The sequence below is a fragment of the Dasypus novemcinctus genome, chromosome 2 (genome assembly GCF_030445035.2).
Source record: "Dasypus novemcinctus isolate mDasNov1 chromosome 2, mDasNov1.1.hap2, whole genome shotgun sequence".
In the NCBI taxonomy this organism is placed as follows: domain Eukaryota; kingdom Metazoa; phylum Chordata; class Mammalia; order Cingulata; family Dasypodidae; genus Dasypus; species Dasypus novemcinctus.
In genome coordinates this window covers 46,699,295-46,771,383 of record NC_080674.1, presented here as the reverse complement: position 1 = coordinate 46,771,383, position 72,089 = coordinate 46,699,295, and the positions used below count along the sequence as shown (strand labels likewise).

General features: G+C 42.4%; 3 long non-coding RNA genes and 1 pseudogene across 3 annotated transcripts; 2 read left to right on the top strand and 2 right to left on the bottom strand.

The window, feature by feature from the left end:
• Positions 1–6,077: 6,077 nt before the first annotated feature.
• On the top strand, positions 6,078–15,814 carry LOC101420416 (uncharacterized). Its single transcript, XR_187795.4, has 2 exons — positions 6,078–11,869; positions 12,172–15,814. It is a non-coding gene; the product is annotated as an uncharacterized lncRNA (long non-coding RNA).
• A 20,180-nt stretch (positions 15,815–35,994) lies between these two features.
• LOC101419537 (voltage-dependent anion-selective channel protein 2 pseudogene) lies at positions 35,995–36,830 on the bottom strand (annotated as a pseudogene).
• A 15,453-nt stretch (positions 36,831–52,283) lies between these two features.
• LOC139436421 (uncharacterized) lies at positions 52,284–64,820 on the top strand. The gene is made up of 2 exons (XR_011645674.1): positions 52,284–53,504; positions 64,009–64,820. It is a non-coding gene; the product is annotated as an uncharacterized lncRNA (long non-coding RNA).
• On the bottom strand, positions 63,227–64,060 carry LOC139436420 (uncharacterized). Its single transcript, XR_011645673.1, has 2 exons — positions 63,763–64,060; positions 63,227–63,487 (listed from the first exon to the last, which is right to left on the bottom strand). It is a non-coding gene; the product is annotated as an uncharacterized lncRNA (long non-coding RNA).
• Positions 64,821–72,089: the final 7,269 nt, after the last annotated feature.

Below are 72,089 nucleotides of genomic sequence, written 5' to 3'. Positions count from 1 at the left end.
CTTAAATGAATCCTACCACTTTCTTCTCGCCTTCATGGTTTCTGATGAGAGGTCAGCACTTAATCTTATTGAGCTTTCCTTGTATGTGATGCTTGCCTTTTCTTTTATTGCTTTCATTATCTTCTCTTTATCTCTGATATTTGCCAGCCTGAGTAGTAGGTATCTCAGGGTAGGTCTATTTTGCTTTATTCTGTTTGAGGTGTGTTGTCTTTCTTGGATATTGATATCTATATCTTTCATAAGTGTTGAAGATGTATTTACCAAATGCAATTAATGTCTCGTGATGATGGAGGAGATTGTTGTTATGGGGGGAGGAGTGGGTTGAAGGGGGTGGGGGGGTATATGGGGACCTCATATTTTTTGAATGTAATATTAAAAAATAAAGACAAAAAAATAAGTGTTGGGAAGTTTTCCATCATTATTTCCTCAAATGTTCTTTCACTTTCCATTGTCTTCTCCTTCTGGAACACTGATAATACAAATATTTGCGTGCTTCACGTCACTCAATTACCTGAGACTGTTCCAATTTTTCCATTCTCTTCTTTATTCCTGTCATTTCTAGTTCAGATGTTCTGTCTTTGAAATCATTAATTCAAATCTGCTCTTATGTGCTTCTTCATTGAATTTTTAATCTCATCCATCATGTCCTCCATTCCCATAATGTTTGCTACTTTTCTTTGTAGGCTTTCAAACTTTGTGCTCACCTAGTGTCTTAATATCCTTTATTTCTTTAGTCTTATTTTCTTTAAAGTCTTTGAATTGATTTAGGAAAGTTGTGTGATCATCACTGATTGCTTTAAATCCTGTATCTTTTCAGGTTGTTTGGTTTGTTCTTTTGGCTGGGCCATCACATTCTGTTTCCTAATGTGGCTTGTAATTTTTTCTAATGCTAGGCATCTGAATATGTTCGTGAATTTACTCTGTTGGTCAGTTTCTCTCTCTTGCCCATTTTTTCCCCACAGCTCTTCTTTGATACTTGGTTCAACTTATTCTAAGACTTTAAAATTGCCCAGCTTAAGTTATCAAAATCTGACAAGGGTCTCAATAATGGGGTACAGATTTTCTCCCAGGGGTTATGGTTCAGAGAGAATCAAAAACAGTTTTTGTCCATGTAATTTCCAGACCAGCCAGCAGGTGGTGATTGCTTGCATACCTTTCCACAGAGTTGTTTTCAATCTTGACTTTACTGTGTTCCTGTGTTGAATCTCCAGAGCAGAGATTCAAACTGTCTCTCCTGGCCAAATTCATTCAGGGAAAAGCCCCTGACTCCCCTCACTTTTCCCTTGAAATAGCTGATGGGAGGAAAATGTCTGTTCACCACTCAGTCATCTGCATTGAGCCAGAGGTTTTACCCCAGCTTAATATCTTGGGACTGGGGTGGCCCTCTCTGCCACCATGGGGGCTTGGTAACTCAGGTTTGTTGTTTTGGGTTCTTCCTCTCTCTCCCTCACCCTCCTGGGAGTTGTGTAGAACTGGTCTGCTCACCCCCAAAGCAGGTCCCGTGGGCAGCTTTTGGCTCTTTTCATCATTGATTTTGTGGACCAATTGAGCCCTGCCTGTTAGTCCGATGTCATCTTCCCACAATCTTTCCATACCTTTTAAGAACTTTTTCTGTACTTACTGAAATTTGGTAATTGGATTAATTACCCTCAGTTTAAGGCTGTTAAAAGGTTTTAAGTTGGGAAATTACAGGACAACTATGATTTTTAATTACCCAAACTAGTAAATAAGAGTTTTAAGCGAAACTTACATTTTTCTATTTTGTTATATCTAGCACTTTTTCCACTCCCTCTTTTTCTTTATATGAGGAGGAGTCCATAGTGCCTGATGCCTTACAGTCCCACTCAGGGGTGGGTAATATCCTCTGGACCTGGACTTGAGGCAGCCTGTTGCCCTTAGCCCAAGCATAACTACAAGCCAGGGTTTCTAACTCGTCATTAACTTGCCACAGGTTTCATATCTGCCTATGTGAGGTGCATGTCCTTTTTAAACTTTACCTCTTCTAAGCAGCACACAGAAGACTTTGCTACTTGTTCTGCCTCGCTAGCCTGCAAAGCTCCTAATAGGACATATGCTATAGCTGCTGCTATCTGGCAGTCTCCCTTTTCCTTATTTAAATGCAGTTGGTTTGCTATCTGCTGTAGCATAGCCAGGATACCTGCCAGAGGTCTTAGGGTGTCCCCATATTCTCTTGGCAGACCCCATTGGTACTGGAGAGCAGCTACCCCCTTCCCCCCTGCCCCCCCGACATGGGCATTAGAGGCCAATCCAGGATTTCCCCCATCGAATCCCTGAGCTCATGCCCACTACCCCTGGCAGCCCTTCAGTCTCCTGGTTGGCTCACTTGTTCCCACCCGGCTCACTTGTTCCAACCCAGCTCCCTGAAAACATTGGCTCAGGCAGCAGCAAGCCAAAAGAATGTACCTTCACAGTGTCAGAAATGAGCTTTCTTGGGGCTTCCAGACAGGAGAAAATCTCTCTGGTTTTGGCAGACCAGAGAATGAAGATAGCGCCCCACAAAGAGGTTGGAAAATGAGGGCAATATAAAAGATCTCAGGACAAAGACATTTCATAAGAGAGTTTCTGCTAGGGTCACATTAAATACATAAATGGGGTCTGGTGATGTTATTGTTGGAAGGAAATGTACAGACTGGAGAAAATTACAGTCTATGATACCATCTGTATGTAGTTTTCCTTTGGAGAGGTGTGTTATATTTTAATTTGTGTTCTGAGACATACAGGTGCCTTCTTGCTGCAGGCAGTTTCCCTTAGGGAGGGGGAGCCAGGCCCTGGGACCCACTGGATTCCCACAACTTATATGCTCAATCATACAAAACTTCATTTCGAGAGATATTGTAAAGTGGTGTGAAACACATGACTCTGAGATACAAAACTCTAGTGACAAGACATCTGCCATATTTATGTGATAACTTGTCAAGAGACCTTTACTGAGACTAAATCAATCAAGAGATATAGAAAGGACCATTTACTGTCTTAAATTAAAATGCACTTCTATCTCAGTCTTTAGGTACATGCAGTAAAAATCCCAGCAGTGATTTTTTTATGAAACAAAAGAAGCTAATTCTAAAATTCATATGGAAGAATAAAGAGGGAAAAAAGAGACAGGATATACTGTCTTTGGTTGAAAGGAAGGTCAGAAAGACTTGCACTGGGAGGTAGCAAAAGTTATGAAGCTACAGTAATTAAGAGAATATGGTACTGGTAAGGAGAAATGTACATAAAGCCCATGAATAGAACAGAGAGCTCTAAAATAGACCCAGCATCCGTGGAACTTTGGTATACAATAAAGTGGTGTCGGATGACTGGGAAAATGGAAGGCTTTTGAGAAATTGAGCTTCAGAAAGTAAACGTCCATACAGGAAATACATTAAATTAGATCTCTATCTCAGCACATAGACTTCCTCATCCCCAGAGATGTTAAGGACCTACATTTCATGAATAACATTTAACAATCATTGGTAAAATATACAGGTACCTTTTTGTCCTTGGGATAATGCAGAAGCCTTATCACACGCCGCAAATATATTCGGCCTTGCTGTTCTGCAAAAGCTGCAGAACTGAAAAATCGTCAATAATGTTGCCACAGAGCCTGACTGGTAGCCAGTGATGGGTAAGATCCTCAAAGGAGGACAACCTAAGACAGGCATAGTCACCTTGGCCCACTCGCTTTACAATTTCGGCTCTGCACCTCGCTTCTTGAATTAAAAGGAAAGGGAGAAATGAGGTTAGGTCAGGCGAGCAGCCCATGTAACTAGCGCAGCCACTCGGCACATTGTCGGATGAGAAAACTCTGGCAAGCACATGCTTTGGGGAACACCCTAAAGATGGTGCCGAGGCCTGAGGCGAAAGCATCCAGGTCTGCCCCTGTACTTGCCTCATCCCCCAGCAACAAGGGCAAATGAGCCTACCAGCTTCGCTGAATTAGCATAGCCAATTAGCTATAGACATGCTTGCTAGCAGCATATAAAAGCTACAACACTTCCTGAATAAACCAGACCTGTGTCCAGAACCAGCGTCTCTGGAGTATTTACTGAGTGGTCTTTTGCTCTGTCGTCCTTACCTCTGCTAGGTTCCTGTTCTACAACAGGATAAAAATGGATTACTTCAAATAGTCACAGAAATACTAACCATAAAGTAAAGATTAATTCTCACTACTTCCATAGTAAACAAAGCCTCAAACAGGAGTGCTCCCCAGGACTCTAGAGATGTCTGGACTCTATAGGCAAAACTCAACCCCATGAAATCAGCACTCCACCAGCAGGCCTTATTTTGAAATATATGATAATCTATTTCTCCAATATAATAGAGTTAGGCTCATTTATAATTTCCTTACTCATAATTCTTCTACCTCTTTTATTTGAACTTATAATTAGCACTATACCCATTAAATATATGTCCCAGAAACTTAAATCTTTGGTCTGTCCATTCAGGTGGAGCCCTGAATCTCAGCAGATTTGTGGCTAACACCTATTCTCCAGTTCTACAGATTTGCCCAGGACAACTAAGAAAATAATGATGGACAACCACCATCCCCCCCTCCCAAAAAAACAGAGTATCTTCAACTGAAAGCAAAACAGTTCCTCCCATCTTCTCCATAAGATCTAAGCCCCCTCTCAATCTGAAGCAGAGCAGACATGATCATCCCAAATTCTTCAAGACTGAGGAATGAACAAACATAAGGAGAGAATAAAACCATAGACCAAAGTAGACTTATTATTGTAGTATTGGAAAAACTTGTAACATTGATATAAATATAGTAGAGAGTTTCTGAGGGCATTTTTAGGGCATTAGAAATGTTCTGCATGATACTGCAATGACAGATACAGGCCATTATACATTTTGTCAAAGCCTATAAAATCATACAGTGCAAAGTGCAAACCATAGTGTAAATTATATACTTTGGTTAGTCACAATGCTTCAATATTTGTTCATCAATTGTAACAAATGTACCACGCTAATGTAAGATGTTATTAATAGGGGAAATTGTGGGAGGGTGAAGAAGTGGGTTATATGGGAACCCCCTACACTTTAAATATAACTTTTCTGTAATCAAACTCTTCTGAAAAATAGGGCTTATTATTATAAAAAAGCCAAAAAAGGAAAAGATTAATAAATCCTACTATATAAATTTAAGAACATTTCTTCTTTATAGACTCCATAAAGAAAGTGAAGAATCATGCATGCAATTTACAAAACCAATAAACTATAAATAAAAAAAACTCATAGAAATTATTTTAAAGTATGTGAAATGGCCAATAAAAATGGACTAATGGCACATTTAGGTATCTCAAAAAGGAAATTTATCTAGACAAGAAAAACAGGAGATATAATTAGTCATCTGAAGAATGCAAATCAAGGCTGCAGTTAGATACCATTTTTTACCTATGCAATGGATACTAGTTAAAATATCTGCCAGTACCAAGTTTTGGACAAGATGTGCATTCTTAGAGATTTTTATGTATTGCCAATGAGAATGTAAACTGTTAGACTCTGAAAAATGTGTTATTTTATGAAGTTGCATTTCTAATATCTCAAAACTCAGCAATTCTATCCCAAGATATATACTTGAGAAAAATTCTTTCATATGTATACCAGGAAAATGCAGGGGAATGTCCATATCTTTACTGTTTGCAGAGCAAAAACCTGGTGGGGAAGAAAGAAGCAAGTTACATTAATAGGAGGGTGGGGGAAGCCAATTTGGCTCAACTGATAGAGCATCCACCTACCATATAGGAGATCCAGGGTTCAAACCCAGGGCCTCCTGACCCGTGTGGTGAGCTGGCCCACACACAGTGCTAATGTGCACAAGGAGGGCCATGCCACGCAGGGGTGTCCCCACATACGGGAGGCCCATGCACAAGGAGTGCACCCTGCAAGGGAAGCTGTCCCATGTGAAAAAAGTGCAGCCTGCCCAGGAGTGGCCTGCACACACGGAGAGCTGATGTGGCAAGATGATGCAACAAAAAGAGACACAGTTTCCCAGTGTCGCTGACAGGAATGTAAGTAGATATGGAAGAACACATAGCGATTGGACACAGAGAGGAGACAATGGGGGGGGGGGGGGAAGGAGGAAGGGGAGAGAAATAAATAAAAAATCTTTAAAATAAAAAAGGAGGGTGGATGACATCAACTATGGTATATCACATAGCTGCATCTTAGCAATATAATATTCAGAGTGAAAAAGGGTTTAAAAGATTGCCTAGGTGTCATGGTTATATTTTATAAAGACAAACATCAAAATATATGCATATTTATTGATAAAATAAAACTGTATAAAAGATAAGCAATGGAATAACCAACTCATAATTAGGTTGGTTATTTGAATTGAAGGGTTGGAAATATAGGATACAGGAAAATCACACACTCACTAAAAAGTAGATTCAAAATGCATTTCTTAATGAATTTTAAAAGTGGCATAACCTCAGATCTCTTCAAGTGATGCTGGCCTACCTATGAAATGCAGACCATGGAGATGCAAGCACTGTAGAGATGTGCATTAAATTGGCAGCTGGAGTAAGAGAAAAGGATGGCAAGGGAAAGTCTGAACTTTACATGTCCAGATCCCTCCCAAATTTAAAACCAGAACTAAAAGATGAGACAAGAAAGTATAAAAGTATTTATGGAAAATGGCACCTGACAGAAATTGGAGGATTGGGAAAGATGGTTTTCGACCCACAGAATTAATTCAATATATTGAACCACACTAAAAGGACAAATGCAATCATGTCTATAAATTTAAAAACTAAGAGCTCTAAGTTTTGCAGTAGTTTTACGAGGTCAAAGAAATGATGCAAAATAAAGGAGTGGACAAAGATATAACTAAACTTATAACCAATTCTAAGATGAACATTTTTCTCTTTTTCATGTCTTGGATATAAGAATATATGATATCTTAAAACTGGTTATTACCATAGTGGCATAATTTATTTAACAGTGTTTTTCTTTTTTTTTAAGGGATTTGTAAAATAATGAAACATCATACAATGTCTGGCTTCTTTGTTTGAAGGAATTATGATTTTCAATCAAAAGAAGTTCAGTAGCAGCCCTAGCAGTATATTGGAAATAGCCTTTCATTTAAGAAGACTGACATTAATTTTGGCAAAAAATAAATTAGGTTATTTGAAAAGAAAGTCATAATCCAACACAAGAGATATGTCTGCTCATAATAGCCATGAGAAAATTAATTCAAAGGAAAAATATTAAAATTAATGGGATATATATGAAAGATCATTGCAGAATACAGAACCATCTGGCCTACATATATTTTCTACTAGTGCTGCTCAAAGAAGCTTGTGAAAAATGCACATTACCTTGGCCCACCCCTGATGTACTGAATCAGAATTGCTGGAAGTGGGCTGCCTGGATGCACCATGCAATGAACCCCTCAAGTGATTTCTAGGCAGGCTAAGAGAGGTGCAGGTAACTGCAAATTTTTTTTTTTTAATAAATGGTGTTTATTTGGGATGGGAGCTTACAGATACCAGGCCACAGAGCATAAGTTACTTCCCTCACCAAAGTCTATTTTTTTTTAAAGATTTATTTTTTATTTATCCCCCCACCCCACCCCGTTGTCTGTTCTCTGTGCCCATTTGCTGTGTGTTCTTCTGTGTCTGCTTGGATTCTTATCAGCGGTACTGGAAATCTGTCTCTTTTTGTTGTGTCATCTTGATGCTTCAGCTCTCCATGTGTGCAGTGCCACACCTGGGCAGGCTGCGCTTTCTTTGCGCTGAGCGGCTCTCCTTATGGGGTGGACTCCAAGTCTGTGGGGCTCCTACGCAGGGGACAGCCCTGCATGGCAGGGCACTCCTTGCGTGGCAGGGCACTCCTTGCGTGGCAGAGCACTCCTTGCGCGCATCAGCACTGCGAGTGGGCCAGCTCACCACATGGGTCAGAAGGCCCTGGGTTTGAACCCTGGACCTCCCATGTGGTAGGCGGACGCTCCGTCCGTTGAGCCAAATCTGCTTCCCAGTCACCAAAGTGTATTGTCACTTGTTGGAGCAAGATGGCTGCCGAAGCCTGTGAGGTTCAGGCTTCCTGGGTTCCTACATTACTGAGGCTTGCTTTTCTCTGGGTTGAAGGTTCTTTTCTTCTTGGGGCTGGCTTCTCTTTCCTCTGTGAGGTTAGTTCCCAGGGCTCCCACTTAAGTCTTCAGCATCAAACTCCAACATCAGAAACCCTCAATTCTGTTCTATGACATGCCTTTTATCTGTGAGTCCCCACCCACCCCATACATTGTTTTAAAGAGATTGTGAGCAGAGAAATAGAGATGGAAGCCCATGATGGAAGTATATAATTGTTACATAAATGAGCCAAAGTGTACCCTGTGTTGGTTCTGTGTGTTGTTCAGTGAATCCACAGCAATTTGGAGCTTCCTAACCCCCCTTCAGGAAGGCTAACACTGAATCGAAATTCAAATCCTTACAAATACAACTGGTTTAAAAACAATCCAAATAAGCATTTTTTGGCCAGTTAGACCTGATCTGTTTTGTATACCCTGCAAAACTGCACTCAGTATCTGCTAGCCATAGAAAATGTGAAACTATGTTGCTATAAATTCTGTGCCCAGACATCCAGCCCTGGCAATTCTGAGACATTGCCTTGAGTGCTAACCCTCCATTCTCATTGCCCTCTCTTCCTCTTCTGATGGTCCCTTGTATCATCCTGAAGGTTCAGAGATGGGAAGAATTGCCTTTCCCTGACAATATTTTTAAAATATTTCCTCTCAATTTATTTTCAAAGAAGCTTTAGGGGAAACGGACTTTGGCCCAGTGGTTAGGGCGTCCGTCTACCACATGAGAGGTCCGCGGTTCAGGCCCCGGGCCTCCTTGACCCGTGTGGAGCTGGCCCATGCGCAGTGCTGATGCGCGCAGGGAGTGCCCTGCCACACAGGGGTGTCCCCCGCGTGGGGGAGCCCCACGCGCAAGGAGGGCACCCATAGGGAGAGCCGCCCAGCGCGAAGGAGGGAGCAGCCTGCCGAGGAATGGCGCCGCCCACACTTCCCGTGCAGCTGACGACAACAGAAGCGGACAAAGAAACAAGACGCAGCAAAAAGACACAGAAAACAGACAACCGGGGGAGGGGAGGGGAATTAAATAAATAAAAATAAATCTTTGAAAAAAAAAAAAAGAAGCTTTAGGTTACAGAAAAGTCACATAGTATACAGAATAATCATATACCCTGCCTCATCCTCTTCTCAAATTTCCCCCTAATGATAATAACATCTTACATGAGTATAGTACATTTGTTATAATTGATGAACCAATATTGAAACATTGCTACTAATCATGGTCAGTGGCTTATGTTACAATTTACATTTTGCACTGTACACTAGTATAGGTTTTGACAAAATGTATAATGGCCTGTATCTGCCATTGTAAGATCATGCAGAACAATTTCAATGCCCTAAATATGCCCTATGTTCCACCTACTCTTTTAATGTACCGTCAAATAAATTCTGTGTGTTAGTGCCATCTAGTGGTCTAATGTCTTAATCAGCTTAGAAAACCTCAAAGGTGAATGCACTACAGTCATGAATTGAGGATTATGATGAATCTGCAATACAGGGTTGTGCATTTGAGGTCCAATTTAAAAAGGAAATAAGAACTTATAAAAAGTATCTTTCTACTTTTTGTCCCTAAAACATACACAGTCAGTAGAAAATAAGGGGATGGAGGGTATTTGGCAATGGAAAATTTGGCAGAAGGCACTGTAATGATTCAGGGCAAGGACATTAAAGTGAGACAATGCTGCATTTTTAATCCCTTTTCCCGTCCTTCTCATTTCATGAATAACTTTGGAAGAAAATTTAGGTAATTCTCGGTTTCACATTTCTAATTGAGAATGAAAAAATTCAGCGTGTAAGGTACACTTAGCATAATGCCTGTCACAAATAACCATTCCATACAAAACACATGGTATTTTTCTTTTTCCTAGAATATTTTACCAAATTTTGCTTTGTCCAAACTTCTTTCCCCAGTACTCCAAATGCAAGCTGAATATAAACTCAGAAATTGGGAAGAAAAAAGACTGACATATTTATCATATAAAATTTTAAATATGTTGTACCCTTACTACAAATACCTACCATAAATGAAACTGAAAAATAATGATTATGGGAGAAATTTAAAACTGTTGATAAAGTATGATTTCAATAAACATAAGGAAGTCTTTCAAAGCAAAAGAAAAGTTAAGCATTCTTATCCTTACTAATATCAAAGATAATGCAATAAATACTTTCATTACAACCCATGTTAGTAATAAGAGATTCCTAAACTCTGTAGGTTGGAACAAATTGGACAGAATCCTTGGAAATGTAATTTTGCAATTTAAAATATACACATTCTTTTGATGCTCGAATTCCACTTCTAGGAATTTGTCCTACAGAATCATTCCCCAAAAGAAGAAATTGTATTACAAAAAAGAATATGTTCTTTAGTTGTAAATGGTAACCTGTAAATTACCTGCTTAACAGAAACTATGCAGCCCTGAGAAATAAAAAGGAATAAATTATGTTGAGATTTCTAAGATAAAACTAGACGTGTACATACTCCCACTTCCAAGAGCTACGCATTGTAAAGGGCTTGGAATGTGTGTGTGTGTGTATGTGTGTGTGTGTCTATTTTCATGTTTGTGAAAATCAGTGGCTACCTCCTAGAAGTGAAATTATGAAGACATTAACTATTTAGGTAAAGATTATATTTCACACTTTTACCATTTCTATCTATAACTCTTGAAACCAGAAAAAGACTACAGCTAAGTCAAAGACAGACTCTCATCTCTTCCACTTAAAATTCTTTAATTCCTTACATTCTTTCCCCCTGGAAATGATTATTTCATGAAATGCAATTTTATTGATGAATTGTTTAGAAAATATTTTAGGGGTTGTAAACAAAAAAATTAACAGATGTGTTTTGACTTACTGAATTGTATTCTAAGCAATTGCTAATCTTCTGATATAGTGTAATGTAGATAAAAGAAAATACTGATAACTGTGATAGCTTACTGAATTATAGCCTTGATACACTTTAGCCTTCTGAAGTAATCAGGAGCTGATATCTGTATCTGTTGTAAATCACTCTACTGTAACCCAGATGCCTTATTTCTCTAATGCTGATGCTATGTTTTGAACTGCATGACCTTACCCGGTAACTGGACGTTAACAATACAACTCCTTACTGTCCCGGTTTCTATCTCATTATCCTATTTTGCAATGCTGAAGCGGGTGCCCTTGCGGATTAAAATGAGACAGCCCAGAACTTACCATCCCAAATTCCTAATTATCTTGCTAAACCAAATCAGTTCATCAAAGCTGACTGCCTGACATGGACAATCGCTTAAACTTTATACCAAGTAAACAAAACATGTAATCAATCTGCACATCTGAGTGCTGAGTAAAGGTAATTATATATTGATGCAAGCAGTTGATGGAGATATTTTTGATTTGTGAAAGTTATGGACATATACTAGTATATATATAATACTTTTGAAAACATGAATCAAATTGCAGTACTTATCTTGAACACGGGTCATTCAGTTTAAAATATTTATTTTGCAATAAATTTGCATTTATTTGTAACTAAAATGTGACGGAAATCCTTTTATTATTTGCTCTTCATCCTCAAACTCTTCTTTAGTTTATGTCCTTGAAAATAAAACCACGCAAATTACAGTTTTTATTATTAGGGTCGATTTTAGGAACACTCCGGGATGAAGTCCGTGATTTCCACAAGCTAAACTCTAAGAGAAAAATCGAATCTAAATTTAAATATATAAATGACGAGTAAAGAGACGCTGAAGAAAAGGGAACTGCAGCAGAGCTGAAAAGAAGAAACGCGGGTTGGCAGAGGAGGTAAATCCGTCGAATCTAACCTTGCCGAGTCTCTCAGGCCGCGCTAGCACCGGGAACGTCGGCTTCCGAGGCTGGGCGTTGCCAGGGGTGCGCTGTGAATCTGGGCGGAGTGGGGCGGGCAGGGACGGTGGGGGATTGTACAGCCTAGAGGGTTGTAGACAACTGAGCAAAGCTAGAGCCTCTTAGGCAATTTAACGGCATTACATGCTTGGTCTCTGCTCCTCCCTTCCCTCGGTCCCCCATGGCACTAAGCACAGGCGCTATTCTAGAAAAGTTACTGAATACATTTCTTCCCACTTCAGGTTCCAAATAACATGAGAAGAATGGAATAATTCTTTTCTGTCTACGTCCACGATGTGAAGGCCCCTACCTGCCCAGTGAGGGTCGGGTGGGGAAAGGTCGCTAACATAAGAGAAGGGAGAAAGCGCCAGGACGAACAGGGTTTGCGGTGGCCCCACCCGGAGGCGCGCGCGCCAGAAGGCGGCGCGAGAGCACCCTGAGGGTATCCAGGAAGGGAGAAGGGCGCCTGCGGACCTTCAGGACAGGATGTGGGGCTTAAACTAAAAAATGTTTTAGCCTCTTCAATTCTCGTCCAAAAAGAAAAGAAAAATGAAAGAAGCAAACAACCCTCTCTCTTTAAAAAAAAAAAAACAACTCACATTTTATGGATCTTAGACAAAGATTGTTTCAAGCCCAAGACTCCCAGAAGTACGCGGCGCCTCCAACCTCGTGATTCTAGAGCAGGCCACGCAGTGAAGAACAGGAAGCCTGGAAGAGGACAGACCCTCCATATCCTGCCCCCTCGCCACCCTCAAATACTGCTCTTCTAGAATTGTGGCCTCTCAGGGTGACTGCTGGGGCCCTCCCGGGTTCCTCCTCCCGTTTTCTTCCCGAATTGAGTGGCTCACCCGCCTGACAGTAGGCCCACGCTTTCCTGGATTGTCCCGTCTGCATTCCCCTCACATTTAAAGGTCCCCGCTCCTGCTTGCGCCCTACATACCGCACCCTTAGTCACGACGACCGTCTCGCCGACCCTCTGCCTCCTCGTCCTGCCCCAAGCAAGACGTCTAGGTGTGAAAGATATCCCAGGCAGTTACCAACCTTCAGAATTTTTGTACCATGGAAGAATGAGTCGGAACCGGTAGAAGGATGTACGCGTCTCACCGCCCTCTTCCCCCTGCGCCCCCAAGCTCGTAAGCAGAGGTTCTGGCCTCAGCGGGACACAGAAGGCGGCCGGGCCTCTGCACCCCGCAGGGGCAGACTCAGGGGCGGCCTCCGTCACCCGGACCCGTCTGATTCCCAGGATGCTCGATCTGAGACGCACAGCGGGTCAGGGGAGCGGGAGCGGGAGGCGCTCTTGCGAAATCCAGCCCTACACTGACCCTAAAGGTAAACCGACGGCGCGAGCGTCGCGGGATGTGGTCCCTTTCGCGCTTTCCAAACGGCTTGTTCTGTCTGCACAGCCAGATTAAAATCTCTACCAGTAAACCCTTGATAAAAGTAAACCTTTTTGACATGCAAACTAGGACCTCACAGCTGTACAGAGCCATTCCCTAAATGAATGGGACGGCACCGCACGCGAAAAGTAGAAGGCAGCTCCGAAGAGCGGTGGAAAGGGCAGGGTTTCTACAGAGAGACTTACACAACCGACCGGCAGCCGGCAGTGCAAACGACCCCCCACTGGCCACGCCCAGCTATGACCCGTATTTGGCTAATGCCACGCCAGAGGAGCCCGCGGACTATGGCTGGTTAACTTCAGGGTGCGGGGGCTGGAACATCGAAGCGCTCCGAGGAGACAGCAGGTTCGGTTTAGTTAGCTGACTTGGGCTGAGCACCAACCGGCCCTACGTGCTTTATTAGCCGCCTCACAGCAGCCCCGGCGCTCAGGCCTTCCGCCCCAGCCCGCGCGTGCGCACCAGCTCCCCGACACCCCCCTCGCGGGCCTCGCTCCTCTCCTCTCTCTTCCCTGCCCACTCACAGGGACTCGACTCCTCCACGAACGAACTTTGAATCAATCAGGTTTGTAAAACGAAAGAAAAAGGGTTTTGGTAATTCGCCTTCCATCGAGAAATGGTACTCTCAAAACCAAGAAATTGGTGTGAAGCCCGTTAATTTTAAAGATGATTTTTGGAACATTGTCATGGGCCGGGTGAACATGATTTAAAATGGACGACTTAAAGAATATCTCGGGGGCGGGAGGGAAAGGGTTTAGAAGGCAATCCCGAGCAGAGGCCCCTCGGGGAGCGGGCACAGCTAGGAGCGCGCAGCGCCCCCTCGTGGCTCTTGCGCTCCTACTCCTTCACGTGGGTCACAGCACTCGACTCAAGGAGTCCCCAGACTTGGGTTTTGAACGGTGCGTCCGCCCACTTCTCAGGGCCGCATTTTGACTTTCCTGGGACCCGGCACACTTCTGCCTTCATGTGCCCCTTCCTTGATTAAAATAACATGTATATTAATAATATGCATCATACATGATATATAATATTAATGCAACAGAATGTGTATTATATATAATACATAATATACATGTATATTATGTATGTACACATTTCATGACTGCCTTGGGCTAAGGCGACTTATAGTAATACTATACAATAAATATTTTATTTCGTTCATGTTTCTTTTTTGATTCTCAAAGAAATTAGAAAACTTGGGTGGCCCTAAAAGTGTGGTGGGTTCTAGACCCAGATAAACTGGCCCTGTTTCCTCGCCGTCTATTTATTCAGGGCGGTAGTACATGGGGCTTTATCTCCTGAGCTGCAGAATTCTGAAGGTGCTCCAAATGGGACTTCCCTTCCCCCCGAGCATCTATGATTTCTGTGCTGAAGAAGATGAGGCAATGGATTCTTTAATTGCCCATCTTTAAGTTTATACACTACGCTACCCTCTTCTCCCCCTTAAAATACAGCTTAGTGAAAAAAAAAATTTTCTTTCTATTAAGTAAATGTCCCAAAGATGAAAATTGTCCCTCCTTGGCTCATTTAAAGGAAGTTAAGAAAGTAGAAACAATTCCTTCTTTCTTTGAAGCCAGTAATGATGAAATATCTTCAATATCACGTTCCAATTTGGGGTCCATAAGGCTTTGGGATGCACTGCTACAAACATACATGTCACACTTATTTTGAAATTCATTTCCATTCAGGGAAATTATTGAATAAGAATTTTCCTTGACAAGAAAAGACAGGGAAAGATAGGGAATAGCAAAGCTTTTTTCCAGGTGAAACAGTGGCTAACCTGGCTGGAAATGGCTGAAGAACCAGATGAAGAACCCAACTATGGAAACCCACAATGCCTTAAATCATGCAAAACATACAAATGTGCCTGCATTTGACTTAATCTCTATGAAGATACAAGGCCCTATAACCTCTTCAAAACGTTTAAAGCAGGATTTCAGTAGGATTTTCTTCTTCATAAGCTTTTTGTTTGTGTGATGTAAAATTGCAGTTCTCTACTAAATATTTTAGCATATTTTTAATACTTTGAAAGTGTTCTAGCAGCGTAATTACAGTCTTCTTTTATGCTTGTTGTTTGTTGTTATGCAACAATTGCAATGCTAGATCCTGTAGACTTGTGCTTTGTTCGGTTGTAATCCTTGAGTCTTTGTAATATGTGATCATCCGTTTCATTGCTTTAAGAAACCAGTTTTTTCTGTGATACATGGCTCTTGTGGTCACCTATAATTCTACCTCTAGTAATGGGATTTACTAGAGGGTTTTAAAATTTTTATCTTTGACTTAGGCACCTGCACAAGTCTTTATAAATGGTTTTCTTCTGAAATAATTGATCAATTTTGATAGATATAAGACCTTTGAAGTGACTTTAGTGGATGTGAAAAAAGCCTTAAAGTTATTCCTTCTTATAGTATTGCATTAACTGTTAATTTATTGTTCATGTCCTATTTAATTTGTCATAGCTATCAATAAACATTGTGATTCTGGTGAGGTACTTTTTCCTTTGTGGACCTTTCTTTTATACATTTTCAAGTCACTCTGTCATGTTACTCAATAATTCCATCTAAAAACTGAATTGGGATTACATTGATTCTAATGATTAACAATCTTATTTGGAATGATTATATCTGAGATCATCTAAGGTCTCTGCATTTATTAAGAACATCTTCTATGATATTTATCAGGATTTTAACATTTACTTCATAGTGTCAGTTCCTAGATACAATGAAGAAACTTAATGATATATTAAGTACTATGCTAGACACATTAAATTCATGATATCTTATTCTTACAGCCACTGGGACTAATGCATATTATGATTAAACTTTTCATATGAAGATCAATATTACATAGTTGGCAGGCACTAGGAGCTTTGAATAAAACTCAGGTATAAACAAAGACATAGTGGTGGGTTTGAATTTAGGGAAATTTGAGGGGAGGTTTTGTGTATTAGTCAGCCAAAGGGGTGCTGATGCAAAATACCAGAAATCTGTTGGCTTTTATAAAGGGTATATTTGGGGGTAGAAACTTACAGTACCAGGCCATAAAGTGTAAGTTACTTCCTTCACCTAAGTCTGTTGCCATGTGTTGGAGCAAACTGGCTGCCTACATCTGCAAGGGTTCAGGCTTCCTGGGTTCCTCTCTTCCCGGGGCTTGTTTCTCTCCAGACTCACTTGCTCTGCTTCTTACACAAGGCCAGCTGTAAAGTATCAGGCAAATGGCTCATCTCTATTCCTGGGGCTTCACTGGCACCAGCTCAAAATTCCAACCTCTCCTCTGCGGTGCAGTTTCTCTGTGAGTCCCTGACCACCAAGCCCCAATCATTATTTAATCAGGTAAAAAGCCCCAATCATTATTTAATCAAGTAAAAGTGAAACCTCTGAACCCAATATAATCTAATATGCCCAGAGGAGCAGACCAGTTTACAAACACAATCCAATATCTATTTTTGAAATTCATGAATAATGGCAAACTGCTACAGTTCATAAAACATTAATTGCATAAGTTAACTATAAGATTGGTCACAACATTTATTCAACTAAAAATCTAATGTAGAGAGAAATTCTGTTCACTTCACTTTGTGTATTACTAAGTTAGCCGTCCGAGTCACATCTACATTTTGAAGGGGGCAGGATCATTACACATGAAATTTATTTAAAGTTAACCCAAAACAATGAAAATGAAGCTGCCCAATATTACTTGAAAGCATGATAGCATTAATATAGAATGAGCTTCGTTTAAAAAATAAAATGATGCTTAATCTTCCAAAAATAAAAAAAAAAAGGAAGTTAAACAATGGGATGTATGTATTGCCTAATAGGTTGCTATACGAATGACCTTCACATGTAGGGCAATACGCACTTTTATATATGTAATTGAAACTGCATTTGTTATAGTAATTTTAAGGACAATAGAACTATGTGAATTAACTAATAATGCACATAGTCTTGGAACCCAAAACCGTAACTCATGGCGGTGTATTCTCCATACACAAACAAAAATCACACAAGTTGAGGATGATTATTGCCAAATCACAGAACTTGAGAAATGTGTAACATATGATATTAGAAATAAATAAGTTCAAATCTCCAAATGGGGAAGCAGACTTGGTTCAACGGATCAGGCGTCTGCCTACCACATGGGAGGTCCACGGTTCAAACACCGGCCCTCTTTGACCCGTGTGGAGCTGGCCCATGCGCAGTGCTGATGCGTACAAGGAGTGCCCTGCCACGCAGGGGTGTCCCCCACATAGGGAAGCCCCACGCTCAAGGAGTGCGCCCGTAAGGAGAGCCACCCAGCACGAAAGAAAGTGCAGCCTGCCCAAGAATGACGCTGCACACACGGAGAGCTGACACAAGATGATGCAACAAAAAGAAACAGAGATTCCCGTGCCGCTAACAACAACAGAAGCAGACAAAGAAGACGCAGCAAATAGACACAGAGAACAGACAACTCGGGTTGGGGTGGGAGGGGAAGGGGAGATAAATAAATAAATAAATCTTTTTAAAAAACCAGTTAATACTTAGATAATAATGCTTTTTTTCACTATTAAATACTTTATCTTGGCTGGTAACAAACCTTAATGAGAACAATGTAAAATGATTCCTTTTTGGGAGCGTTCTTTCTGTATGTGAATTACTTTTTCTCCTATCATGTCCCTGGTGAAATTGCTTTGTAATAAATACTTTGTCATCTGTGTCAAACATTCCATTGACAAAAGCAACAAAGGATAAAAATACAGACTTCCTTGACCAGATTTTATCTTTTCTGTAATAAAATCTGATGAATCCCATCATCTAGCAATGTTGGTGTCCTCCTGTGATGCTGCGATGCAGCCACAGACCCAAGAGGAAGAACTGACTGTAGCATTCACAGACCTTATGTTCCAGGGAGAGGGCAAAGCCTCGAGATATCATCAGGGTGCAGCCCCTGCCATGAATCCTGTGAAGTTGATTTGATGACCAAAAAGAAACATTCTGAATAGGATGCATAGTAGTTTGATATAGTTATGAATTCCAAAAATAGATATTGAATTATGTTTGTAATCTGGTATATTACTGGGCATGGTTGAGTTATGATTGGGGCTTTGAGTGAGCCACATCATTAGGGGTGGGGTTGGGGGCTTACCGATAAAAGGCATGGCAAAGGACAGAGTTGGAGGTTTTGATGTGAGGGCTTTTAGTATTGGAGTTTTGATATTGGAGTTTGATTCTAAAGCTGAAGCCCCAGGGAGAGAGACAGAGCTGTTTGCCAGAGGCTAAGCCTAGAGAGCCTCATAGTCTACAGCTGACCTTGTGGAGAAACCAGAGGAGCTGAGCCCAGAGGAACCCAGGAAGCCTGAACCCTCACAGACGTTGACTCCAACATGTGAAAATAGACTTTGGTGAGGGAAGTAACTTATGCTTTATGGCCTAATATCTCCTATCCCAAATAAATACCCTTTATAAAGACCAACCAATTTCTGGTATTTTGCATGAGCACCCCTTTGGCTAACTAATACAGACTGTCTTCCTTTTTTGTTGTTTTTCTTTGTGTTTTGTTTTCCTTGAGCTAAGGGGGAAAAAGCCACAATGGTAGAAAAATAAAGAAGTAATGAAACAAAAAAAGAAAATGACAAAATAGTATAGAAGGCAAAAGATTCATAATAGTAGTTAGATGAAAGGTTTATGGGAATAACATTGCAGACTCACAGCTGAGTTGGGAACTGGGATAAAGACAGTAAGGATAGAAAAGCTCTGTTGGGTGTTTAGCAGGCGGTAGCTGAATTCCAAGGGAGAGGTGGGAGCCTGCTCACCTGGGTTGTAGATGCACCGGGAAGAAGTCTTGATAGTGAAACCAGTCATAGGTCAGTGTGTGGACCCAGGCCCCCCCAAGTCCTCAGCATGCAGCTACCTGTGTGACCAGACAGATGTTAAAGGTTAACAACTCTCTGCAGAGGGGAGAGAGTGATAGATGTTATCATAAACTATAAGCTTCCCAAAACAGTAAACGTGCTTGTTAGAAGTCCTTCCTACACGTGTAAAGCATCACCACACCCCATGTGGACGCTTCACGTTCTTATACCCTGTGGGATGTCCTTGCTCTGAAACCCCTTAAATATTAGCCCTCATTTTCTCTTCTCTTTCCGGAGTGCTAACTTCATTCTCTGAACCGCTGCCTTCAGAGATTCTCTCCGGTCCATAAGTCCCAATAAAGCTTATGCCTGACTAAATGCGAGGTGTGTTTTTTGGTCTCATGGCCTCACCAGTTCCCTTGGCCTCACTCAGTGCCCTTCAGGAGCTGAGTTGTAACCGTCGGTCTGCCGGTGATCAGCATCAACCACCAGCAAGGTACAGGGAAAAGATATATGATAAACAAAGCAGCCTCCAAATAAAGATGCAGCAGGATGCTCACTACTTGACCGTGCTTATTTGAAGAATCTTCCTCTCAATGATCTAATCCTCTTATGTTCTGAAAGACTTGTGGCGAGTGGTAGCCACAGTATATTTATACTAGCATATGCTGAATTTGGCTTTGACGGCTCAAAGTGGTTTTGTATGTTTGTATCTATGTGTATATTTTTTCTTACACACAGATATTTTAAATATACAATTCTGTACACTCATATTTTGATTGAACATATCTTGCTATGTGCTAGACACCTTTTCATATGGCTTTCTTTTTCTTTTACGTTTTTCCTATGAACATTTCAAATACAAAGATAGAGGTCCAATCTGATTTTAAAGATGAGACATAATCTGAAGAGTCCAGCAAAATTTCTTGAGCATTATTATTTATTTTTTCTTCTTTATTTTCTTTTCAATGTTACGTTAAAAAAATATGAGGTCCCCATATACTCCCCACCCCACCCACCCCACCCTTTCCACATCAACAACCTCTTCCATTATTGCAGCACATCCACTGCACCTGGCAAATATATTCTGGAGCACCGCTGCACCACATGTACAGTGGTCCACATTGTAGTCCACACTCTCCCCCAGTCCACTCAGGGGGTCACGACAGGACACACAACGTCTAGCATCTGTCCCTGCAGCACCACCTAGGACAACTTCAAATCTTGAAAATGCCCCCACACCATATCTCTTCTTCCATCTCCCTACCATCAGCAGCCACCCTCTCCATATCACTACTACAATTTCTTCTCTTACCAATCACAATAGTTCCCCAGCAGAACACCAGTAAGTCCACTCTAATCCATACTCTATTCCTCCATCCTGTGGACCCTGGGATGGTTATATCCAGTCCTCCTGTACATCAAGAGGGGCCTTAGATTCCACATGGATGATGGATGCAATTCTCCTGCTTGCAGCTGAGGGCACTCTTGGCTCCCTGGTATGGTGGTTGACCCTCTTCACATCCCTGTCAGCTGGCCAGGGTAAGTCCAACAAACCAGAGGGTAGGAGCTACAAGTCTGCTAAGGTCCAGGGCCTGGCCGTCACATGGACAATTCAGAGATTCAGGTCTCCTGAGTATATACCAACCCAAACACCAACCACAGGTCCGGTAAAAGTAACAGAAGAGGCATGTGTTGAAAGGTCATATCTGAGTCGAACTCCATCACACTCAGAAATACAAACTCCAAAGTAGGGCCAACTGACATGGCCCTGAACTCCAGAGCCATCTGCCATGACCATAGAACCTGTGGGGAGCATTGATTATTGTACAATGTCAGTCAATATTCAGGCTCTGATTATTGTTCTCTATAGACTAATTTAAAAATGTTCATTTCCTCTAAAGGATTAGAGAGTACATTCATAATTGATGACAATGCTTCTAGGAACTTATGCTACAGTAGAAGACTTTAATTTTAGAAAGAATGATCATCCATAAATTAGATTACCATCCTGTTTTAAAAAGAATGCAGGATCGTCAAATAAAGTAAGGGGAAATCATGTCCAAAATAGTGGATGCTTGAGTTATAGAGAGCAGAACCCCAGGTGGCTATAACACAAGAGGGGTAGTATGTCTCCAGTTGGTGCCACATCACCCAATAGGGAGTCTCAGCTTACACCTTCCAAAATTAAACTGCTTTTCTTAAATAAAAATTCTGCTGGTCTCCAGCATCCGTGAAAAGTCTCCTTGAAGAATCACATAACATTTTGCTCTTACATGTTATTTTCTTTTCAGTCCTGGGAAAAAATGCATGCCATGAAATAAACAGATTTTATTTAGTTTGGCATAGAAGTCATTTAATCCAACACAGGAAGGAAAGGTGAAAACATAATTGCAAATATAATCAGGGGGTCTCTCTTACCAATGACTTGTCTACTGTAATGGCATAAAGTATATTATATTTGGTGCCTTGTCATCCTGCCTGACTTCGTCATATTTCTCTTTGAGTGACGACCTCAGCCCTGCCTTGGGCATAATCACAACTAAGTGGGGCTTGTACCTCCACACAGTTTGGATGATAAGAGCCACCCTTAGCTTCTCCGAATGACGACTGCTGCTTTTTCTCCAATTGCCCCTCACACTTCTTCTTGGTAAGGTCCCTTGCCTTTTCATGAACTTGCCCAACTTTCTCAATAGCACTTATTACATTAAAATAGTCTTATGCATTTGCTGGCAAGTTTACTGTCTTATGTCTGTTTCCTCCCACAAAGGTTTCAGGTCCTTTATGAAAGGGCCTATGTCTGCTTTGTTGATGATTATGTCTCCAGGACCCTGATAAGTTTGTAGCACAGTTCAGGCATTTATTAAATATTTGTGAATGAAGAAGGAATGAATGCATAAAATACTGTCCAGGCACAAGCTGAACAAAGAAAGGGAGATGTCACACTTAAAATGAGAAAAAATACCTTCCTTGCAAGACTTTGGGTTTTTGTTTTTTGTTTCCCCATATTACTTTTCAGAAGACTCAGATATATTTGCTATTGCCAGCTATAGCTAGAATGACATAAACAACCAATTTATCCAAAGCCACACCCAACTCAGATTTCATTAATGCTATTCAGGAAGGGCATAAAATGCGCTCTTCTCATTATATGGTGTGCATATGTGTATTTTTAAGGGGAGGGAGAATAAAATTTGTGGGGGTCCAGGGGGTCTCAGAGCTTGGCTTCCCTCTCCCTAAGGAAACTCAACCCTCAGCAGGCAGCTGCCTGCCTGCCCCAGGACCAAAGGTAAAATGTAAGAAACCTCCTCACATGGAAACGAAGTGCAGATAGTATCATAGACTGTCATTTTCTCCAGGCTCTACACTTCCTTCCTATAACAACATCACCAGACCCTGTTCATGTGCTTCATGTGACCCAAGCAGAAACTATTATGAAATGCCTTCTGAGACCCTATATATTGCCCCTCATTTTCTCGCCTCTTTGTGGGACGCTAACTTCATTCTCTGAACCACTGCCTTTGGAGAACCTGTCCTATTGGTAAGTCCCAAATAAAGAAAACGTATGTCTAACACTGCAGCAGGTGTGTTCTTTGGTCTTGCAGTACCCTCAACTCATGCCTTCAGGAGCTGGGTTAGAACACATTTATGCATTCAAATATATAGGTTCTGAGTTTACTGTCAGCATTGCACTTGGAGAACTGGGGACAGAAGTTTAGGGCAAGGCCAACATGTGGAAAAATCCTCGAAGAATAAGAAAAATTATCATTTATCTTTTGAGTGGCCATTTGAGCCAGGAGCTGTGCCAAGCACTTCATGTACTTAACAGGAAATTGTGGCTCAGAGAGTTACCTGACTGCACAGGAAGAAATGGGGAAAGGAACAAAACGCCCAGATGTGTTTCATGTTTATATTCTTGCTTTGTGTCACTACAGTGCCTTCTGCCAAGTAGACATTTGCCAAATCCTTACTCCTCCATTCCCTCATTTTTTCCTGATCATAAGCGTGTCAGTATAAAAATGTTGTAAAACACTCATCGGCATTTTCTTTGACTTAAATCTGGCCATTAGAAGCATTACATTGACTATCAGATTCATCATAATCCTTAGAGAAGGACAGAACTTCGTAACTGGTTCATGCATTTATACTTTACTTTTTTGTTTATAATATTGTATTAAGCCCTGACAACCTACTATTCAAAAGAAAAATTAGGACTTTGAGAAAATCAAATATTCAGCTATTAAAATTTGAGACATGTGTTCAGTTCAGTTTCTCTTGTTCCAGCCCCCTGTACCTGCTAAGTTTTTTCTTCTCTCCATCTCATATTCTGTTCTTGCTGAATTCTTCTAAGTACTATTACCAAGTTTCTGTCCCTGTGTCATTTCCTCTGTGACCTCTTGTTTTGCTCATATTTTCCTTATGATTTCTTTTTCCTTGCAATTTCTTGTTCAGAGAAGTGTAGTTTAGCTGTCTTCTCATTTCTTACTTGTAGGACCCTCACATTTTTACTGTGCCTGCAATTCTTCCATTACTTTCCACAACTCAATACCATGGGAACCTCAGTCTGCTCAGCCTGATTGCCTAGGTGGGAGATGAAAGCTTAGTCCCCTGGGGCAACTGGAATGCTGGCCAAGCTGTTTCTGACCCCTCTCTGCAATAGTGGAACAGTGACCCTGACCCTGTAGATGCTAACCCACTGGGTCTCCTTGTCATTAGGGAAAATTAATGAGCAGAGGGAAAAGAAGAAAAGCAGACCATGAGGATTCTGGACATGAAGTAAGTCAGCTCAGATGGGAAGCCTATTTCAGATACAAACTAACAAAAACACTTCATTTCCTCCTTCACAAACTACTGCCATTCTCTGATACGGAAAATTGCCATTTAATTAGTCTAATAAAAAGTGCTATATAAACAGAGTTTAAATCCCACATTCCAATCAGATTACAGTCACTAAGTGAATCCATATTGAAATGAAGAGCTATCATTGTGTGATTGAAAAAAACAACCTCACAGACTAAATTAATGTCATTATCTAGTTTCTGATTTTGGTTGCTAATATATAGGGAACAAAAATGTTTGAAAGTCATAAGTGTGGTGGCTATAGTATGCTTTCTTTTAGCCTAGCTGAAACTGAACTGTGAGGATGTGTACATCTTACTCCTGGAACACCTGCAGGAAGTACTGAGTCTCAGATGCTGCAGGCCCTGAGATGGGCAGAGGCCAAATGCGCACAACCTAGCTGGATCAAGTGAGAGTACCCATGAGCCTTCAGTTTGGCTGGATCTTGAAGTACAACCTACGCAGATTCTGCACTGGGCAGGCTCTAGCTGAGAAGAAATCTGTAGCTGGCTGGATTTGCCTGACAGGAGCTGATGCCCTGGAGCCTCACAGCTGTCAGCTCAGAGGGCAGAGGCTTGAGTTCTCCCTCTTGCCTCTACCCCACCCCATTGTTAATGCAACCTTCAGACCATTCAAGGGGCATTTGGTGGTGTCTGCCCCCTCTCAGGCCTTCTCACATGGAGGGCTGCACTCAGATTCAAGGCAAACTGAAACTGGACCAGCTGTCCCACTTCACTCCAGAAATTCCACACCTTGGCAAAGGTAGCTGCAGTTCTGCCTCCAGCTCTGACCCAGACCCCTGCTCCACTTACTGTCCAAGGCCCACCCATAAGCCCCTCCCAATCCTCACTCCACAGCCCCAAATCAATGCCCACAAGTGGGGAAAAGGAGAAAGGCTTTAATCACTGTGTACACTCTCAAGTAGAGAAGAGCCAGGACAATCTTAGTAGATATAAAAGTACCTTAGCATAGTGATTGCATGCAGTGGTTTTCTACCTTCAAAAGTTTTAAGTCATTCAAGAAAGGAACCAAATACGAAATACTCTCCAGTGCACAGATCTCAAGGCACCTAGCCGTGCAGGACACGGTGCCACGGGAGAGTCCACAGGGGCAGCAGGAGGGCCCCCAGCGCGGGATCTCAGGCTCCTGCCCCGCCGTGGGTCGAAGGGGGCGATGCTGGGGGCCATGAGCAAGGCTGGGCCTCCTTTCCTTTGCGGGTTCCTCCCTGAGTTAAGCTTTGGTTTTCAGCAGCTTCCGGGGACGGCCTGGGCTCTGGGGGTTGCTCTGGCCGCGCACCCGCCCACCTCCGCAGGCCTCTCCTGGGCACTTCGGGGCTGTTTGGGCCGCGCTGTCTGTAGCCGCCCCCTCTTCCTGGTGTGACTGCAGCTCCTTTGTGGTGTCAGGCATCTGCTCCTGCACAGGCGGGTCTCGTGGCGTTTTTGTCCCCTCTGGACGTCGGGAATGTGTCCGAGGGCGGGGAAAGTCCACCACGGCTGCCCGCATGCATGTAGTCCACACTGGAGAGGAACTCGCGGTGTTCGCTGCGGCGGTGGCTCGGCGCCTCGAAGTTGTCCAGTGCCCAGGCCTGCGCCGGGTTCAGAAACGCTGGCACGTGCGGGTGTGCAAGGCATCTCCTCCAGGGTAGACGGTAGATCCATAGCTTCAGCTTCCCGACCCGGCCAAGCTATAAAGCTGGTCTAGGAAAAAGGGCAAATGATTCAGACCAGGACTGACTGGGTTTTTATGTGTTGGGTCTCCTATAAGCCAAAGCAGGGGACACTCATTTGCCTTGCAAATTGCTGCAGAACCTGATAGGATTAAGGTGAAAATGGTGTCATTCTTGATGGCTCTGTTGAAAGTCTGCGGGTTGTGAGGACTGAATCAGGCAGTGGCCTGGGGAAAGGGAGGAGGTCCTGGTGGGGTGGGGGTGGGAAAAACTGCCAGTTTCCAGAGACTGAGCAGTAAACCTATTATGCCTAATTTTTCAGGCATCAAAGTGGCACTGTCTGGTTTTGGAGATGAGATTTAGCGAGATGAAATCACACACAGGAGCACAGAGCTAGTTCATGCTGGAGCTGGAACAAGAACCCAGGGCCTCAGCAAGTACATCAGGGAGGAAAATGAGTAAAGAAATAATTAGGTTAGGGAGGGAAAGGAGAATTTCATGGTTTACTGAGAACTGTAATTTTCCTATTTTTGTCTACACTGTTACCTGCATCAAAGAGAACAATTTGTTATGGTTTCATAGCTAAAGGGCAAATGGGTTGAGTTCGTGTCACTTTTTCAACAGTATTTTTTGCAGAACCTCTACTCTTTTATATAATTATGTGCATGCTGTTATCAGTTATTGCCCTTTATCTACCTTCCCTATTTTATTCCAATTCCTCCCATTAGGAATTATTGTTTTTTTTAGGAGGTACTAGGGAGATTTAATCCGGGACCTCGTACGTGGGAAGCAGGTACTCAACCACAGAGCTACATCTGCTCCCCCCTAACTTTAATTTTAATGTGTACTTTTGTGTCAACCAGTCTTTTGATATGTGATTTATTCTTTTGTGGCCATATATTTTTAAGTCGTGTGAAAGTATGGGGTTATATTTCTTATTTTATTCATTCCTTCCCATTCATTTGCAAATACCTGATATCTCTAAGTATATCTTTCATCTGCTGCTTCCACCTCTGGCATACTCTCCTCTGATGAGCCTCTTCCACACCTGACACAGCCACTGTCCCATGGTGGACTCCCAGACTGCCCCTTAGTCACCATCCTCACACATAATAGTCCCTTACAGATGTTTAAGAGAAACTTCTTTAGGATATATTCTGTATTAGTCAGCCAAAGGGGTGCTAATGCAAAATACCAGAAATCGGTTGGCTTTTATGAAGGGTATTTATTTGGGGTAGGAATTTACAGATACCAGGCCATAAGGCGTGGGTTAGTTCCCTTACCAAAGTCTATTTTCACATGTTGGAGCAAGATGGCTGCCGATGTCTGCGACGGTTCAGCCTTCCAGAATCTTGCTTCTGTCTGGGTTCAAGATTCCTTCCTTCCCAGGGCTTGCTTCTTCCTGGGCTTAGGGTTCCTCTCTTCCTGGGGCTGGCTTCTCTTTCCTCTGTGAGGTTTCTTCCCAGGGCTCCAGCTTAAGGCTTCAGCATCAAACTCCAACATCAAAAACTCTCCAACTCTGTATGCCATGCCCTAATGACGTGCCCCAATCAAAGCCCTAAACATTAACTTAATCATGCCCAGGTACAGACCAGATTACAAACATAATCCAGTATCTGTTTTTGGGATTCATAACCATATCAAAGTGCTACATATACCCAAGAGCAGAACTGTGCCATATTTTACTGAATTTGCCAGATGCTGTGTAGGATGAATGCAGCATTTACTCTCCAACAATAGTAAGATTTACTCTAGGCACACATTTCCCACGAACATTTGGAATAACCCAGTACTCTAACATTTGTAGTTGTTTCAGAATGGTCTGAAGAGCTACCCTTGCTCAACCAGTTTTGCAATCTGAGAGGCATTCCCCGAAGCTCACTCTGTAATCTGTATTTTTATAGAAGGATAAATATTGTATGATTCCAAGGATTTAAAATACCTAGAATAAGCAAATTCATATATACAATAAGTAGATTAGAAGTTAAGAGGGGCTGGGGACAGGGAAAATGCAGATATATTGTTTAATGGGTACAGTCTGTTTTGGGTAATGACAAAGTTCTGGTAATGGATACTGTGATGATGGCACAACATTGTAAATGTAATTACTGTTACTGAATTGTACATTAAAAATGACTAAAATGGTAAATTTTATATTACATACATGGTACGACAATAAAAAAATTCTATCTTCACCTTTTTATCAGATATTAAGAAATCCTTATCACGTACTAAATTGCTTTATGCTTAAAATATTTGAGTGTGTTGTTTCCGCCCCTAAAAACCATGAAAATAAATAGAACAGTAACATCACAGTCAATTTTATTTTTCCTAGCTTGTTTAAGTATGTTTTCTTTTTAAAAAGTTGAAAAAATAATCCAGATTTCCTTGGTAAAATATTTAAAGTTTTTCTTTATGTTCATTAGAGATTTTTAGATGAGAAAAAAGATAGTTAAAAGGAAACAATTCCTCTTAGTATATCTTTTTGAAATGTAACTGTTTTCCTTTCTTACATACCCTCCACTCAAGAAATAAATTATATATTTAAATAAAAACATTCTGATCTCTTCAATCTTTAAGACAGGGATTCCGGAACATCAGCCAAGAGTACCGATTCAGGACCTCCTCTGCTCCATGCTGTGCACTGAACCAGACCAGAGATTAAGGCACTGGGAGTCTGAAAGGAACATGGTTAGTGGTTGTGATGATGATGGAGATGACAGAGAAATGGAAAAACAAATTGCTGCTTACATCCCACCCTGTCCCAGTCTTGCCCCTACTTGCTCAGTTTTTAAGGCTGGTTTTGTTTGAGACCAACAACTGGAGCTCCTTTGCCATTTGTTCCTCGGGTCATCCTCAATCATCTCCTCTTCCCACGCCCAGGACTGCCTGCCTAACTGGCTCACCACAGCCCGCTCTTCCTCCCTTTCCTCCTTCTGTTATGCCTCACTCTGGTATGTCTCCAATTTATTTATTTATTTTTTAAAATCATGCCTTTCATTATCAGTATTGGTGTGGGCTGTTTTTTTCTTAGTTTTTGAAGAAGTACTGGGGATTGAACCCGGTATGTTGTACGAGGGAAGCTGGCGTGCTCAACCATTGAGTTACACCCGCTTCCTGTTTTATCTCCAATTGAGAAAGAAAACCAGTCATTTATGAGAGAGTATAAAAACATTTTCCCCAAACTCATTAAGCTATGAAGGACACGATGTTGCCAAAGGATGGGTTTTGGCTATGGCCGTCTTTGTCAGAGAGCAGACTTGGGTTTGGGCAATTTATTTGAATGATTGAATTTTACCCATATTCTTGATTTTCGAAAAAAGGGTGGAAACCAAAAAAGTGAACCTGCTGATGGGGAAGATCAATAAGGTGTGTGCTCCCACCCTTAGGACGATTAAAGCTGAGATGGAATCAAGAAGGGCTGGTAAGACCTGAGTAGGGTAGTGATTGATGTTAGGTTTGTTGGCCTTGATTTCACTTGTTAAGAAAAAGGACAACAGAAAAAGAACAAAATAAAAGAATATGTACTATGAAAGTATTTATGGGGGAAAAGACACAATACTGGGATTTGCTTTAAAATACCCTTGCAACAATTACATGGGAGCAGGGAGCAAAACTGATCTTGAGTGGATATTTCTTGAAGCTGGTGATGGATGGGTATCTGAAGTTCATTATACTACTCTCTATTTTTACGAACATCTGACAATTTCCATAATAAAAAATAAAATTTTATTTAATACCAGAAATAACGTTATGAAACATTGCATGTAAAAGTCAAAGTGTGAATAGGTATTAAGTGTGATTAATTTCCTGGAATTACCTCCTCCTAACTGCTAAGGGTATCCTATGACTTTTATAAGGATTACCAAGGTCATTTGTACTGATATATTTAATTTCATTGTGCATACAACGCAGAATTTTACCTGCAAGAAAAGTGTATGGTACATATGCAACAACAGAAAACAATTACAATCCCTGAATTCAGAAGCCCTTGAACCAATAAGGAAGTGTTAACAATGATGGTGGAGGTGGGGAGTGGGGATGATATGTTGTAAGTTGGAACTTTTTTGCTAAATGCATGTGCCAATTTATAAAATAATTGACAGAATAAAGAAAAGCTATTGAACAGGTTAAAAAAACATTTATTGCTTTAATACTGAGTAATTGAGATTTTATAAATGAAAAGTTTTAATTTTTTCTAGAGGAGGAATAAAGCCTCTCAGGCTGAAACCTCAGAACACCCAAGACAGTCATCTTGGCCCAGGGTTCAAAAGCAAGTACTACCCGTCCACCCTCGACCTTCTTTTCCCTTTAATTCTTAATAGGAAGTTCTGCAGTGTGGGGGAAGGAATCCCAGCAGGCCTCAGTCTGCAGCTAGGTATCGCCAGGTGGGAGGATCTGGTGAAACAGCATGCTGAGGTAGGTGTCCGTCCTGTAGATTTTCAGCGCCTCACTCTCCTGGGCTGACTTTGACTTCTTTTGGTGTTTTTGTGGCAGTTAGGAAATTAAAACAAAGCCTCAAGGCTTAACTCACTCCAAGTCAAACCATAGGTTATTCTAGAGCTGAGATTGGAGTCTGGGTCTCCAAGGAGAATTTTGCTGTAGGGAGGATGGTTTGTAGAGGAGATGGGGCTGTGGGAAAGGGTTAAGTTTAATTTTCACAAAGGGGAAGACAGAGCAGGCTCTGCCATTTGAGGAGGGAGGGAAAGGGGTTCTAGAGTCTTTGGCGCGCCAGGAATTTGAAAAGTGGACCCAAAACGAGGGGGGCAATGGAGAAAAGTGAGGGTGGGGCCAAAACAATAAGGGCCAATGGTGAGGAGTCGGGGCGGGGCCAATCGCGACCTCGCTGCCAAATTTGACAAGCAAGCCAGGAGTGAAAGTGCCCCAACCGCCCAGCCCAAGCTAGAGTAGAGAGGGGAAGAGGGCACCTGAGAGCCGGGAGCTCCTAACCTAGTTAGAAGTCTCAGATAGGCTGTAACCCTTGAAGTACCCAATCAATGGGGAACAGGGAAGGGACCTGCACGTCAGGTTTAGAGTGTAAATATCACTGTTTCTTGTTGTTTGGCAAATGGGCCATTTTATCCAGCTAGCGCCTTCCTTACAAGATCCTTAATAAAATTCTTTTCTTCTCCACAATCGGTTGAGCTTTTGTTTTCTTACAGGTGCAGCTTTCTTTCTAACAGGGCCGAAGTAGTTTACCAGTTACCCAGGTTTTTTTGCACCTTCTTGTTTTGGTCCTTTATTTTTGAATTCCTACATTAGAAATAATTGAGAGGGGGAAAGGGGAAGGGAGTTAGAAAGAGAGGAAAGAGGAAAAAGAAGCTTTAGATATCAATGATTAAATATAGTAGTTTGGGTTCAAATTCTTATTTCATCCCTTACTAAATGTGGGTATCATTTAACCTTTCTAAACCATGGTTTGTTTTTTAACCTACAGAGTGAGGATAAAAAATACGAATGTCACAAAGTAGCTTTGAGTATTTAATGAGATACTATTAGTTTAATATCAGTGCCTTTCATACGATGGAGCTGGATCACCTTCTTGTTCCCTTCCACAAATGGTTTCGGGTTCTGTGAGTGCTTTCATTGTTCTGCTAGTACTGTGCAATTCATATTTTCATGTCTGGGATTAGAATGCCAAGCAACCGTTTTCAAAACAGAATCCCGGAAGTGACACTGTAGTCTGTTCTCTGAGTCGTGTCTGCCCTTGGCTGTTAACCTGCACTGTGTGGAGCTGGCTCTCGTGGGGAGGAGTTCCAAGGCCCCTGGCGTCAACAGGTGGACACCACAGAAGCCATTTCCGACACTGCCCAGCTTGGCCCTTTTTCTCTCAGTCCAGGGAACCTGGTTCCTTTCCAAGAGCAAGCCCGCGGGGACTTGGCTTTGGAACCGCCAATCCGGTGTCTGGCCAATGTCCAAGATGGTTTAATTTTCCGGGTGGCGTCACCACCGACCTGGGGATGCGATTTGCTCCGGAGATGCAAGGCCCCGCCCAGCCCCCAGGTGGGAGCCTAAACAGTCGCCGGCTGTTGCCTTCTGAATCCCAGATGCTCTGTGCCTCGCTGTCTGAGAAGACGGTAATGGAGAGGCCTTCTCCCCGAACTGTGCAGCAGGCCTGGGACTCCGCAGACGACGCGTCGGCGCCGCGGGCGCCCTCAGCGCAGAGCGCAGCAGATCCCGGCCGGGGCCTGCAGCCTTGCGATCCCGAGCAGGGTCTGTTCTCTTGGGACAGCCCTGACTTCCTTCCACTGGCAGGTTCTTTCGGGCCGCTGGAATTTCTGTCCTGGGACGTCCCACCACAGGCACCCAGAGCCCAGAGCACTTTGAAGAGGAGCACACGCAAGCACACCCCCGACGGGGAGCCGGAGATTCAGAAGGAGCCCGAGGGGTGCCCAGAGGAGGGGGACGGCGCCCAGGAGCTAGGTGAGCACCAGACTCACTCGGCCACATCGCTGCACTCACCAGACTGGTGACTGGAGACCGAGAGCCCTGAGGGGGTGGGGACCCTGCGGAGCGTTGCCCTGACCCTGCGCCCGCCGCCCGTAGCCAAGCAAAGACCTGCCCCAGCTGTTGGCTGTGGATTCGGTGCGCGCTGGACCGCGTGCTGGGGCGCTGGTGACGCCTCCCTCTGCCCTGGACACCCTGGAGCACTGATATTCCAGCTGACACCCTTCCTGCTGTGATCCTTTGGAATAAATAGTACCGTTAAAATCTGTTGGCTCAGTATTGATTTAGGAAGTTTTGTCTTCCGATCCATTTGTAAAATTGCCCAGTGCCCTCCCAATAAAGTAGTCCTTTAATGGTTACTTTCCTGTTGCTTGCTGCTATGGCCGTTAGGAAAGGAAGACTGGCAACACCGGGTGTAGTGATTGCTGTAGCAGTGTGTGGCGTAGCTTGTTGCCCGAAATCCATAGCTGCAACCGGAGGTCGGTTTTTCTGCCCCAAAATGGAGAGGCGAGTAGTTGAAGGGGGTGGAAACAACAGTCAATCTGACACCTGGTGGGCCTTCCAAGGACGCTACTGGAACCTCTGAAGCAGTCCGAGGCCCAGAGACAGACAACTCCCCCAGCCACCGAAGCACTCCTGCTAGCTGGGCCTGGCCTTCTTCCCTCCAGGTCCATCTCAGGCCTCCTACCAGTCTTCTCACCCGGTCACCTGCCTCCACTGCTCCAGACACACCTTCCACTTTAAGTATCTTGTTTTTTGTTTTTTTTTTAAGTTTTTTATTTTTTAAATTTTACTTCTTTCTCTCCCTACCCCCTCATTGTTTTGCATTCAGTGTCTGCTCTCTGTTCATCGTCTTTTTTTTCAGGAAGCACTGGGAACTGAACCCAGGACTTACCATGTGGGAGGGAGTCACCCAATCTCTTGAGCCACCTCCACTCCCTTAAGTGTCTTGTGACACAAACACTTTCACTCTCTGGTGGACCCAGTACTCCAAGAAAGATTCCTTATGCCTCCCATTTCTTGCACACATTCTCCTTATCCATGGTGGGTGAAGGGAACGAGGGTGGCGTGGGGAGCTGAAAGACAAGCTGGCCTGTGGCCAGTGGGCTGTGCTGGAAAGGGAATGCTGTATTGCTGTGTACAGGGCAAAAAATGAATGAATGAAAGGAAAAAAGAGAGAGAAAGAGATGAAAGAATATAAAGGAAAGAAAATCCACCAGACCTTTAGTTTCTAAGTTTTCTGCCCTCTGATTCATCAGTGGGTCAGCTTGGTTCCCATTCCAGCTCCAAACTGGTGAAGGGAGTTGAATAAGAGTTATCACCTACTTCAGGAGTTACAGCAAGTGCAGACATGAAATGCCCCAAACCATATTAAGGACCCTGACTCTGAGTTCATTGGTGTGCAGATGTCTGTTTGTGTCACCGTTTTCAGTTCTTCTGGATATATTCCTAGTAGAGGAGTTTCTGGATCATATGGCAGATCTGTATTTAGCTTTCCGAGGAACCACCAAACTGTCTTCTACAGAGGCTGCACTGTTTTACAGTCCCAATAACAGTGAGAGAGTGTTCCTATTTCTCCATATCTATTCAAGCACTTACTGTTTTCTGTTTTTTTAAAAAATAATGGCCATTCTATGCACTGTGAGATGATATCTCATTGTTGCTTTGATTTGCATTTCCCTAATAACTAGTGAAATTGAACATTTTTTCATGTGCCTTTTGGCCATTTGTATTTCCTCTTTGGAGAAATGTCTAAGTCGTGTCCATTTTTTTATTGGATTGCTTCTCTTTTATTGTTGAGTTGTATGATCTCTTTATATAGAATGGAAATCAAACCCTTATCAGTTATGTGGTTTCCAAGTATTTTCTCCCATTGAGTGGACTGGCTTTCCACCTTCTTGATGAAGTCCTTTGAATCACAGAAGTGTTTAAGTTTTAGGAGGTCCCATTTATCCATGTTTTCTTTCAGTGCTTGTGTTTCTGGTGTAAGGTTAAAGAATGCACCACCTACCACCAGGTCTTGAAGATGTTTTCCTACATTTTCTTCTAGGAGTGTTGTTTCTAGTTTTAGGTCTCTGCTCCATTTTGAGTTAATTTTTGTACAAGGTGTGAGATGGGTGTCCTCTTTCTTTTCTTTTCTTTTTTTTTTTGGCTATGGATATCCAGTTCTCCCAGCAACATTTTAAAAATAGACTGTTCTGCCCCAGCTGGGTGGGTTTGGCAGGCTTGTCAAAAATCACTTGACCAGGGATATGAGGGTCTGTTTTTGAACAATCAGTTTGGCTTCATTGGTCTATGTGTTTATCTCTACGCCAGTACCATGCTGTTTTTTTTTCTTTTAAATTTTCGTATTTAAAGGAGCTTTAGATTACATAAATGTTGAATTGAAAATATAGGGGCTTCCCCTATATCCAACCCCTACCCATCCTACACTTTCCCCTGTTAACAACATCTCTCATTAGTGTGGTACATTTGTTACACCTGATGTACACATATTGAAGCCTTGCTACTAACCATGGTCTATAGTTTACATTATGTTTTACACTTTGCACTGCACAATTTCATAGGTTTGGTAAAATGTATAATGGCTAATATCTGTCATTGTAATTTACAGAATGATTCCAATGTCTCAATGTCCCATGTTACACCTATTGTTCCCTTTCCCTCCCCTCAGAACCTCTGGTGAATACTGTCTTTATATCAATGTTACAAGTTCGTCAAGTACTAGAATAATAATAAGTCTAATTTAGTCCACAGATGCATTCCCTCCTTATGTTTGTTCATTTCTGTATCTTGAGGATTTGAGGATGTTGATGCCCAACTCTGTTTCCAATTGAGAGGGGGGCTTAGATCCCAGGGGCCAGACGGATGGAACTGTCTTGCTTGTAGTTGAAGACACTCTCTGCTTCTTGGGTTGGGCATTGATCATTATCATCCTTTTGTTACCTGTCCTGAGTGAGTCTGATGAACTGGAGAGTAGGTATTGGCTTCAACTCTGTTGGGATTCAAGGCCCAACCGGCCTAAGAACAGCTAGAAGATTTAAGTCTCTGGGACAAATATTTAAGGGGTATAGTGTAGGGAAGCAGACTTGGCCCAGTGGTTAGGGCGTCCGCCTACCACATGGGAGGTCCGCGGTTCAAACCCCAGGATTCCTTGACCCGTGTGGAGTTGGCCCATGCGCAGTGCTGATGCGTGCAATGAGTGTCGTGCCACACAGGGTGTCCCCTGAGTAGGGGAGCCCCACGTGCAAGGAGTGCACCCCATAAGGAGAGCCGCCCAGTGCAAAAAAAAGTGCAGCTTGCCCAAGAATGATGCTGCACACACGGAGAGCTGACACAGCAAGATGATGCAACAAAAAGAAACACAGATTCCCGGTGCCACTGATAAGGATAGAAGAGGTTACAGAAGAACACATAGCAAGTGGACACAGAGAGCAGACAATTGAGGGGGAGGGGACGGGGAGAGAAATTAAAAAAAAAGGGGGGGATAGTTCTAATTATATGTTCAGATAAAAGGGGCATAAGAATTATGTGTAGGAAAATTATAAATGAGCACACCTCTGATACACTGGGGGAATAGATTGTCATATATTCCAAGGTAAGGCCCACTGACAGGGTGTCGAATTCCTGGGGTTGTCTGCCCTGCCTATATATCCAGCTGTCTCTAGAGCCCTCAGGAGGCCCCCTACTTGAGGCATTGTTTACTGTGGCAGTAAGATCCTTCAAAGACTTGCAGAAGTGTAACCTCTGGAATGACCTCCTGACTAACTTTGAAATCTCTTAGCCATAAAAACTCATTTGTATTTAATATTTCTCCCTTTTGCTCAAGGTCTTTTACAATGGAAATATTTTAAGGCCAAATATTTGATAGCCATTCCCAATGGTTTCTTCAGCTGGATGGAGCCTCCAACTCCAGGGCAAGCCCACGTTTGTGGCCTCCTGCCTTAATGATCTTCCCATCTACCAGAGCAGACGAGGTAAGCTACACACCAGCCTCAGAGTCTGACTATTGCCACTCAATTAAAATGGACTTGTTGACTTTTGCAGAAATGAAAGCAGTGGGATCCACCTGATATTTAGCTGCAAAGCCAAAATGTGTGCTTGATGTCCAAACAAGGCTTACTGAAGTGTTAAGATCTTCACATACTTTCTGATAAATTGTCCTCCCAATTTTGTCCCATCATTGACATTAATATATAACTGGAAATCTCCAGTCAGCTTTGATTTGGTACTGATTTGGCCATCTGGTAACCATTAAGCCAGCCTGATAACCAAGGATACCTGAACCATGGGTTGCAGGTCCAGCAAAATCAAAGTCAACATCACAACAAAGGTTTATACACTTCCCTGGTAAGACACCTTGATTTTAGTACTTTTCTTTTCCATGTTTGGTGAGAATGTAGCATCAAATGTCAGTTTCAAACATTGCTAAATTTGGTCTTCCATTGCCATTTCTGTTCCCAGAAACCTGTTACATTTTTCTGTGAAAGCGAGAGGATAATTGTAACATTTCTATTTGGTCTCCAAGGTCCCAGTAACTTTACCAATGTCTGTTTTAGATGAGCCAGATGTGAATTACAAGCAACTGCATGACGTTTTCACATCCAATTTCACTAATGCAAAACTAAATCCTTTGCTGAAAATATTTCTGGAAGCTTTGCCAAGGTCAACACATGATGGAGTAATGGACATTCTCCGCAGGCAGCTCTGCCTGTAGGTCTCCATGGCAAGGTCACGGGAAGGGGTTTTCTGGTTGTCTGCTGAGGGGACTACTGCCTGCACTCTGCTTAAAGCTGAAGCTGCTAGGTTTGCTAAAGATAGGGTTGCAGCTGCCGCAACTGGAGGGTGAAGTGAAGTCAGGCTCATTTCTCTTATGCAGCTTGGAGTTGGTGCAGAATTCCTCAGGTCCAGTGTTTGAGTTAGAAAGTGATCAAACATTATAGGTCTTACCCACCTGGGGAACAACTCTGTGGAAGGGCCGTTGTCTCCTGCAGACACCAAGAAGAACGGAGAACTCTGCCTGGAGTGGTTGTGGCCTAAGCTTCCCTCCATTGCCCACCCCGCATCGAGCCCTGTTGCATCCCTGCAGCCTCTTCCATTCTCTTTTGGTGGATGGGCAAGACATGGCACAGATGAATCCATTTTTAATGCACAGCACTGGACAGAAATGCTGAGCCTTAAACATGCAGCACTGAGAGGGCCTCAGCTCAGGGGCCCTTTCCTTTCTGTGCCCTTCATTTTGTAGACATTTTCCAAATTAATTCCCCCTCATTTGGTCAATGAAAACATTAAAAAAGTTTGCTTTTGCTGGTTATATGGATTGTGAGGGAATGTTTCTTTATTAAATTTTACTTTCGCCCCTCCCCAATTAAAGCCTTCTCATTAATTTATTGGTTTAGGTATTTAACTGGCGAGCAAAAAAACACCACTTAATGGGAAACTTCAAGTCCTTGGCATATCATTTGCCTCCCAGGTTACGCCCTGACAAACATAAAGTATTAGTTTTTGTTTCCAATCTAAGTTTGGTTTAAATAAGAAAAGTGACCCACCTGCCAGGATATTGGCTAGTGCTGAGAACCAAAAGACATTCAAAAAAAATTTTTTTTTTAATTAAAATAAGGTTTATTCTACCACTGGTCACAGGTCTAGAGATTTCATTCAAACAGACAAAAGTAGTTAGTAGTCTTTAAAAGAATAAAATCTAAACCTAATGAAAGAATGGGGAGTGCAGAAGTTTCCTTCAGAGGAGAGAAATGGTACCACTCTCATCTTTTCCCTCCTTTAACTCCACACTTTCAAACAAGTTAAACATAATTAATTATATCATTTTCCCACAATGCACATATAGTTATCTCAGATTAACCACTCCAACATCAATAATATAATTACTAAAATCATCATGATTTTTGGTAGGTTGGGTTTTTTGTTTGTTTGTTTTTTGTTTTTGAGGTACCTGGGTCTGGGGATTGAGCCCAGAACTTCAAATGTGGGGAGCTGGTGCTCAACCACTGAGCCACATCAGCCCCCTGAGTTGGATTTTTCATTTGTTTTGCTTGTTTGTTTTTCAGGAGGCACCAAGGACTGAACAGGGACCTCCCACGTGGGAAGCAGGTGCTCAACTGCTTGAGCCACATTCACTACAGGCAGGTTTTCTTTTGAATCCTAGGTATGTCTCACAAGAGATAATCCTGTATTTAAAGTCACTTATAATAGTTCTCTATGTGGCTATGACAACAACTTGTTACCCATTTACGATAATGTTTGTATGCGGCGGCTTGCTCGGTTGGTAGAGGTGGGGTCTGGCTGCGGACGAGGGGTCGGTCCAGCTCTGGACGAGGGGTCGGTCCCACTTGGGACGAGGGGTCGGTCCGGCAGCAGACGAGGGATCGGTCTCACAAGGGGTTGCGCGGTTCGGCTGACGGGGTCGCCCGGAGAAGCAGGCGACGAACTGGGGACAAGGGAGGCCAGGCCCTTGTCGGGGGCTCTCAGGACTGGAGGGCGCACGGCAGAAGAACTACTGCAGAGACAAGGTAAACACGCAAGTCCACTTTATTGAGGGAGAGGCAACAGTTTTATAGGGGCTGGGGAAGGCCGATTGGTCGAAGCCACGCCCTGTTCTGATTGGTTGCCGGTGAAAGGTCAGTGGGCGGTACTGGACGGGGGAGGGGTGGTGGTTAGGGATTGGCTGTCGCTGTTGCTGGGGGAAGGGGCAGGGTTTAGGGATTGGTGGCTGCTGTTGCTGGGGTGGAGGGGCAGACTTGAGTTTCCCGCCCACGCCTGGCTGTTGCTGCTGTGGGGGGAAGGGAAGAGGGCAGACTGGATTTTTCCGCCCTGCGCCTGTGCAGGGAGAAAGAAGGCATCATGTGGCGCTATCTGGGAGGAGGGGCGGCCACGGAAGCATGGCTGCCGAGAAGGGGAGACCCGAGGGCACTCTGCGCCCATGCCGAGTTTCCTTCAGGGGTGGCCGTGAGTCCGACCAGCCACCCTCTTATGGGGGCAGCGGCTTGGCCTGCCGCGGCTGCTCCCCCGCCAGGCCAGCAAACCACACTTCAGCCCGAGGGGTGACCGCATTTGTAGATTTTGATCACATTTTAGGACTACTTTAAAAATGGTTTATAATTACATAGACACAGAAGAAGATACATGAGGACTTCTGGGAAAATGGTGTAGCTGTAGGTAGGCATTGCTCAGCTCGCTCACAAACAATGGCAGAGAAAGGGCAAAAACCTCCCCAAGGGAGCTGTTTGGGGATCTTCAGAACAGGAGGCTGCTGAACATCATCCAGGAGGGAGCGGGAGAGACAGAGGCCAAGTGAAAACCAGGAGTTGCTCACCCCAGTGGCTGGAAATGGTGGGAGTGTAAGCCCCATCCTCAAGGCAAATAGCCTCCATGGAACCCCTGGCTCTCTTCAGCCAGTTGAGTGTTCCTTGGAAGGAAAAGGGGTTTGGTGGAGGGTGGAGAGTGGTTTCTTTTCAATGGCTTTGGCCACCTGAGCACCCTTTGTATCTTGGGGAAGACCCCAGCAGCACTGAGGGGGAATCTGCTCAAGCAGGCGGTCACACCCTGGCATCCTGGGAGACAGGAACTAGTTCAGGCAGGGGGCAGAGACGGGTGCCTAACTAGCATGGTTCCTGAAAAATGTTAGAAGTCCAACTCGCCTGAGGGAATGGGCAGGAAGAGCCAGATAAGCTTTCAGAAGCCTATTAAGCCTATAGAGCTGGTGTAGCTTAGTTGAGGAGTTCTTGCCTTGTGTATAAGAGGTCCCAGCGCCAAGCCCTGGTACCTTGTAAGAGAAGGGGTCCAGATAGTGATCCTCCAAATTATCAGGCACAGAGCTAGTGCCTCATGATAGGGAGGGTATAGACAGAGACTCTTTTGTTCTCCTGTTTTACGTTATTTTGGATCTGTTATTTTTAAAAATTTTTATCTGTTTCTTTTTTTCTTCTTTTTTCCCTTTATTTTATTTGCTAACACTGGGTACATCACCTGTGAATGGCAGGCTGCAGGGTGATTAATTGATGAGCTCCAGCAATGTGAGAAGTTCCTTAGGGGCCTAAGAAGGGAGGCTGTTTGTCATGAGTTGTTTTTTGTTGTTGTTTTGTTTCTTGTTTGTTGTCTTTTCCCTTTCTTTGTTTCCTTCCTTTTCTTTTACTTATTTTTTCAACCTACTTTATTTCTTTTCTTTCCCTAATTTTTCTGTCTTCTGACTTCTTTGTTTTTTAAAAGATTTATTTCTTTCTCTCCCCTCCCCACCCCACCACTGTTTTTGCATTTGCTGTCTGCTCTCTCTGTCCATTTGCTGTGTCTTCTTCTGTGTTTGCTTGTATTCTCTTTAGGCAGCACCAGAAACTGATCCTGGGATCTTCTGGAGTGGGAAAGAGGCACTCAATCTCTTGCACCACCTTAGCTTCCTGATTTGCGCCTCTTATTGTATCTCCTCTGTCTCTTTTTTTTGTTCTGTCATCTTGCTGCACCAGCTTTTGGCACAGGCCAGTGCTCCTCACGGGCCAGCCCTCCTGCATGGGCTAGCATTCCAAATGGGCCAGCTTGCCATGTGGGCCAGGTTGCCATGAGGGCCAACTTGCCTCTACCAGGAGTTCCCAAGAAGTAATCCTGGCATCCCATATGGTAGACAAGTGCCCAATTGTTTGAGCAACATCTGCTTCCCTATCTTCTGACTTCTGTTGCTTTGCTTTCATTCCATTTCTTGTTTGGTCTTTGTTTTTATTTTTCTCTCTCCCCTCTCCCCACTTCCCACCCCACCCCCCTTTTTTTTTCTTCTTATCTGTCTGGCCTTTTAATTTCATACAAAATTGACTTTAAATCCAAAATTATTGTAAGAGACAAAGAAGGACACTGTATATTAATGAAAGGGGTAATCTCTCAAGAAGAAAGAACAATCACAAACAGTTATGCACTGAACCAGGGTGCCTCAAAATACATGAGGCAAACATTGGAAAAACTAAGTGGAGAAAGAGATGCCTTTACAATTATAGTGAGGGACTGTATTATTCAGGAAAAGGGGTACTGATGCAAAATACCAGAAATCTGTTGACTTTTATAAAAGGGTATTTATTTGGAATAGAAGCTTTCAGTTACCTGGCCATCAAGCGTAAGTTACTTCCCTCACCAAAGTGTGTTGCCACGTATTGGAATAAGATGACTGCCGACATTCAGCCTTCCTCTTTCTTTTAAGTTTCCATGTTCCAGCTTCTTTTAATATCAGCTGTAGGCTGGGATAAGTCTCATTTCTCTCCCAGAGATCAGTTCTTTCTGGGCTCAGCTGCTCTGCTTCCTCCACAAGGCCGAATTTGAACCGTCAGGTGAACAGCTCATCTCTCTTGCTAGGGCCTTCTGTCCTTCCTCACAACCAAACTACTCTGTGTGCTTACTTCCTGGGGTTCCAGCTCAAAACTCCAGCATCAAATTCCAATAACTCCTCTGCTCTGCTGTGTCATTTTCCCTTGGTGGGTAGGGACTCAATGTTCTATGGATGTGGCCCAATCAAAGCCTTAATCATTATTTAACCAAGAAAAAGTGAATGCTCAGCAGCAGCTGCAGCCCTATCTTTAGCAAACCTGCAGCCTCAGTTTTAAAAGAAAAGCTGCCTTTCTCCTTAACCTTTAAAATAGTATAAATTAAATCTAATTGGCCATTTCCACCAGAAATCAGAAATAACTGTTGCCAGATTTTCCAATAGTAAACAATACTCTTCCCAGTATATCAAGCCTTACTAAGCAAACCCCTCATTGTTCAGGCTGTCTCAAAGAAGGAAAAAAAATGAGTAAAAGCTACCTAGTTTCTTTAGAGTCTAAACAAAAGGCCAAATGCTTGCCAGGTTCCCTCCAAACAGCAATGTAACTAGGAAAGTTAGTGAGGGAAATATATTTTTAAGTTACCCAGCAAAAAAAAAAAAAAAAAGTTCGAAATAACTAAATGGTGTTTCTGTATCAAACTATTCATGTCTGCCTATTTGCTCAAATTGTTAAAGTTAAATATGCAGTTATAAGTAATATATATTTAATAATTGCTTTCTATTTCAGAACCTAAAAGTTAGTATGCTATTAAAATTATTCACAGTTTTAGAACAAAAACAAAAGTTTTAAGCTCCTGTAAAAAAGAAAAACAATATTCTTTTTTTAATCAATAACAATTTCAACTTGTTTAGCTTAAGTATTATCTCTTGGGTTTATAAAATACCAGTTTAATAAGTTAATATTATATGTGTTAAATCTTTAAAATAATAAAACTATAAACACATGTTTAATAAAATTAAATTAAATATAAAACTGCTCTCTCTTTAATGCATAAATTCTATTAGTCACTAAATGTAATCTAAAATAAATTTGCCAGTATATAATTATGATCATTTGTAAAAAGTCTGTAAAAACATCTTCCAGACTGAAGCATTTAAATGGTTCTAGTTCTAAAAAGCCATTATTAACTAAAAACCTGGATTAATGTTAATAACAAGAAATAACTTCATAGTAATGAAACCTGTCTAAAAGTCACTGCAAGGTGCATATTTAAGTAATGGTAATAAAAAGTTACCTAGATTCCACTGGGAATCTTCAATTTTCATTTTAAAAATGGAAAAAATAATTTTTCTTCTATTACTAAAATAAAATACCTGCTAATGTCTTCACAATAAAATTGTAAAGGTAAGCAAAGTACTAAAAGGTTAAGTTCATTTAATATGTAACACATATATTAAAAATCTTTGAAGGGTATATAAAAAAATAAAAAAATAAACTTCAACATTGTCAAACTCTCTTGTGCATTGAAACCAGGCCTTAAATAGATTGCAGATTGCCTCTCCATATGAGTTATTGGCTAGTTGTGGTTGCTAACCTTTAAAAAACAATAAAGATCTATGAATTCTCTGGTTATGCTCCAGAAGTGGATAGAAACTACTTGCAGTTTCGAGCTCCTGCAGCAGCCAATAGTTCCTAAGGACAGCCAAATGTACAATGAATATTGTCTTCAAACTGGCACTGTTTCATAGTGTCAAGAGCACTATACACTAGGCCAGTAAAATCTACTCCCTAGTTTCTCTCTAGGCTCCATAAGAATAAGTGCTGATCTCTCAACTGAAACCACGGAGGCAAGAAGGCAGTGGTATGACATAGTCAAGGTCCTAAAAAAAAAAATTTCCAGCCAAGAATACTCTATCCAGCAGGGTTAGCATTAAAAAATGATGAAGAGTTCAAAATATTCACAGATAAACAGAAACTAAGAGAGTATGCCAATAAGAAACCTGCCCTTCAAGAAATACTAAAGGGAGTTCTGCAAGAGGAAAGAAAAAAACAGGAGAGACTGAGTTGGAGGAGAGTGTAAGAACAACTAAAACCACAAAAAGAGAAAAAAAATCAAACGACATAAGACAAACACAAATCCAAAGAAAATATGGCTTATATAAGTAATTCCTTGAAAGTAATAACACTAAATGTCAATGGATTAAACTCACTTGTTAAGAGGCACAGATTGGAAGATTGGATAAGGAAATATGACCCATCTATATGCTGTCTACAAGAAACTCATCTTAGACCCAGGGATTCAAGGAGATTGAAAGTGAATGGCTGGAAAACAATCTTACAGGCAAACAATAACCAAAAAAGGGCAGGTGTAGCTATATTAATATCAGACAAAATAGAGTTTAACTGCAAAACTGTTGTGAGAGACAAAGATGAACACTACATATTAGTGAAAGGGATAATCTTTCAAGAAGAAGGAACAGTCGTAAACATTTATGCCCTTAACAAGGGTGCCTCCAAATACATGAGGCAAACACTGGAGAAACTAAGTGAAGGAATAGATACCTCTACACTTATAGTGGGAGACTTTAACACAACACTATCACCATTGGACAGACCATCTCAAAAGAGAATCAATAAAGACAGAAAGATTTTGAACAATATATTAGAGGATCTGAACCTAATAGACATATACAGAACATTACACCCAAATACAGCAGGATATACATTCTTCTCAAGTGTACATGGATCATTCTCCAAGATAGACCACATGCTAGGCCACAAAGAAAGTCTCAATGAATTCAGAAAGATTGAAATCATACAAAATAATTTCTCTGACCACAGTGGAGTTAAGCTGGAAATCTGCAAGGGACAGAGGCCCAGATTTGGCACCAAAATATGAAAGTTAAACAACACACTCTTAGAAAAACAGTGGGTCAAGGAGGAAATCTCAACAGAAATCAATAACTACCTTGAAACTAATGAAAATGATAACACAACATATCCAAACTTATGGGATGCAACAAAAGCTATACTGAGAGGGAAATTCATAGCCATAAATTCATACATCAAAAAAGAAGAAAGAGCTAAAATTAAAGAACTAAGTGAACAATTGGAGGAATTAGTAAAAAAAACAACAACAAACTAAGCCCAAAGAAAGAAGAACAAAGATCAGAGCAGAACTAAATGAAATAGAAAATAGGAAAGCACTCGAAAAAAATAAACAAAACAAAGAGCTGACAAACCCTTAGCTAGACTAACAAAGAAAAAAGAGAGAAGATGCAAATACACAAAACAAGAAATGAGAAGGGTGATATCACCACTGACTCCACTGAAATAAAGACTATCATAAAAGGATACTTTGAAAAACTGTATTGCAACAAGAAAGACAATTTATAGGAAATGGACAACTTCCTAGAAACACATAAGCAGCCTACATTGACAAAAGAAGAAACTGATGATCTCAACAAACCAAATCACAAGTAAAGAGATAGAATCAGTCATTAAAAACCTCCCAACTAAGAAGAGCCCTGGCCAGATGGATACACAGGTGAATTCTACCAAATATTCCAGAAAGAAATAAAACCAATTTTGCTTAAATTCTTCCAAAAAATTGAAATAGAAGGAACACTGCCTAATTCATTTTATGATGCCAACATTACCCTAATACCAAAGCCAAACAAAGACACCACAAGAAAGGAAAATTACAGACCAATCTCTCTAATGAACCTAAATGTGAAAATCCTCAAATACTTGCTAATCGTCCTCAACAACACATTAAGCAAATTATACACCACGACCAAGTGGGCTTCATTCCTGGCATGAAAGGATGGTTCAACATAAGAAAGTCAATTAATGTAATACACCACATAAACAGATTGAAGGGAAAAAATCACATGATTATATCTATAGATGCAGAAAAAGCATTTGACAAAATACAGCACTCTTTCTTGATAAAAAGACTGCAAAAGATAGGAATAGAAGGAAACTATCTGGACATAATAAAGGGTATATATGAAAAACCCACAGCTAACCTCATTTACAATGGTGAAACCCTAAAATCTTTCCCTCTAAGATCAGGAACAAGACAAGGATGCCCACTTTCACCCCTTCTATTTAACATTGTGTTGGAAGTACTAGATCGAGCACTGAGGCAAGACCCAGATATAAAAGGAATCCAAATAGGAAAGGAAGAAGTCAAAATTTCACTATTTGCAGATGATATGATCCTACACATAGAAAGCCCTGAGAAGTCTACAACAAAGCTTCTAGAACTTATAAATGAGTTCAGTAAAGTTACAGGGTGTAAGATCAATGCACAAAAATCAGTAGCATTTCTGTACACCAATAATGAGCAATCTCAGGAGGAAATCAAAAAACAAATACCATTTATAATAGTAAATAAAAAATCAAAAACCTAGGAATAAATTTAACCAAAGATGTAAAAGTCTTATACACAGAAGACTACACAACACTGTTTGAGGAAATCAAGGAAAACCTAAACAAATGGAAGAATATTCCCTGCTCATGGATAGGAAGAATATTTTTAAGATTCAATGCAATCCCCCCAAAAAAACAACACAGCATTTTTTAATGAGCTAGAAAAACTAACTATGAAATTTATTTGGAAAGGAAAGAGGCCCTGAATAGCCAAAGACATATTGAAAAAGAAAAATGAAACTGGAGGAATCACACTACCAGACTTCAAAACATAGTACAAATCTACAGTAGTGAAAAAGACGTGGTATTGGCATAAGGATAGACACACTGACCAATGGAACCAAACTGAGAGTTCTGATCCTCATATATACAGTCATCTGATATTTGACAAGGCCACCAAGCCCACTCAACTGGGAGAGAATGGCCTCTTCAACAAATGGTGTCTAGAGAATTGGATATCAATATGCATAAGAAGGAAAGAGGATTACCATCTCACACCTCATACAAAAATCAACTCAAGACGGATCAAAGACCTACATGTAAGAGCCAAGACCACAAAGACCTTGGAAAACAATGTAGGGAAGCATCTACAGGACCTTGTAATAGGAAATGGCTTCATGAACTTCACACCCAAAGCACAAGCAGCAAAAGAACAAATAGGTAAATGGGACTTCCTCAAAATTAAAACCTTCTGGACCTCAAAGGAGTTTGTCATGAAAGTGAAAAGAGAGCCTACACAATGGGAGAAAATATTTGATAACCATATATCTGATAGGAGACTAACATCCTGCATATATAAAGAACTCCTATATCTTGAAAATAAAAAGACAACCCATTTAAAAAATGGGAAAAAGATTTGAACAGATGCTTCTCCAAAGAAGGAATACAAATGGCTAAAAAGCACATGAAAAAATGCTCAAAATCACTGGCTATTAGGGAAATGGAAATAAAAACTACAATGAGATACCATCTTACTCCCATAAGACTGGCACCTATCAAAAATCAAGACTACAAGAGCTGGAGAGGATGTGAAGGAATGGGAACACTTATCTACTGCTGGTGGGAATGCAGAAGGATCACAGCATTCTGAGGACTGTTTGGCGGTTTCTCAAAAAGTTAGCTATAGATTTGCCATATGACCCAGCAATTCCACTGCTGGGTATATACCCAGATGATCTGAAAATAAGGACACAAACCAATATATGTACACCAATGTTCATAGCAGCATTATACACTATTGCCAAAAGTTGGAATCAACCCAAATACCCATCAATGGATGAACGGATAAATAAAATGTGGTATATACATACAATGGAATACTACTCAGCTATAAGAAGGAATACAGTACAAACACAAGGGATAAGATGGATGAATCTTGAGGACCTCATGTTGAGTGAAGCAAGCCAGGCATTGAAGGACAAATACTACATGACCTCTCTGATATGAAACAAGCAAACTGATCTGTCTCAGAGAGCTAAAGACTGGAAGATAGGCTTAAAGGAATCGGGGGGGGGGGGGGGGTGGTTAGGAATGTTGCGAGCCGATGCCTACATGGGTGAAGTCTATGACAAACTGGAGGTAAGTTTGTACAGGGAAGGGATAAGATGGGGGCATAGGGATACCTTTGGGTGGGGCTTTGTGGGCTTGAGGGGGGCTAGGGTTGGGAGGATGGGTCAGATGACCGAAGGAATTGGGGAGCACACTGGGGGGAACCGTTGAGTATGGGAGAATGTCAGGTATATGTTTGAAACTATACTGTTGAGAAAACTCTTTAGTAAATATAATAAGGAAGGATCACGTGTTTAAGGTGCTTAAGTAGGGGGGTGGGGGGAGCATCTGTACAGGGGCAAGCTTCTAGGGAGTATGTGAGTTCTCATTTTGTCAAAGTGTGTTATATCATTGGGTGGAGAGCCATACAATGAGTGTGAAGGTGTACCCACATCCTGGGGAGGCCTGATGTTCCCAAAGAAAGGGAATTGTGTCTCTCGAGAGGATTGCTGGCTCCCAATTAGTTAGGGCAGTCTAGTATGTCAAGTCCTCAGCATTGTTGCAGTATATCTAAATCAGGTTTCTCAAGTAGTGAAGATTGAGTGTCACAGTGTGCCCTGAGGGGAGGGGGAGAGAGGTATAGCATGGATGGAAGCAGGGAACTGGGGGCCAATGGAAGTGCTCCACAAGATTATGCAATGATGGAAATGTCAACTTATATCTAAAGTGTAAAAAAGTCCATAAATTAAAATGTAAACTATAATGTAAAACTAAAAATTTAGAAATTTGTACTGTCTAAAATATAAACAATGTAAACCAAAATGGAACCATGTTTGATAGCTATGTTTCAAAATTTGTACATCTGCTGCAGCAAATATAACATGAATATGTAAAGAGATCATTGCTGGGGAAAGGGGAAAAGGGCTCGATGTTGGATATCTGGGAGTTCCCTATATTGTGTATGTTTATTTTATTTATTCTTCTCCCCTTCGCCCCAACCCCCCGCCCCGGTTGTCTGTTCTCTGTGTCTATTTGCTGCGTCTTCTTTTGTTGTCCGCTTCTGTTGTCAGTGGCACGAGAATCTGTGTTTTTTTTTGTTGTGTCATCTTGCTGTGTCAGCTCTCCATGTGTGCGGCACCATTCCTGGGCAGGCTGCGTTTTTTTCGCGCTGGGCGGCTCTCCTTACGGGGTGCACTCCTTGCGTGTGGGGCTCCCCTACGCGGGGGACACCCCTGCATGGCACGGCACTCCTTGCGCTCATCAGCAATGTGGGTGGGCCAGCTCCACACAGGTCACGGAGGCCCTGGGTTTGAATCCTGAACCTCCCATGTGGTAGACGGATGCCCTAACCACTGGGCCAAGGTCACTTCCCCTAAACGTTTTTTGAAGACAAAATTAAAAATTAGAAAAAAAAAAGAAGAAACAATGTAGAAACTGAGGAAGAAATGAAAGTGCCTTGCCACTGTACATACAGGGCAACCCTTATTACGGTGATGAAAGGCAAAACATTAGAAACTAAGCTTTATAATATTTTTCATTTTATTAATACACCAATTTATTTTTACTTTATTCTAGTATTTTTAAATTACTATGTATTCTATTTCTAAACTTTAAACCCATCACTGTAGTTCAATTTCCTATTAATTGAATTTGGCAATATAGTAGGATTCATTGTTGAAGAAGTTTGGGATCACAGAGAGGTTCAACTATGGCAGGTGAGGACCTCTGGTGTGGGGTATTATTGATGGGGGACACATGGGTGGGGGGGGGGAGTTCTCCATGGCATGTATATAGGGAACATAAATATGTTAGGATATATGTTGGGTATTTTTATAGTAGTTACAGTTACAAACATCAACTGAGGGAGTGCTGAGTTCCCACCCAGGGGCGCTCTGTCACATGCCCAAATGGAACAACCATAATCCCCCAAATGCAACGGTAAAGATCAACAAGGAAGGATGGTCCAATAATGAGCCCTTGATACTGATGACTATGCTTAGGAGCCTGTGTGCCTGAAATATGAACTAGGTCTAGAGCCTTAGGGTGCCTAAGAGTTACCTCCTGAGAACCTCCATGTTGCTCAAATGTGGCCACTCTCTAAGCCAAACTCAGTACGTAAATGCATTACCTTCCCCCCAGCATGGGACATGACTCCCGAGGATGAGCCTCCCTAGTGCTGAGGGATTACTACCAATCACTCACTAACTGGAGAAGCAATTAGAAAGAGACCTTGAATAAAATGGTCAACTCAGACCAGCAGAATATCTCAGCCTACATGTTAGATCAAGTGTTAAAAACTGCTCTTTGGTCTTGAGTAAAAGGGGAAAATGGCAAAGACAAATGAGTTGATATAGCTGAGTCTTCCAGAAAGAGTCGGGATGTCATCAGAGGGGTTGCGCTTACGCACACCTCAGCAGGATCCCAGAAATAACCAAAGTAGATACAACCCTAGGTACTGGTTCTCGCGAAGGCTATGGAGATCCACAGGGTATATAGTCATGGAAGATGGATTTGGAGCTCTGTGCCATGTCAGAGGGCCCTACTTTGGAATTTTGCTTATGAGTGTGATGGAGCTGAACTCAGATGTGACTTTTCTACACATGCCTCTTCTGTTACTTTTACTGAACCTGTGGTTGGCACTAGGGGTGGTCTCTACTCAGGAGACTTGAATCTCTGGACTGCCCATGTGCCAGCTGGGCTCTGAGCCTCAGCAGAGTGGTGACTCCTACTCTCTGGTTTGTTGGTCTTACCCAGGTCAGCTAACAGGGAGGTGAAGATGGTCAACCACCACACCAGGAATCAAGAGTGCCTACAACTGTAAGCAGAGGAATTGCATCCATCATCCATGTGGAATCTAAGCCCTCTCTTGATCTAGAGGTGGAGGGGACATCGCCATCTCAGGGTCCACAGAATGGAGGAATAAAATATGGACTAGGGTGGACTTACTGATATTCTACTATTAAACTATTGTGACGAGTAATAGAAGAAATTTTAGCATCGAGGTGGAGAAAGTGGCCACAGTAGTTGCTGAGGGCAGGGAGAGGGTAGAAGAGATGTGATGTGGGGGCATTTTGGGGATTTTGAGTTGTCCTTAATGATATTGCAGGGTCAGATGCTGGACCTTATATACCTTGCCATAACCCACTGAATGTACTGGGGGAGTATGCAAACTACAGGGTAAACTATTATCTGTGTAGTGTAGCAGTGCCCCAAAATGTGTTCACAGAGTGCGATGAGTGTGCTGCAATGATGAGGGAGGTTGTTGGTATGGGAGGAGTGGGGTTGGGTGTGGGGGGTATACAGGAACCTCATATTTTTCAGTGTAACATTTTTTTTGTGTGATGTATATAGCTTCAAAAAATACAATTCACAAAAATGATGCAGTGGGGGGTGAGGATTGGGTTATATAGGAACCTCTTATGTTTTTTTTTTTTTTTAATGCAACATTCCTTGTGATCTATTAACTTTAATTTAAAAAAATTAAAAAAAAAAAGAAAGAGATTTCCTCTGGAAGTCAGGAGAAGCTCCAGATATTCCCCAAGGACCTTATCATTGGGCCCTCCCAGGGGGATTAATGGGTGGGGTAATCAATCAAAACAGCAAAGAGCTGGAACTCCTGCCCTGCCATTAGCAAAGGGGCAGAATAATAAATGGTTTAAAAGGCAAGTGGGAAGGCAAACTGGCCCTGCACATGTGTCTGTTCATGCCCTATTCTGACCTTCTTCACCCCCACCTGGATCAATTCGGAAGTAAACCTGGGGATTTATAATTTATAATGGGGAATTGTGTTCTGTAAATCAGTTCTCTTTATCACTTTTTTGGCCCTTTCCTCTCCTCCTGGGACCCATGAGCTGTTATTTTATCCCATTTCTCTTCCCTCCCTACCTTAATAAATTACTGGCCTAATCAATGTGGTTTGCTCTTGAAATTCATTTCTTGCAGCTTAATCAAGAACCTAGACAAAATCCAGTTACACATGGTTAGTAGCAATGCTTCAATATGTGTTCATCTACTGTAAAAACTGCACCACACTAATGAAGGATGGTGTTAATATGGGAAAATGTGGGAGGGGGAGGTAGTTGGGCATATGGATATCCTTTATATTTTTAAGTAACATTTATGTAATATAAAGCTTCTTTAAAAATAAAACAAAATTATTTATATAAAAAAAAGAAGATACATGCGAAAAGCGAAGAGAGCTACTTAGATGTGAGATGAGAGAACTTTGTCATGACACTGAAGAGGAGAGAACTTTGATCCTACAGTCCTATGCCAGCCTGTAGCTGAGAGGAAGGTTAAACCATCACAGAGACTGGCCACCATCTTGCTTCAACATGTGCCATCTGACTTGGGTGAGAAAGTACCTCTTACGGTACCTTGAGTTGTACTCTATAGGGCCTTGTAGCTGTAAGCATTTACCCCAAATAACTACCCTTTGTGAAAGACAAAAAAATTTTTCCCGATCTGCTTCTACAAAGCAAATTAAATTCAGGGAAGCTTAGCTTCTGTCCAAGTTTCCTCCACTCCGCTCCTTTCCTATCACTGTAGGTACCTGTTATTTTGATTTTGTCTTGTGTATGTATATCTTTCTATCATCTATCTATATATCTATCTAGAGTAGATTACCTCCCTTTCCTTTTTCCACCTAATATATTTCCCCGCCAGGTTTTCCTATACCCCTTGGCCTAGATCCTTCCGCCTATCTTTTGGGATTCTATAAGGGAGTTCTCACTGCCTTTTACTATTAGTAAAAGGACCTAATTTGTGATGGAAAGTTGAGATTTCTTCACCTACTCTCCACCTGTCATTGATTTAGAGTGAGAAAGCAAGAGGAGTAATGTGAAGTGTGGAGGGTGGAACATGACAAAAGGGATTTCCTCTCAAGAATGAAGGAACTTGACTTTGATCAATTGAAAGTATTAGACTAAATGGGCTCTACTCTTCTGTAGCATCTTCTAGTCTGCTCATTTGGTGTAAAGAAATAAAGACTCTTTATCTCACATTTTTCTATTATTATTTTAAGGTTTTAAAAAAGGTGTTTTAGAAAATAGAAAAAAGTTTAAAACATGGGTAGTGTAGGTGATAGTGAACTTCATAAACTGTATTTATTATTATCACTTTTGAGATCACTGAACCTAAACTGACTTTACTGAAATTTATAAATAGTTTTCTCTACCTAATATGAAACCCTTTATTCTCCAACATCATTAAAACCTGAGTATATTCAGGCATTTGAAACGGTAGCCTCTCTGCTGTTTTTGCACCATAGTGCTTAAGACAATTTTTTTTTTGGTGATATTCAACGCAGAGAAGAGTATAGAACTTTGTTTATACTTGGATATTATCCACCTTCCCCAATGCCACACCCAAAACATACCTTTTCTATTCCCCTAGACAAAGCTCTTCCACCCTTTTCACTGGCATATTGGTGGATGCTGCAGCCCCCTACAGGGGGATATGATTTTTCTATAGAAAACAGAAAAGGACTTTTTTCCTTCTTACCTTTCTCGTGACTGGGAACAGATGTAAACTAGGATTTGCAATCTACCTTGCTACTCGATGTGTTGTGTGCATATCGCTGTATCAGCATCACCTGGGAGCTTATTAGAACTGTAAATCTCATCCCAGCCTTCCCCAGACCTATTTAATCAGAATCTCAGTTTGAAGACTTTGGCAGGTGATTCCTATGCACGTTAGAGTTTGAAAAGCACTGATATTTCAACTCTAGCAAGCCTGGGTTCAGGGAGTTATTAAACCAGCTCCTAAGACCCTTGGGCCTTGGTTGCCGATTCCAACACAGATGAGCACTTACTGCTCAGCCCCCAAACCACTGCTGCTGTGAGCTTTGCTGAGCTGCCCGCGTGATTCCGAGTCAGATCGAGCCAGAACCACAGCCTCGGGAAGTGGAAACCTCAGGCGACTGTGGCCCGAATACCGAGAGGGTCCGGTGCTCGCAGCTCTAGAAGCTGCAGGAAGAACAAGCCCATGCCTAAGAGAACATGATAGAGGTTTTCTCTCGCTGGAGGAGGACACGATTGGGGTGAATTTTTCTTTGCTCTCGCCCAAAACAGTCATGTGGTGCAGGCAAAGCTCCAGGAACCCCGTAGTGCGACCGCTGCAGGAGGGCTGAGGATTGTGCCTCCCCGGGATCATCTACCACGAACCAGTGGACTGGGAGTTTCAGCGTGGGAGCCTCTTCTCTTTCAAGTGAGAACAGGTATGTTTTTGTTGAGAATTGTGGAACTGCTTGTTCATAAAGTCATTTAATTATTATCTGTCAGATATGATTAGAAATTTTATCTGGAGACAAATAGCAGGAGCCTTATGAGGGATTAAGAATTTTTAGCATGAATGGATGTTCGATTTTTACCAAATGCTTTATCTCCTTCTATTGAGATGATTATTAGATTCACTCACGCTCCCCCTTCCCCACATGCTATGCATGGAATTATATGGATTTGTCTCTGGGATACCTGGGATAAACCCAGTTGGTCATGATACGTAATTTCTTTTTACTTATTGCTTGTTTTGGTTTCCTCATATTTTGCTGAATATTTGTATCATTGTTCATAAGTGAGATTGGCCAGCAGTTTTGCTTCCTTTTATTATCTTTCTGGTTTTTGTACCGAAGTTATTTAAAGTGAGTTGAGATGTGTTCTCTATTCTCTGGAAGTTCTTTATTCTCTGGAGGAGTTTGTGGAAGTGTAGGCTTATTTTTTTCCTTAATAATCTAGCTTCCCAGAGGGACAGTGCTGAAGGCAATCAATTCTGGTGAACAATAAGACATGGCTGAGCCCCAGCTCCTGGATCATGCCAGAGTAGGCAATGAGCCATGGCTAATTCATTAATATAAAAAACCATTGTCTTGTCCTATAACTTGTGGCTTAAACATTTTTACAGTGAATTAAAGTTTTTTTCACAAAATAGTTTATCAAAGAATGGTTATGGTAATTGATATAGAAACTAAAGTTCATAGAAACTTGAAAGTTTTATTTGGAAATCTTATACACATTCAATATTAACTTTTCCCATAATATAAAATTAAATGATTTTTTAAAACCAAGCCCTATTGACCCCTACCAAATTTTCAGTTTATCCTCTGTACCATCCAAATACATCACACATCTTTTATGTGTGTCATGATATGAACACATTGAACAGCACTGTTTGACATTATAGCACAATTTAGTTATAAATGATGTTTACATTGCATATTTTTCAAAACTATTCATATAATAGCAACTAACCTGACTTTAGACACATTCAATATTTTTAAAAAACCTCATTTCAAATATTGGCTCTCTGCAAGGATTAATGCATGCTTGTATTCTATTATAACTTTCTGTGGCACTGTTATCAAGGTGATAAACTATAAAGTAATTTTAAACTGTAGAAGCATGTTTGAAAACACTAGAGTCAGTGATTTTTATTGAGTCATTCCTTGCTGACTAGGTAGTCTCTGAGCCTAAGAGTTAACATTTAGCTCCCCTACCATACATTAGCACCATGTGCTGAGATTTCCAGCTGTAAAAATAGTTGAAATAATCAAGACAAGTTTGAAGCATTGTCTCTTAAACTTAGATGAAGTCAGAAGAAACATGAAAATCCTGAATGGACCAAATTTTCATCAGGACATCCCCCTGGTACCATATTTTCCCTCTCCAATACATCTTCCTCCTTACCTTTGACAGATTACTCCATGTTCTCAGTTCAATTTTTCTTAACAACCAAAGAAAGGCCAACATAAACTTTTATAGGCTGAATTTACAAAAGCAATTACCACCTCATTGCCTCACAGCTGAGAGTACCCTAGGAATGGGCTCTATTAGATCTGAGTAAGCCTTGGCATTACAATAGATAAAGATCTTGGGGTCTCAACCACATTTCCTTTAGAACTGCACCTGTTAGAACCCCAGATTAGGTAGAGAAAATCTAATGAATCATGCAGAAAAAGGTGGTGGAGAGAGGGGTGTGAAGTGTCCCTTTTGGATGCTAGTTTCCTGCTATATTTAAACTCTTGGGAAACAGCTTAAGGACTTTTTAAAAAAAAAATGTCTGTCTTCCCTAATATTTCCTTTCAATAGTGAATCATCTCAGTCTTTAATTTTTCTAATCCCGAACCTCAGTCAGAGTCTTCCCTTTTGTCCTCACACTGTGTTCTCTGCTGGGCAGAGGTTGCAACGTTGAACCAAGATGGGTTGGTGGTCTCTGATATACAGAGATGGTGGAGAAAGGAAGAGGGCAGGTTACAGGGCCATTTGGGAAATTATCAATTTTAACTTTATAGCTGTGAATATACTTTATTAATGGCTAACAAAGTTTGTCAGTGATATTTCTTTAACTCATCCAGAGAATGCTATAACTTATGTATATTTTCACTGTAGGGTGTCCAAAACACTCAAGCCCAAGGAATTTTTTTCTCTAAGCTCAGATATATTACCTTTCACTTGTATCTGACAACTCCTGACACAAGGAAATAAATGTCCAGTATCACATATGTGCCATTCAATCAGCAGGGGGTCAGAGATTAGAAATCCAGCTAATCATGAATATTGATATTTCTTCATACATACCTACACGTTACCCATCACTATTTGGCATTGTGCTAGGTACTGGAAAACAACAGAGAACAACACAGGTATACAGTCCTTCCCTCAGGCTTACTCTGCTATCTACCACTCTTTGAAACTCATCTGACTCTGAGCAGGGACCAGGATGCTTTCTCAAGGTCTTTTTCTGGTGGCTCATTGGGAGCATAGGGTGATGTTTCTCAGATTCTCAGCATACTCTATACCAGTTGGCTCCTCATTCATTATCTTACTCTTCTAGCACCAAATCAAATCCTGGAAGGAACCTTGAAATCAGGTGAGGTACTAGAATAAGATCGAGTTATAAGAGCCTGGGGCTCTAGTGATTGGGAACTCACCTGTAGCAGGTTATTTTCTTCCATGAGCCATGGGAGATTGAGCTGCAAAAGCAGGTTAGGAGCCAGAAGTCAGCATGGGCACCAGATCCCTGGTCATCCTAACAGGTAGGAGGGGGCCCTTACCAAACACGATGAAGATGGGTAAGGGTGAGGTGGGGGAGGCGGTAAAGGGCTGGTTTGTCTTGGCTCCCAGCCTGTCTCCAACTTTGATGGTTTGAGAGGAGAGGAGAAGCTAATTTTGCAGGGAAGATGGAAAGACTTCTAGGAAAACTAGCATAGAAAGCAATAGTAGAGAAAGACAAAGAAGGTTGTACTAGAAGTAATCTGGTTATACTTAAAGCAATGAGACTCAGGAATACATTTCCCCTAGGGTGGTGATTCTTGCTGATTCCCCTGCTTCTCGCTGACCTGAATTCACATGAATGCTATGCCAGCATTGGAGTGTACCCAACACCTTGGTAGTTCACATGTACCCAGAAGAGAGATCTCTATGATTGTGCCATTAAGGACTGTACTTGGGTCTTTGGGACCCACTCCTATCCAATTGGAACTGTTTTTTATCATACATACTTCATCCTCAGTCTCAACTGTGGGAATAGCTTTATTATTCCCATAGCCTTCAATATTCACCGTCTGCTGCTATTGCCTCAGCTTCTAATCTACCACTTGTGCTGTCAAAACTGCCATCTCTCATTTACTGTTTTTAATTTCTTGGGTATTTTTTAAGTCTTATTTTAATCTTAGTACACAATCATAAAAGACCAGCCTTTGTGGAAGATATCAGTGAGAATTCAGCTGTTCTTTCTGGTCTTCAAGTCAACCCTCATGAGGTCCTGACTAAATATGACTGATTCTTGTCTGGCTCTCTTACTAGAGATAGTGTCAGGAGGATGCGAACTGGGCCTCATTCATTTTCATGTGCCCAACATTCAACACAGTGCCTACCACAAAGCAGACTCAATATTTATCTTTATTGAATTAGACTGTGATTGACAGACAGAATTAGCTCATTAAACATAGGGGGATAATGGCATGATGAAACTATTTGCTAGACAGAGGAAAATTGTATTCGTTCCTGTCAATGTTTCTGAAAATTGAAGATCAGAAATTGAGTCCTGGCATAAGAATTATAAAGTAGTTTGACCGTATTTCACATATACTTGACTTAAAGAGCCAAAATTATCCTTTCACAGTAATCCACTAAACCTAGTTAACAGCCATTCTTTTGCATTTATTAATCATTGATGGTAAATTTCTACCTTAAATAATAATATACATTAACTGAGCACTCTCTTTGTGTTAGACACTTTGGAAATGTTATGCCATATGTTGCAAATATTACATCGTATTAACTTCCTGAGGCAGATACTTTTACAGTCCTCACTTTACAGGTGAAACACTTAAAGTTTTAAAGATGATGTTGCAGAAGTAAATGTTGGGATCTGGCTCTGAACCCAGGTAGTTGAATCCCAGACCTCAGGATTTTATACACTTGCCAGTTTAAAAAAAATCTTTGCCTTTTTATTGAGATGCTCAAAAGCAGAAAATGAAAATAGCTGCAAGTCCAATTTAGTCAGAGAAGATAAGTATTTTCCACTTGCCTTCCTCTCCTTACCTCTAAGTGAAAGTACGTTGGTACTTCTGCTTTCTAGCGTAAGGCTGCTTGGAGACCTGGATTCCACTCTGGCCCCAGCATTAACTAGTACTGTGAACTGAACCTCATCCATAAGATCAGACAATTCTGATCTGGAGGATATGTCATGAAAAGTAGACTCCATGATCTTTCCATGGTAGGTTTTCTGTGATGGTCACTTGCTGTGAGTAACCACCCCCCAAATGACTTTTCTTTACCAGGTCCTCTGCTGTGGTTTGTTCAACAGTGCTTCTATTCCAACCCATAGTACAATCAATTCAACTTTGAAAAATATCATCCTTGATGGTCCATTTCCACCTCAATTCCATCAGTTATGGCTTTTTGTACCAATGTATACCTAAGATAAGTGCCAACACCCACCACTGTGCCCTTAATTGACTTCTGACACCCTAAGAGCCCTAGGAGGAACTTCGCTTTATCTCTTAGCCCAGACACCCTGCTTTTCAGGCCCGAGGCTGACGATATGGCACACCGCTGTTTCTCCTGTAGAAAGCAGGCTTGGAATTCCGCAGCAGAAGAGGCGGCGTCTCAGACCTCTTCAGCCCTACTTCAGGAGCCTTTTGGGCCGTGGGCACTGCCTTACTACCCCAGGCTGGGTGACCCCTTTCAGCACAGCCCCGATTTCTCCTTCGACTCTACCCACTGCTTTTGCGGGCTGTCATGCTGTAACTGCTCGGGATGCGGACGTCTGTTCAAGGCAAGGAGCGTGCCCTGCCCAGAGTGTCCCGAGTCCCAGCCCACAGCCCCGGCCAGGATGGAGCCAAGGGCAGCCTCAGGAGGCGCGGGCGCTGCAGAATCGGCTGCGAAAGGAGACAGGAGCCCCGGGGGAACTGGACAGACTGACGCCCTGGCAACCTTGCAGGAGACAGAGACCGACGACAGCAGAGACCTGCCAGCACTCCAACCAGCGGAGCTCACCCTGGAGCCCCCACCTTAAGCGAGCGCGCAGCCCCGGGAGGCGAGGGCTGCAGGCGGAGGCAGAGCGCCCCGGCCAGAGCACTGCCCCCTCCACGCTGACAGCTCCCAGGTCTTCCCCAAATACCTGACCCCTTTCTTCGTCCCCTCTTTTTCTCCTAGACGACTTTAAAGCTTTTCAATAAAATTTTACCACAGAGAAAAAATGAATAATTTTCTTCAATCTCCCCCCCCCCCCCCCCCAATCTTATTCCTCTGACTGAAGGGAGGGGGTGGGAACTGGAGCAGAGACCTGGCTGGAGACCAAGTGTGGATCAGGGAAATTTGGGGAAGGAAGGACTCGGTGGGTTCTAGCATCAGTTTCCTCAAGGGTCCGGCTGGGAAGAGGGATGGAGGTGGAGGCGGAGTGTTTGGGGACTGACTCAAGCTGCTGGCAGCCTTCTCTGAAGAGGTTGATCCCAGCCTCCCTCAAAGGAGTGAGTGTCCTAAAGACTTCCTTCTGCACGCAGCTACCAATGCAGGAAAAGAGAGAGCGCCCAGTCGTGATATTTCAGCATTCAGCTCTGCTGCTCCAGACTGGAGTTGTTTTATATAGCCCCTGCACTGGAATTCTCTTATTGAGATATTGCTCATCCCCTTTCCTAGCCTCCTTTGGGGGGAGGGGTGGTGAGGGGGCGGGTTGCCTGACTTTCTGCTGTCCGAATTCTCCAGTCTCACACTTACCCCATGCCACACCTAGTCCTTTTAGGAAAAAACAAATTGAAGTATAATATATAGACAGAAAAGTGCATATAAACTGAACACACCCATGTAACCTGCCCCCCCTCATCAAGAAACAAAATGTTAGCCAGACTCCTTTCGGTCCCTATCCCCCTGAGGGCCACCATCATCTTGACTTCCAACAGCACAGACTAGTTTTGCCTGTGTTTGCACATAATGTAAATGAGTCACACAGCTTGTGCTCTTTTGTATCTTCTTTCAGTCCCCATTAAGTTTGTGAGATTCATCTATATTGCATGTAATTGCAGTCTGTTCATTATCATTACTGTATAGAATTCCATTATGTGACTGGGTGGTATTTTATCTTAATTCTGATGGCCATAATTTCCAGTTTGGGGCTATCACAAAAAATGTTTCTTTACAGTTTTTAAAAAAAATAGATTTATTTCCCCCTCCCCCACCCTGCTGGTTTTTGCTGTGTCCATTTGCTGTGTGATCTTCTGTATATATTTCTCTTTAATTCAATCTTGGGGACCTCTGATGTGGTGAGAGGTTCCCTGTCAATTGCACCACCTCAGTTCCTGGTCTCTGCTGCACTTTGCTTTGACTCTCCCCCTTCGTCTCTCTTTTGTTGCGTCATCATCTTGCTGCATGACTCACTTGTACAGGCACTGGCTCACCACGTGGGTATGCTTTCTCCTTTTTTTACCAAGAGGTCCCAGGGAATTAACCTGGGTCCTCCCATATGATAGGCAGAGGCCTTATCACTTGAGCCACATCCACTTCCCCAAAGTAAGTTTTTAAATTACAGTTCTCTGATGACTGCTGAAGCTGAAAACCTTTAATATGTTTATTAGCCTAGTCCCCCTCCCCCTTTTCTTCAATCCTCTGAGTTATTTTTACACATCAGGTCTTCACTGTACTAGGCTAGGTATTTCTGGATATGAATCTATGGAGGCACAATTTATATCCTAAAGATTTGCAAAAATAAAGACACAGAATACACAATTTCGGACAAGAAGAATCCACCACAGTCATTTAACACAAGACTTGTGAGTTGACTTATAATGCAGATGAGTTATCTAACACAAGGCAGGTGAGCTCACTTACAATGCAGTTGCTTATATAGCAAATATAATCTAAACATGCACCACAGAATGTTTTTATAAGATTTGTAGTCATCCCATACTTTGCTATTAAAAGGTACATTTCTAGGAAGTTAGACAAAAACTTTATGGTTAACAGTTGAATATCCCTGGGAGCTCCTTGCTCCTTCCTGCCAAATATAATCAGAGACAGAGCGCAAGTAGATTTAATTAATATAAAGAAGAATCTTTTTCCGTCTGTCTAGAGCTCTACATTCTTTTAAGTCTGGTCATTAAATAAACATTTCTGAATCTATTATCTGAAAAGAATAAAATAAAAATACACAAAAATACTTTTTTTTTTCCTCCTAAGGCTTCTCATCAAATATGATAATAACCTATAATTGAATTATTATTTAAGCCTGGTTAAAGTTTTTAGATTTATATATTTATTTCCAGAGCAGTAACTACTGACAGTCATAAAACCACCTGCATAACTATATCCAAAGCGACATTTACAGCCCTTTAGGAGAGTTATATGCCTACTTCAGTTCAAATATTAATTCAAAGAAGTCTCACTAATCACCAACTCAATTACCCTACCGGTTCCATTGGATTATCTTATTTTGTTTTCATGATCAACTTAACATTTTCAGATTACATGTACTTATTGACTCCTTCATTATCACATTAGTTCCCTAAAAGTAGGTGACTTGCCTGTCTTTTATCTCTAGCACCTAAAATGTGCCTGGCCCCGCCCTGGTAATCACCATGCAACCTTTTAACGGATTGCTGTCTTTTTCAACTCAAATTCAGGAGGGACATATACAGTATATTTGAGACATGGTCTCATCAGTAATATCTCCTCAGTCCTTCCCTCACCCTCTTTCTCAGCTGCTTTCTTTGGCCCTAAAATCTTTAACTTCAACCAGTCACCTACCCTGGCAGCTCTGTTTCTTTATCTGATGAACACACATTTAAAACTAGACTCTTCTTTACTTCTACATCAGTTTGCCTAATGAAGGACAGGTCATTGAAAGATGATTTTTTTCTAAAAAGAGTTTGTTGAAAACTAAATTGCCATACTTCTTTAATTCATCAATTTTATTGAGCCATTTTAATTGAGTGTTCTTATCAGTACTTTAAAGAATGTTTAATTTGTGTCTGACTCAAATCTATTTTTGCTGCTGCCAGGAAATTTGAAATAAGATTTTCATATAAAACTATAAATGATCAAACGGATCCTTTCTGTAATTTTAAATGCTAATGGTATAAAACATATTTAAAGAATGAGCCCAAATTTATAAATATTATGTATTATATACATATTCACAAGTATGCCAAAAATATATATTGGAGACAAATATACCAAAATATTAACCAACAGTGGTGTTAGTCCCCTATTAAAATTATAGGTGATGTTTTACTTTCATTATTTACACCTGTTGCATTTCCCCTGTTTTCTACAATGAGTGATTATTTTTTGTAATCCTTTTATAAAGGATCACAATAGGGAATATCTGTTAAACATAATGAAATAGTTTTTGGAAGTAGACTTTAAAATTCCAAATCTGCCCCTCACTGGTTGTAGGCCTTTGAGTAAATTAGAATTATCTAACCACCCTGAGCTGGTTTTCTCATTTGAAACATGTACTAATATATCTCTTCCTAAAGAGAATTAAATGACCCCAAATGTAACATTTGATAGTGATTCCTTTCTTTTGCAGCTAGGCCAGCACAACAATCTGTAAGTTCAACACATATAACAAGGATGTATTAATATATCTGGTGTGACAGTGGCTCAGCCACTAGCAATGACATCTGCTCCTGTAGGCTGTCCTGAAGCAGCATCTCTGTCCCCTCCATACCCTTGCTCGTTCAGGTGACATCTTTTCCCTGCCAGCTTCAGAAATATAAGCTATAATGACTTCCAGAGGTTCAATGCATTCTTGGTGGGTACAATGAAGGGACTGGGGTAGGCACAAGGGACTCACAGTGGTGCAGTCCTCTCTCCTTTGTGTTTTATGTGGGTACAGAGCAATCTTCATCTATTGTTGTTGGAAGGTAACTGCTGCATTCACTCTAAAGAACAATTTGGCCATACTCAGTTAAATTAGGTGAATGCATTTTTTATGGCACAATTCTGCTCTTGGGTATATATCCTAGAGAAATTCTCTCACAGGTTCATAAGGTACAATTACCTGTGGTGATAGGGATGGGCCACTTATGGCAATCTGAGTGCCTATCATGAGAGAGTGGATCAGTAAAATGTGACAAAGGCTCATTACAGGCAAATATGCCAGAGTTGGAAGCAACAGATGAAATATTCATGTGAAGATCTTAGGTATTTGCAAATGAGTGGGAAATAATAAAATCAGATAGATAACCTCATACTTTCTACATGAATTGAAAATATATGCACACAGCAGAATAAGCTACATGTTACAAGAGTGGTTGACAAAAAGGTACACATTAAAAATAAAACAGTTACTAATGGGAGGAACTGGAATGAAAATAGGGAAAGTAGATAAAAGGCAATAATTAGTAATAGCATGCACTTAATTACATAAAACAGGGTAGAGGTCCACAAGGAACACTGTTGAAGAAATGACACTCCTAAAGAACATTTGCTCTGTAGGTATGAAACCATAACCATTTGTTCTCTTTGATGCAGGTGACTTAGTGTAGGCAAAAACAGAAACATTACAATTCTCAGTAAACCATGAAATTCTCCTTTCCCTCCCTAACCTAATTATTTCTTTACTCATTTTCCTCCATGATGTACTTGCTGAGGCCCTGGGTTCTTGTTCCAGCTCCAGCATGAACTAGCTCTGTGCTCCTGTGTGTGATCTCATCTTGCTAAATCTCATCTCCAAAACCAGGCAGTGCCACTCTGATGCCTAAAAAAATTAGGCATAATAGGTTTACTGCTCAGTCTCTGGAAACTGACAGTTTCCCCCACCCCCACCCCACCAGGACCTCCTTCCTTTCCCCAGGCCACTGCCTGATTCAGTCCTCACAACCCGCAGACTTTCAATAGAGCCATCACGAATGACAGCATTTTCACCTTAATCCTATCAGATTCTGTAGCAATTTGCAAGGCAAATGAGTGTCACATCCACGTATTCAGACTTAGGCTTACAATGTCTTACAGGAGACAGGACACTATACAAACCCAGTCAAGACTGGATGTAGTTCTAGTGGTTGAACTTCTGCTTCCTTGATCCAGGTCCTGGGTTTGATCCGTGGTACCTCCTAAAACAAACAAATGAAAAAGCTTTGTTTGGAGAGCATATGTAGCTCATGGTTGAGTGCCTGCTTCCCATTTACGAGGTTCTGGGTTCAACTTGTACTACCTGCAAAAGAACAAAACAAAACAACCCAGTCAGTCCTGGTCTGAATCATTTGCCCTTTTTCCTAGACCAGCTGTTTGGCTTGGCCCGTCGGGAAGCTGAAGCTATGGATCTACCGTCTACCCTGGAGGAGGTGCCTTGCACACCCGCACGTGCCAGCGTTTCTGAACCTGGCTCAGGCCTGGGCACTGGACAACTTCGAGGCGCCGAGCCACCGCCGCAGCGAACGCCGCGAGTTCCCCTCCAGTGTGGACTACATGCATGCGGGCAGCCGCGGTGGACTTTCCCCGCCCTCGGACACATTCCCGACGTCCAGAGGGGACAAAAACGCCACGAGACCCGCCTGTGCAGGAGCAGATGCCTGACATCACAAAGGAGCTGCAGTCACACCAGGAAGAGGGGGCGGCTACAGACAGCGCGGCCCAAACAGCCCCGAAGTGCCCAGGAGAGGCCTGCGGAGGTGGGCAGGCGCGGCCAGAGCAACCCCCAGAGCCCAGGCCGTCCCGGGAAGCTGCTGAAAACCAAAGCTTAACTCAGGGAGGAACCCGCAAAGGAAAGGAGGCCCAGCCTTGCTCATGGCCCCCAGCATCACCCCCTTCGACCCACGGCGGGGCAGGAGCCTGAGATCCCGCGCTGGGGGCCCTCCTGCTGCCCCTGTGGACTCTCCCGTGGCACCGTGTCCTGCACGGCTACGTGCCTTGAGATCTGTGCACTGGAGAGTATTTCGTATTTGGTTCCTTTCTTGAATGACTTAAAGCTTTTGAAGGTAGAAAACCACTGCATGCAATCACTATGCTAAGGTACTTTCATATCTACTAAGATTGTCCTGGCTCTTCTCTACTTGAGAGTGTACACAATGATTAAAGCCTTTCTCCTTTTCTCCACTTGTGGGCATTGATTTGGGGTTGTGGAGTGAGGATTGGGAGGGGCTTATGGGTGGGCCTTGGGCAGTAAGTGGAGCAGGGATCTGGGTCAGAGCTGGAGGCAGAACTGCAGCTACCTTTGCCAAGGTGTGGAATTTCTGGAGTGAAGTGGGACAGCTGGGCCAGTTTCAGTTTGCCTTGAATCTGAGTGCAGCCCTCCAGGTGAGAAGGCCTGAGAGGGGGCAGATACCACCAACTGTCCCTTGAATGGTCTGAAGGTTGCATTAATAATGGGGTGGGGCAGAAATCCCTTTTACAGAGGCAAGAGGGAGACCTCTGAGCTGACAGCTCTGGGGTTCCAGGGCATCAGCTCCAGTCAGGCAATTCCAGCCAGCTACAGATTTCTTCCCTGCAGAGTCTTCCCAGTGTAGAATCTGCATGGGTTGTACTTTAAGACCTAGCAAAACTGAAAGGTCATGGGTAATGTCACTTGGTCCAATTTGGTTATACACTTTTGGCCTCCTCCCAAGTCAGTGCCTGCAGGATCTGAGACTTGGTACTTCCTGCTGGTGTCCCGGGAGTGAGATATACACATCCCCATAGTTTCAGCTCCAGCTAGGCACGTCAAAATGATGGATGAATAAGCAAGCAGTAATGACCAAACTTTGGACTTTTAACCTTTTCTATCTCTTCAGATATTAGAACCAAAATGTAGAATCTAGAATTTGCATTAATTTGTTCTAGATGTGAGGACATTTTTCCTTCCACACAATGAGAGTTCTATATCACAATGTGGATAGTTTAGGGACTGCAAGATGATTGATTGGAACATGTGATTTGAGCTGTGTTTGCCTAGCACTTTTCCTTAGCACTGACTGAATGTCAATAATCCATATCAGACAATGGGAGTTAATGATGAAAGAGGAACTGGAGTGTTCTTTAGTTTGCAGGTGGAGGGGCTTCGCATCTATCAGTCTTACTTCCGTCCATAAGTCACAGGCTGCTCTTTTTCCCTTCCCAATCCTCATTACTCTCTTTAATAACAAGAACACCTAGTGTGTAGCCTCTATTATGAAGAAAGGCATGCTTTTCACAGGCTGGGGAGAGGTCCACCATGTCAGGAGAGGGGTTGGGAGAAGCATGGCTGGACTCAGATCTCCCTGGTGACTGTATCTTCTGAGGGTCATGGAGCTGAGGGGTTTGAGGTTTCAATGTAATTGGTTTTAGGAAAACAGAAATCACAAACACATGGAAACATGCAATCCTCTGACTAAAAATTTGGAAAAGTGCTAAACTGCAAATCTATGAGTAAGAAATATTCAAGGGAAAAAGAAGAAAAACTGAGATCAGAGAGGAAATCATTAAGGACAGAAAGGTTTGGGAATATGACCAAAAATGGTTCAGTGAGAAAAGAATACAGAATGGAGAGAAGTAAAGAAAAAAACACAGGATGTAAAGGGAATGAGAGTAACTGAACAACAGGATGGGACACTACGTGTCTCTGAAATTGTGATTGTTGAATATTAGGTCATGTGAGGGTCTTAGTTTTTATTTTGAGTTGTGGGTTTGTCAGTGATTAATACAATGTTATAAACAAAAAAATAAATAGACATGCGTGAACCAATTTAAAAGTAATGTCCTTCTCTAAGGATTATGATGAATCTATTACTCAATGTTATGCTTCTAAGGGTCAATTTTTAAATCAATGAAAGCTCCTATAATTTTATAATATACTAAAACATTTATGGATAAGGAAAAAATAAGGGACTGGAAGATGTAAGGAATTTGGCAATTGTCTGCTTGGCAGAAGACAATGTGATTCAAAGCAAGAATAGAAATACCATGCATGTGGATGTTTTACTCCTTCCCCATTTCTTCCTGTGCAATCTTGTATTATTTTTCTGATAAGTTGTAAGTTTACAAAACTGCATACCATACAGGATTCCCATACATTGCCCCACCACCAATACTTTACATTGTTGTGACACATTTTTTTTACAATTGATGAATCCTGTGCAATACTGTAAAGATAGTTTGGGCAAATCTGAGTCATAGTTTTCTGTTGAGGATATGAAGTTGGCATAGCTCCTGGCTCAAATAGCCACTCAGTAAAAAGATAGGATTTTAAAAAAATTCCCTAAGCTTCTGTTCCCAGTTCTCCAAATGCTAAGCTGAATGTAAACTCAGAACCTATAAATGCTAGATACTTTTGTTCTTGCTGCCTTTATAGCAGTGCTCCAAAATGTATTCACCAAATGCAATGAATGTGCCACACTGATGAAAGAGGTAGTTGATGGAGGAGGAGTAGAGAGTGGAGTGGGGTGTGGGGTATATGGGAACCTCATATTTTTTAAAGTAACATTTTTTTTGGATCTATGTATCTTTAAAAAAAGTTTACAATAAAAATGTTAACTAAAACATGAAGAAAAAGCATAGTATAATTATCCTAAAGACTAAAGATAATAAAACATTTTAAAAGATAAAAAACAAACAAATAAACACCATAATTCCAGTTGACAGGCAAAGAAAATTAGAAGAAATATTTTAATTTGCTGAGCACAGGTTGGTTTCCATAAGTAGAATGCTTTCAAAGTAATAGGGAAGACATTTTAGGCCCATTTAAATTAAATGCAAATTTAAAATGAGGTATAATTTTGACAAGTATTGGCATACTTAAATTTTTTATTCAATAATATTTTTATACTGAAACATTTATGGATCAGGAAAATATAATAGGAACTCCCAAACACTGCTGGTAAGAATCTCAGGAAAGGTACAAAGTCTTACACTGTTACAACCTGGCTCCTGAAGGGCACAGGGCGGGGCTGCTGGTAGACCAAAAGACACGCTTGGCACAGGGTCAGACATAAGCTTTATTTATTGGGATTTACAGACCGCAGAGATTCTTCAGTGGTGGCAGGTGGGATAATGAAGACAGCGCTCTGCAAAGAGGCAGGAAAATGAAGGGCAATATAAAGGGCCTCAGAACAAAGGCATTTCATAACAGAGTTTCTGCCAGGGTCTCATGAGGCACACAAGTGGGGTCTGGTGATGTTACTACAGGAAGGAAGTGAATATACAGCCTGGAGAATATCACAGTTTTAAGATACCATCTGTCTGTTGTTTCCCTGTAGGGAGGGCTCTTTTTTTTTTTTTTTTTTTTTTAAAGATTTATTTATTTAATCTCCCCCCCCCCTCCCTCCCCCGTTGTCTGTTTTCTGTGTCTATTTGCTGGTCTTGTTTCTTTGTCTGCTTCTGTTGTCATCAGCAGCAAGGGAAGTGTGGGCGGCGCCATTCCTGGGCAGGCTGCACTCTCCTTCGCTGGGTGGCTTTCCTTACAGGTGCACTCCTTGCGCGTGGGGCTCCCCTACGCGGGGAACACCCCTGCGTGGCAGGGCACTCCTTGCACGCATCAGCACTGTGCAAGGGCCAGCTCCACACAGGTCAAGGAGGCCCGGGGTTTGAACCGTGGACCTCCCATGTGGTAGACGGCCGCCCTAACCACTGGGACAAGTCGGTTTCCCGGCTCTTACATTTTGACTTGAGTCCTGGGCATGTAGGTGGCTGGTGCTGCGGACTGAGCTTCCCTTAGGGATGGGAACCAGGGCTCGGGGTCCCACTGGGCCCCCACATGCGTTAAACATTTCAATGCGATACTCTTTTGGCTCAGAAATTCCACTTCTTATACAGGCAAGAACAGAAGTAAAGTGAACCGTATTTTCCATAAAGGATTGGGGAAAAATTATGGTGTATCTGCACAATGCACAACTATGCAGCTCTTAGAAATAAAATGGACTATGCTATTTTGAAAAGATATCCAGGAGGCTGTTGGGACAGTGCAAGGACTTCAGCGCTGGGCGAGCTAGTGGCCAAAGATGGAGGTGTTAAAATAAAATATTAGAAAAAAATTACTATTTAGGTGAGTTTGAGCAGTTTAAGATTCTGGACAGCTTCTAACCCACACATGGAAAGGAGCTCTCGCAAGATGATGAAAAGAGGGAAAATTTAAAGTAACATTATTAGATCCATTCCTGAACGCGGAAAAGTAGAGTAAACATATTAGATTGGTTATCATAAAATTCCTTTTAGGAATTTTGTGGCCTTTGGGTTAGGTATGACGCCTAGTGGACAGGGGCTTCCCTACATTCGGTTTATTTTTTAATTAATTAATTAATTTTCGTCTTTATTTTTTGTCCGGGATTTTCTGCGCCTGCTGACCCTGGCGCCATCTGGCTTTTCTTGGTCCGGTTCAGCCTGGTGCTCTGTAGCACTAGTCTGTCTTGTGCTCAACCCCGCAGTAGCAACCCAGCAGGCATGCCTGGGCAGCTTTTCAAGCTTTTCTGTTGTGGAGAAAGTTTCCCCACATTCCTGCACACGTGGAGGAGCTCGACTGCGCCTTGGCTCAGCTCCTGGGGGTTGTCTAGTCCCAGGGTTGCGCAGTGCGCACGGTGGGTGGTAACCCCGGCCCCCTCTTCTTGCATGAGGACAACCAAACTCACAGGAAGACAGACGGGGGTCCAAACCTTCAGGCTCCGAAAAGGGTGAAACAAAATCTCAAGGCCAAGACAGAGAAGGACGCCGTAGTCTTCCAGCCTTGAACTTTCACATCCCTCCGCCATCAGAAACTAAGGTACTGATGTTTTTCTTTCCGGGGGCGGGAGATGGAAGCCAAGAGAGGAAACGGATTGTTTTGGGGTGCGTCGGGGTGGCGACCCAGCAACTAGAGCAGGAAGCTTTGGGGTGGGTGGGGGATCTGATGCCGACAGTTCTACAGCAAAGTTCAACTGTACCGTGGTGCTGGGAAGGTGGCTGAGCCACGTTCAAGTCTCGAGGGCACCCAAGGTGGGCTGGGCAGTCGTAGGACCAGCTGCTCCGTGGCAGGGTATTGAGGCTTCACGCTCCTTCAGCTTCAGCAGGTTTTGCCCCTGCAGTCGCCTCCTGCGCGCACGCAGCACCTCAATGCGACTGTTTCCTATGGTTTTTCCTCCTTTGCCCCCCAACTCCCTCGGTCTCCTTTACCCACCCATCCTGCTGCCTGGTGCAGCTCACTTCTGTCCTTGCAGGGACTCTCATACACTTCAGCAGCTAGGTGTTTGTGCGAAGCGAGAGAGGTACGATTCTCGGCCCTTTGGGGCCATCACTGAGGGGCAACCTGCAGGCCCGCGGGCTCGGTTAGCCTGGGGCATGGTAGGTGGACTCCATGACCTGTTTTCCCCAAAAGCTGCGGGCCTCCCCCCCGCCCCCAGGGGGTTTGCTCCCCCAAGGAAGGGCTAGTGAGAAGGGAGCTTCGGAGGGCGGGAGGCCTGAACGAGAGGGACCTGGGTGAAGCCAGGAGGCCACGAGACTTCACGAGAATGGGGCCCCTCCCGCTCTTGGTGGGGACAGTTTCTGGCCAAAATTTAGCTCCTCAGAAGCCTAAAATATTACCTTTCTTCCTTCCCCACCATCTCTGTATTCCCTTCAAGTGAGAATATTTGTTTCTTGGATCGCTCTCCTTGGCATTTTCAGTCCTCCCTCCACCAAAGGCGTTTTCCACGCCCACCCCAACCGGGGCGCAGACTGAGCCAAGTGAAGGGAAATTACAATTCAGAGAGTGTCACGTTCACACGCGGGGCTAGCAATGTAGTTTTGCAAAATTTGTGTAATTAATACTTTTTGGTCTTTCTTTAGAAGCGCCCTCGCCCTCTCCTAGTAAAGGAATTTTTTTTTTCTCTATAAAACCTTGACACGCCTCTGGCTGGGGATGATTGGGGATCATAGAGTTTACTCGGATTTCCAAAGGTGTGGCTGTAAAAGAGGGGGCTGGGTGAGGGAGAAGAGAGAGAAGGACATCGAACGTCCAGGTGGCAACTGGAGCAGTTGGGCTCCTGCTGTAAGCTAACGCACAAAGCTCAGAACGGCCTGAAAAATTGTATTTTTGCTCTATGCAACTACGGCGGCCTACGACTGTGCCCAAAGGGCAGAGCTGGCTTCTAAGAGGTCTCGCTGGTGGCTCACAGCGTGATAAGTCTGGGTGACGAAGTTAAGTGGCAGCTCTTCCTGCTACCTCGTGCTACATTTTCTGCTGCACTGGATACAGAGGAAAAATTCTTTTTTTTTTTTTAATTTTTTAAAAATTGATTTTGTAAAAATATTACATTAAAAAAAATGAGGTCCCATTCAACCCCACCACCCCCACCCCACCACTCCCCCCACCCCAGCAACACTCACTCCCATCATCATGACACATCCATTGCATTTGGTAAGTACATCTCTTGGTATCTCTGCACCTCGTGGTCATTGGTCAACATCATGGCCCACACTCTCCCCCATTCCATCCAGTGGGCCCTGGGAGGATTTACAATGTCCGGTGATTGCCCCTGAAGCACCATCCAGGGCAACTCCAAGTCCCAAAGGCGCCTCCACATCTCATCTCTTCCAGGCGCCTCCACATCTCATCTCTTCCAGCCATTCCCCATACCCATCAGCCACCATGTCCACTTTTCCCACTCCAATGCCACCTTTTCTCTGTGGACTTTGGATTGGTTGTGTCCGTTGCACCTCTATGTCAAGAGGAGGCTCAGATTCCACATGGTTACTGGATGCAATCCTCCTGCTTTCAGTTGTAGTCACTCTAGGCTCCATGGTGTGGTGGTTGTCCTTCTTCAACTCCATCTTAGCTGAGTGAGGTCCAATAAATCAGATTGTAGGAGCTGGAGTCTGTTGAGGCTCAGGGCCTGGCTATCATATTGTCAGTAAAAAGATTCAATCCCCTAAATATATCTTAAACCCCAATACCAACTACAATTCCAGTAAAGTAGCATGATAGTCTTATGAAAAGAGATCCCTTCTGGGTCCAGTTTCATCACGCAGAAACACCAGCTCCAAAGAAGGGCCATCTGACATGGCAGTGAACCCTATCTGCCATGACCATAGAACCCATGGGTCCCTTTAGCCTTCAAAGGAACCAATACCTGGGGATTGTATCTACTTTATCTGTCTCTTAGACTCTGCTCAGTTGTGCATAAGGGCAATCCTTCTAACAGCCTCCAGACTCTTTTTTTTAGAGACTCATAGCCATATAAACTCATTTCTCCTTTCTATTTCCCCCTTACATTAGGTCAAACAGCATTTTAAAGTCATATTATTCTATGTAGACAGGGATATTCTACTGATCTGCATTGAACCTTCAATTCAAGGTCATTTTCCAGTTGCATTACCAGTTGTTAGTTGATAGTGATCCCTTGGTGCCAGGGAGGCTCATCCCCAGGTGTCATGTCCCACGCTGGGGGGAAGGCATTGCATTT